The 70,085-nt window shown below is 47.9% G+C and overlaps 2 protein-coding genes across 2 annotated transcripts; both read right to left on the bottom strand.

Annotated features, from left to right (window-relative positions):
- Window positions 1-40,874: 40,874 nt before the first annotated feature.
- Window positions 40,875-51,717, bottom strand: LOC125697450 (maestro heat-like repeat-containing protein family member 2B). The gene is made up of 32 exons (XM_048954721.1): window positions 51,642-51,717; window positions 51,290-51,364; window positions 50,882-51,003; window positions 50,620-50,742; window positions 50,315-50,480; window positions 50,062-50,160; window positions 49,796-49,947; window positions 49,302-49,445; window positions 48,691-48,783; window positions 48,337-48,406; window positions 48,108-48,221; window positions 47,932-48,005; window positions 47,480-47,599; window positions 47,225-47,332; window positions 46,876-47,035; window positions 46,707-46,747; window positions 46,389-46,530; window positions 45,927-45,979; window positions 45,490-45,597; window positions 45,103-45,222; window positions 44,809-44,931; window positions 44,519-44,674; window positions 44,175-44,297; window positions 43,800-43,879; window positions 43,257-43,392; window positions 43,048-43,140; window positions 42,566-42,661; window positions 42,268-42,391; window positions 41,956-42,065; window positions 41,417-41,569; window positions 41,029-41,183; window positions 40,875-40,926 (listed from the first exon to the last, which is right to left on the bottom strand). Exons 1-32 carry the CDS (start codon window positions 51,715-51,717, stop codon window positions 40,875-40,877), a joined length of 3,561 nt encoding a protein of 1,186 aa, XP_048810678.1.
- A 6,990-nt stretch (window positions 51,718-58,707) lies between these two features.
- On the bottom strand, window positions 58,708-69,550 carry LOC125697396 (maestro heat-like repeat-containing protein family member 2B). Its single transcript, XM_048954592.1, has 32 exons — window positions 69,475-69,550; window positions 69,123-69,197; window positions 68,715-68,836; window positions 68,453-68,575; window positions 68,148-68,313; window positions 67,895-67,993; window positions 67,629-67,780; window positions 67,135-67,278; window positions 66,524-66,616; window positions 66,170-66,239; window positions 65,941-66,054; window positions 65,765-65,838; window positions 65,313-65,432; window positions 65,058-65,165; window positions 64,709-64,868; window positions 64,540-64,580; window positions 64,222-64,363; window positions 63,760-63,812; window positions 63,323-63,430; window positions 62,936-63,055; window positions 62,642-62,764; window positions 62,352-62,507; window positions 62,008-62,130; window positions 61,633-61,712; window positions 61,090-61,225; window positions 60,881-60,973; window positions 60,399-60,494; window positions 60,101-60,224; window positions 59,789-59,898; window positions 59,250-59,402; window positions 58,862-59,016; window positions 58,708-58,759 (listed from the first exon to the last, which is right to left on the bottom strand). The coding sequence occupies exons 1-32, from the start codon at window positions 69,548-69,550 to the stop codon at window positions 58,708-58,710; spliced, it is 3,561 nt and encodes a 1,186-aa protein (XP_048810549.1).
- Between the last annotated feature and the right edge of the window lie 535 nt (window positions 69,551-70,085).

Here is a 70,085-nt window from a genome sequence, read left to right as displayed (position 1 = left end):
TAAGGGCTGCTTTACAAAATAGCTGTGTTCAGGTGAATTCCACAACAAATAGCGTTCAACACACTGTTGAACTTGAATCACAGCAGCCTGTTCTTAGGCAGAGCCCTCCACTCCCCACCATCGTTTCTACACGTTCCTTGCATTCAGAGTTTACAGCAGCTGACAGCATCCCTGACCTTCTTCCACAACCAAATCTTTCAGCTACTGTTGAAAGTACTGTCAATATTGCATCATCTTCAGCAGCATCATCAGTGATGCCAGCGCCATCTGAGACAGGTTTGGGAGATGAAGCAGTGGTGGTGAACTACAGAAGTGCGTCTGGGAATGTAAACATTAGTAAAGAAGTGCCACCTTCATCAGTCTCCATCCATCCAAGCTTTGGTGAGTTGCTTTGTAATAAATATGCAGGCTCATGGGCTAAAAAATTGCTTCCTCAAGAAATCTGTTTATCATTATTTAAGAAAAAGTAAAGGAGTAAAACAAGCTGCTCTTCAAGCGCTTTTATAATAGAATAGGGTTTAGAATTCTTGAGTGTCTTAGGAATGTTTAATATGCTGGGGATCAATTAAAAACCTCTGTGCAGTGTATATGCTGTTACATAGACTAAGACAAGCCTTTGTGTTATTTATAAGATTAAGTCCTTTTATTCTCTCTTAGTATTCTTGAAGTAAACTATCTTTGACCTGCGTGTATTATGAGTAATACATCCATACTATGCATGTTTCAGACAACACAAAAGAGACTGCCTGTACAGTTGAGGCATATGCCTGCAAAGAAAGCAACATACCTGATTTGTGTGAAGGAAAAACCAGTTCTCTTCTTAGAGAACGTTTTTTTATTTGTGGAAAATCTGTTTTTTTCTTCAGTGTTTGATTTCTTTCAAAACAATGTATTCCACAGAAAATGATGAGTTCTTTACACTATTGCATTATTATAAGCAATATATTTTTAAAGATATTTTTAAGTGCATATATATATATAGAGGAGGCTCAGGGGAGAGCTTATAGGAGGCTCAAGGGAGACCTTATTGCTCTCTACAAGTGCCTGAAAGGGGATTGTGGTGAGGTGTCTCCCAAGTAAACAGTGATGGGATGAGAGGAAATGGCCTCAAGTTGTATCACAGGAGATTCAGGTGAGGTATTAGGAAGAATTTCTTCTCAGAAACAGTGGTGAGGCATTGGAACCTGCTGCTCAGGAAGGTGGTGGAGTCACCATCCCTGGAGGTGTTTGAGGAAAGGATACATGGGTACAAGTATACTCAGGGATGTGGTTTAGTGGACAATATTGGTGGGAGGTGGATGGCTGGACCAGCCGATCAGAGGTTTTTTCCAACCTTAGTGGTTCTGTGATACGTATATATTTACTTTTTAAAAATAATTTCTTTGGTTTTGTTTTACAAAAGAATATGTTGGTGACCCAGTGAGAAATGTGAAAGTTCTTGGAAACTATTTGATGAAAGCTCGTCAAAAGACTAAACCAAAGTATGCAGCACGCTACTTAGTTCGTGTCTTGTTCCCCAAGGAAGCTTTGCTGTGTAGCGTGATAGGAATGAGTACACAAGGGTGGTGTTCACTGGATCCTAATAAAATGACTGCAATAAGAGGTATGATACCTTTCAAAATGCACAGATTTATGTTCTACTTGGTACTTAGAGTTTTTCACTTTTTCCTACTTCTACTACAAATTACTTAACAGTAAAAGAATGTGTTCTTTTCTCTAGGATAGTCGTAACTGTTGTCCAGCAACTTCTCAACTGCTGAATACTGTTGTGAATGTGCTGAACTCTGCTGTGTCTTTTGGTTTTATGGAAATCCTGCCTTGTGATTCTCAATGTTGATTTTTTTTTTTTCAGTACAGATAAAACAGTTCTGCTTTTTTCTAGGTTCATTTACTTCATATTCATGAGTTATGCCAAGTGTTCTTAAATTTTTTGTTGCTACTTATTTTGCCTGTGTGACATTGATTTTGTGGGTGGGTTTGTTTGGTTGGTTGATTTGTTTGTAGTCATGGTGTACTTAAGACAAAAATTACCTCATTATTCTCATACATTCCTTTCCTGCTCTTAATTTCACTTTTCTTGTTTGTTTGAGAAGTCGTGAAGGTGGGAGGACTTTTAATTTTATTTTTTTTTAAATGTTGGCAAGCCATTTCCCCAATTTCCTATAGCACATATGTGTGAACCCATGCATTTCTTCGTTTCCTACTTAAATCTGGCAAGTTGCATAGACCATGTTATGTAGTTGCAGCATCAGCATTAGTCAGTCTTTTTTTAAAAAAAGTTTGTACAATAAATTGCATCTTTTTCCCACTTCTACCACAAATTACTTAATAGTAAAAGCATTATTGAAACACATCAGAGAGATATCAATGTTCCTCTTCTGTTTTGAAGCTAAGCAGCACTACGAAATTGATCTTCCCCTTCCCATCTCTCTTAATAAAAGGTAGAAATACAAAGCTCCTAAATGGAGAAGAGTAAACATCAAGCAGTCCTAAGCCTTCTCTTCTTTCTGAACAAGTAGACTTTTAAATACTTGTCATGTTTTTTTGTCATGAATCTTAACAAATTTTGTATGTTTTATATGCAGAATTTCTTGCAGCTAACTTTCCGAACTATGATTTGAGTGAATATGGAAAAGACTGGAAAACTTGTATCACACATATCAATGCTATGATCCGCTGTTTGCACTCTGAAACAAAAATAAACCAAGTAAGTTGTCTGAAGGTGATAATTTATTAAGTACTAAGTATGTGTTTCCTTGTAAAATTAATTATTTGTCTCATCAGATGAGTGCTCTAAATGGAAATTCCTTGGGTTCTGTCTTTTGCACTGTTCAGCGTGTCTCTGCTGATGGCAGCAGTAGCTCCATATGGGGAGTACTGGAAGCATATTCCTCACATGGCCTTCCTGCTCCATATCCAGACTTCAGTCAACAAGAGATGTGTAGGACATAGGGTACTAAAAGGAAAGTACTGTAAACATTGCCCAGGAGTAGCATCAGTTTTAATTGTGAGCTTGAGCATGTAACTGACAATGCTGTTTTCACTGGCTTGCCATGAAGTATATCCAGTCATACATTTCAACTTTATATTGACTGAAACATCACTCCCAAAACACCCGTAACTCCATTCACTTCTTCTTCTAAAAAGCTTTGTGCAGATCTATGAATATTTTTTTTCCTGTTTCACTTGTGCCTTTGATGGCAAAGTTCAGGACTAACATACTGTATATATGTGGAATCTGATCTATTCTAAATGCAAAACACTGATTAGAAGACTGGTAGGCTTTTTGCTGTACATGTGTTAACCTCATCTAATGTCTTTCAGGAGATAGCTAATGAGAAAGATAAATTGGCTTACAGTCCAGATACATCTCTTGGTGTAGATTTAAATTGCAGTGAAGACAGTAAAGGGAGTTCTCAAAACTCTCAGAAGATGACCAATTCTACAAGTGACAGTCTGCAAAATTCAGGATGGAATAAGTTCCCAGAATCTTTCCATACACCTTCAGTGAAGAAACTGCAGTCCCTGGAACCTATGGGTAAATGAAGGAATTTGCATCCTGTGAATTTATGTGTGTTACCTTTTTAGTAGTCAGTAAAAAGCAGAAAATGCTACTGTAGGTGAAATAGTTGAGCAGGTATCTTTATTGTACAACAAAACTCTCCCTTTTAAGGCGTTCTCTTGGTTTGTATATAGTATGGCAAAAATATTCACTGTTTCCAGTTTCCACTTAGAGGATCTGAGCACCATTGTAACAGTGGAAATTTATTTCTGTAATTGAAATAGCATCTTCTTTTCACACGAGAGGAAAACAATTTAGAAAGCAGTCATTAATAATGCAGACTACATCGCTAGCACTGCTGAAATTGTATCACGAGTGCTGTTACACTACTGTAAAACTGGCACATTTTTTGCCTGCTTGGACATCTGTCTACAATCTGTTATATTTCAGAATTAGCTGTGATGTTACAGTTTTGCTGTGGTCTTTCCAATCCGGTACAGTAGTTTCAGGGGAGAATATTTTTCTGTTCTAGTTTTAGTATGACACAGCCGCTTTACAGGACAGTAAATATTGGGCAGGTAAAATACTTCTCTCCCTGCACCCTTTCCAGAACTCCTTGGAAGTCCGTGGCGCAATGTGCAGCTGCCTGTCTCAGTCCTTTATGTAGCAAAGGGGAAGTCTCGGCCAGAGCTGTCAGCTCGCTACCTGATTCGTCACCTGTTCACCGAAGATGTGCTGGTGAAAAGCAATGTCTATGGTAATATTGAACGTGGTATGAGTCCGTTGGACTGCAACAGAATTAATGCTCTCAGAGGTAAGAGCAAAAATCTCAATAACAGTGGGGGAAATATTAGTGCAAGCAGGGGAAACAGTTGAGAGGAAGTTGATGAATTCATATTCGGGCACCTCAAGGAAGTCTCCAGAAGACAAAGCTGCTTCTTAGGGGGGAATTCTATCTCAACGTCTGCCTGAAAGGGCAGCGTGCTGGAAGATGGGAGCAGTTGCAGGGGATTCTGATAGACATGGGGGCAACTTGTTGATACAGGTGCTGGATAGGCCAAGCAGAAGTGAAGCACATCAGGTTCTGGTGCTCTTTACAAGCGAGGTTGGGGTGTGAAATTCTGTGGCGGTATTTCTTATGGAGAGTATGAAATAGCAAACCTCAAGATCCTGGGGAGATTGAAAAGGTTTGAGAAGTACACAGCTTGTAGCTTAGGAGAACAGACTTCGGCTTATTCTGGAGGCTCTGAAGAACTCTGGCTTCTTCTCAAGTCCAGTCTCCATCTCTTGTTTCTATTTAAGCCATTTATCAATCATGCTCCCACATTCAATTCAGTGTTGCTAAGTGTTAGTCTGTCTTCTTAATAAAATCCTTTTAGGTACTGGCAGACCACTAGTACTTGCCCATGGTGCCTTCTTTTCTAGACCAAGTAAGTCCAGATGCCTCAATGGACATGAGTTCTAGTCCGCTGTCCTGTCTGATGGCCCAAGAGCTCCCAGCTACAAGCCAGCAGAATAAGCCAGTCTGCTCTGATACAAAGAATACAATAACACTGTTTAATAGAGCAAATTCTCAGCTACAAAGCACAGTTATTCAGTCATCACCATTAGATCTGCATTTTTCTGGTGGCTTGTAGCTGGGAGCTCTTGGGCCATCAGACAGGACGGTGGACTGGAACTCATGTCCATTGAGATACCTGGACTTATTTGGTCTAAGAGAGAAGACACCACAGGCATGTACTAGTGGACTGCCAGTTCCCAGAAGTATTTTATTAAGAAGACAGAGACTAACACTTAGCAACACTGAATTGAATGTGGGAGCATGATTGATAAGTGGCTTAAATAGAAATGAGAGATGGAGACTGGACTTGAGAAGAAGCCAGAGTTCTTCCTGAGGGCAGTCAAACAGTGGAGCAGGTTGACTTCTCTGTCCCTTTTCCACACCTTAGTGTGCAAAATCCAGAGCAACCTGATCTGACCACAGAGCTGACCCTGCTTTGGTAAAGTAATTAAAGTAGAAGCCTCCCAGGATCCCTCGTAGCCTAACAAATTACATATGTTTCTCTGAAAGCAATGCCTCCTATTTATTCCCACAGAAACTAGTACAGATACAAATAGCATAATAAGACTGTTTGATAGAGGTATTACTTTTGGAACGGCCAGTGTACTTCATTGTAGCAATATAGACAGTTCTCCCATTTCTTCAGCTCATATGAATCCATGATGTCTTCAGGAAATTAGCATTATTTATTGTGTTTGCAAATCCTATTCCAGAATCAGAGTGGGTGTGTTCTGGCTGGAGTTGTAGCAGGTGTTTTTTGTGTTCTGCAAGACATTCTTCTCTAGTTCAGTATAGACTCACAGCATGGTTCATGAAGAAGAAAATTTCTTATCAGAAATCAAAAATAAATAAATAAATAATCTGATCTTAAATCATTTTACATGTTGAAAAGCAGAAAGATGCTGCAGTCTTACCTTATTTACTCCTTTGCTACCTCAGTCAAGTATTTGTTTACTGTACTGTAACAAGATAGGTAAGGAAGAAATTCTTGCTGCATTTCTGTCACTGTTGTTTCTCTACAGTTGTTGTGTTAAATTATTGTCTTTTGGTTTAGTGACTTTAGGTTGGAAAAGACCCTCATGATCTACCTTCATCCCCATGTTTCTAAAGAATGGAGCAAAGTCAGCTCTGGTACTGTCTACCAGAAACAAGAGGATTCCTGTAAATTCTTTAATTGTCCGAGATCCTCTGAAGGAGGGTGTAGTCTTGCCAAAAGCATTCTGAAATGGAGGCTGAGACTTTCTGCTTTAGCAAAAGAACATCAACATTTCTAAGGGATCAAGCCCATGTAAATGGCTCCTTGTTTTCTTTGCATATTTTGTTTTAATGCTTAGACCTTTTTTGTCACTGTCAAGTATCTCAAACAGAGAGGAAAAATATTTGCTCTCTAATTCTGCTGTTCAGTGCTCATACTGGACCTAAGCTGTTCTGTTTTGGATGCTCTTGTTTTGGTTGGATTACGTCCAACACGAGGATGTAACTTGCATAAATAATTGATAATTTACTCTGATATGTTTATTTTTAGACTTTCTTCAAGAGAATTACCCATCCTTTGATCTGAAGGAAACTGGATATGATTGGAAGGCGTGTGTGGCTGCCATAAACAGTACAATCCGCAGTCTCAGACATGACCACAAAAAGGCTACAGCTGGAATCCTTTAAGGTGTCCTCCAACCTGAGGCATTCTAAGAATATACCTATGATCAAGGTAGCAGAAGCAGGTAGAAATGCAGAGAGGAAAAAAAGGACCTCCATGAAGGACGATTAAAAGTCAGTGAAACTATTTCACTGTGTGTGAGGAGGTTAATTAGCTTAATTCTGATTTAGTGCTACAGGAGCAAGGAAAAAATATCCAGAACAAACAGCCCAAGGTTTGGTTATGTTTTATCATGACGAAAACTGATGACAGTACTTCTTTGGTGGCATAGTCAGCTGCACAGTGGCATATGTCTAATCAGTCTGATGTCCAGAAGTTGCAAATTCACTGCAACTTTCATCTAGACATTTAGAGGATTTGGATCCTGGTTCAGATTTAAGAAAGAATAATTTCCATTATCTTCTAGTGCTTGGACCTCTAGTTAACACTGTAAGGACATGTGCTGCGTACTGTTCATATGCAGTCAGAGATGACCAACATCTGTGGTACACTTTATCAAGCTCACAGTCATAGCTTTTAATATTCAGATCTGTGGCTGCTGGTCCACAGGGCTACACAGTTTGCTTTGCTGTCTGGCTACACTGCTGTTCTGAAGGCTTTTTGTCCTGTTGTTGTTAACTTAAATAGTGAAAGATGTGCAATGATTATTCCTGCCATTGCTTGCTCTTCCACAGAGTGCTGAGATTTATTAGTGGACTGAAAAAATAAAATCTCTTTTTTAAAATTATTAGGATATGGGAACCTGAAAAAAACATATAGAAATAAATGGCTTCATATATATTAAATTTCATATGTGGTAGTTTAACCTAAGATGGCTGCCAGGTAATCTCCAAGCTGCTGTTTCACTCCCCATACTTAACAGGACTGGGAGAGAAAATAAAATGAATAGTCAAGATACAGATGTGGAGATCATTCAACAATAACCATCGTAGACAAGGAGACTTGATTGGTGAAGATGCATTATTTATTGCTGATTAAAAACAAGAGTAGAATAGTGACAAATGAAGACAAAACCAAAACCATATTTCTCCTTCCCTCTTATCCCCTTTTCCTAGGTTTAACCTAAGTCTTGATTCTCCCACCTCTCCTTGAGTGGCACAGAGAAATGGGGGCTCTGATCAGTCCCTAACACTTTGTCTCTTCCTCTCCTTAATGGTCACTCTCTGCTCCTGCTTCAACTTAGGGTCCCTTGCATAGGTATGCTGTCCTTCATGGACTGCTCCAGAGTGGGCCCCCCATAGGCTGTAGCCTCCATCAGTCCATATCCAGCTGCTCCACCATGGGCCTCTCCAGGGATTACAGGGAACTTATGCTCCACACCTGGAGCACCTGCCATCCTCCTGCACTGACATTGGTGTCTGCAGGGCTGCTTCTCACATTTTCTAACTCCTTTCTCATGGCAGCAACACAAGATTCCTCACTCTTTCTTAAATATGTTATCACAGACTTAGCACTGGCCACTGATGGTTCCCTTTTGGAGATGATTGGAACTGGCCGTGTCAGACATGAGGCATCTCCTGTCCTTTCACAAAAGTCACACCTGCAGTCACTCCGCTACCAAAACTTTGTCTCAGAAATCCTATATAATTCCTGTTGCTTTCCTTTCCAGTACTGGCTAACTGGTACATGTGTTTGCCTTTCCAGTTGTATTATCTCTGAGCTTAGCCTCAAGCATTCAACTTGTTCATAGAAAATAGCTCCTCATAAAGCTGGCACAAGGAACCAGATTCACTTCTAAAGGTTGAAGCAACTTTGGCTTAAGGCTGCATATATGACAGAAAAAGATTTAACTAAATCCATCCCCTTCGAGGCAAAGGTTCCATGGTTTGGTGCTGTGCTTTTTTGTTTCTTTCTGTTTATAGCTATAGGAAAAAGTTGGCAAGGATACTGGTACATGCTTTGACTTCTATTCGTAACAAAAAGGCAATTTTATTATACACAGCATATAATCAGTTTTCTTATTGTAAGTTAGAATATGCAGTGGCCTTATCAAATAGAAAATTACTAAGTTTCCCTAACAAGCTCCTTGCTGACATCTTCTGTAGGATTTAAGAAATAGGCTAAGTTGATATATATGTATTTTTTCAAATAAAGACAATGTACTGGTGTTGGATGGTAACACAAGAACATTTATTCTTCTGGGTTACTTCTGACATTCATCTGTTACTGTTCTATATATTGTTATTTGCAAATGCAAAGAACTTTATTTTGTGTATAGATCTTAATAGTTCCAAAACTGAGGTGGAAAAAAAGCCAAAAATGCTTATATTTTTTCATTAACTATATGAAACCTTTTCACTGTCACTCATAGATTGGAACAGTAGAGTGATGTATTTATTGAATGACCTGATTGGCACTGAAATCTGTAGGTGTGGTGCATACCTCTAGCTTCCATATTGAGAAGAATAATTGAATAAAAGTAGAAATAGTTTTCTTGGTTCTGTTAGAAATGTATCACTTTTTGCTAACTTTTATAAAATAAAGTATTTTGCACTTAGGAAAAGTATTTTATGAATAAAACTAGCATGTAGCTCCTTGCCTAAGTATTTGTGTGCTGAGTATTTCTTGTGTGGTGGACCTGCAGTTCAGGTGCAGTTGCATCTGGCAAGATTCTTGTGATCTGCTTTTGGGAACCAGAGCTTTGAGGAGATCTGGCTGAGGTGAGGTGACTACAAAATTTGGACTGCCTTAACTGATTCAGTAAACCAAAGAAAGGCGTTTTGGACTTAACTTCAACAAAGCTGTAACTACAGGTATCTGAAAAAGATTGCCACAAAAAAAAAAAAAAAAGACTTGAATCAAATTGTTAAGAAATTCCTTTAAACTGGTGCATTTTTAGTAGAGTAGGCCTTATACACACAGTGGCCTTATTCACATCCGTTTCTGTATTGCTCCCTTTTTAAGGACTAAAATTGAGGAGGAGGGTAATCTGTTCACCTGAAACACCAATAATTCATCTTCTGTCCTTTTTTGTTTGTTTTGAAAACAAAGATCTTTCCAATAGGTATGGCAGAGACTGATAGCCTCTCTGGACCAGGTCATCCTCTGCTCTTGGGTGTCAATGCAGGTATGAGGCAAGGTGTGGAGTTGGGTCTGGGGTCCAACGGCAGCAACAGTGCTGTGAAATGGGTCTGAAGCCCATGCAGGAGATGGGGCCAGGCACAGCTGGGGAGTATGACCAGTGGATGAGGGAAGCCTGTGGGACAAGGCAGGGACAGGAACAGGGACAGAGCAGACGTAAGTTCACAGGGAACAGTAAAGCCTTGTGGGGCCCCCAGAGCATCTATGGAAACAATCTCCTAAAGGTGTTCACTTCAGCAGCCACAACTTGTCCCTTAGAAAAGTATGAATAGAGGCTTTTTTTCAAGAAGAAGGTTTTCAAGAACTGCATAAATATGGCACTATGCGTACTACAGGGACCATATCTCCCTCTACTGTTTGTAAGGAGCTGGGTTGGGTAGGACTATCTCCATTGATAAATCCTTAAGTATTGGCCAACCAGGTGGTTTCTGCCAAATGCTTCTTATAGTGCTTAAATGTTCCACCACCCATTGTTTTCAACATGGCTTTTACAACCCATTGCATCATTCAGTTTTACCAGAAGCTGTTGCATGATAGGGGATGTGATACATGCACTCGATGCCATGATCTTTGGCCCAAGTATTTTCAAGAGAATTTTTGAAATGATCTGACTCAATTCTTTCTGGAGTGCCATGTCACCATCTCACTTGTTCTTGAGACCAAATACACAGTGTTTTGGGTGGTAGCACGGAGTACAGAATATGTTTCAAGGCACCCAGTTGTTGCTTCCACCTTGATAAATACGTAATGCTTATCATCATTGCAAGGTGATATAATCAACCTGCCATGCTTCCTCATATTTATATTTTTGCTATTACCCTTCCCCCCAGAGAGGTTTCATCCTCTTGACTTGTTTAATTGTGGCACAAATTTCATAGTCATGATTAACCTGTGCAATAGCATCCATAGTTAAGTCCACCCCTAAATCTCTAGCCCACGTATATGTTGCATCTCTTCCTTGATGGCCCGAGGTCTCATGGGCCCACTGAGCTAGAAGTAGTTTACCCTTGTGTTGCCAGTCCAAGTCTATTTGAGTCATCTCAATTTTGGCCTTCTATCTACCTCTTGGTTATTTTGTGGTTCTTCAGTAGCCCGACTCTTGGACACATAAGCATCTATATGATGCACCTTTATAACCATATTTTTTATTTGGGCAGCAATGTCGTTCCACAGTTCAGCTGCCCAAACAGGTTTACCTTGAGCAGAAAGATGTCTGCCTTTAATAGCTGAGATGTGATGACACAGGTGGGGAGCAGGGTTCATTACCTTTAATCAGTTTGGTCAGCTCCTTCAGTAGATGGTTTTGATCATCCTGATCTTTATCAGGTGATTCTGATACCTCCACCAGTTCATCACTATTAATTAGCTGAAACAGTTCTTTCAGTTCACAGTCCTTATTCATTTTATCTAGTCTTTCTGTTACTTTTGAGATGGCTGAAATGTAAGTGAGACAGAGGTAACTTTGTTCAAAGTTCTGAGGTGTAATGATCAAATGCTAGGGGTCTTTGTTTTTCCTTATATCTTTCAAACATTGCTGCTAGTGTACCAGTGTACTTTTCTGGTGCTGTACTTGTGAGTTTCCACCATATACTTGACATGCTCCTAAGTCTTTCAGGATCCCAGTCTTGATGTGGATTGTTAGGAACGTTCATGGGGTCATATAACATCTACACCACAGCTATTTCCCCCAAATACTGAATAATCTTTTCAATAGTAGTCCATTTTTTCATCTCAGACTCCAGATCATCTTTGAAGGGATGCTCTTCCTTTACAGTTAATAACACTTGTTCCCAGAGGGTGGTTAACTCCATCCAGACATCTACTAATGCCTCTGTCAGCAGCTGAGTCTTCAGCAATGTTTCCTAGTTGGCGAGCTTTGTTACCATCTAGAAACTGGCTATTGGCCCCAGTGTCCCAGCACTGAAGTAACCAGGTGACAAAGTGCCCATGCAAGCACCATGCAGACTCCTTTCCTGAAGCTTGTATTTCAGTAATTTTCAGAGGTTGAACAGTGGTAACAGTGACCTCCTCCTCGCTCTCCCCTCCTTGTCTTTTGGATTTTTCTGTTCTCTTTCTCAACACTGGTGGTTTTGTGGAGAGCCTCTCACCTGGGTGTTCCTCTGTGTCCTCCACTGCTTCTTCGACTTTCCATTCTAACTGCAATGACACTCATTTCCATTTCTGTCCTTCCACAAGGGGAGCTGACAGAGATACTGGTGCCACCTGCGTTTGATCAGGTTGTGCAGTTTTGGTGCTCTTTAGCTCAACTCAGACACTTCCCTTTTGGCTTGCATCTCAGCTTAGTGTTATATAAAGCTTGGTAAGCACAAACCAAGTCCCAAGTAATTCATGCCTCCTAAGATCTACCTAAAGCCACAACATCCCAGGCTTAAATACTTGCTTAGATTCTCGAGGCTCCACTGGTGTTCAAGAGTGAAATTCCATGACACCAGGGGTCCCTGGTACCACTTGGCACTTTCTGGCTCTAGGAATGGGGAAGACTTTCTCCAGATTCTATGAACAAAAGAACTAATACCAATGCCCATGATTCTAAGAAACACAATCAAGGCAACCATCAATTTTTGGATATACCATGAATTTGCAGAAGGCCCAGACAGCTCAGGCATCACACGTTCTATTGAATTATTAACATCCAAGTACCACCTAAGCATACTCCATAAATGCTTGAATATACCTTTACCTCTGTAGCACATAATTGCTGCTTGGATGAAAAAAAAAAGAAAAAAAAAAAAGGTAAGTTCTCAGGAAGATGGTCTGATAGACAATTTTATGGATAATCTTAGATCACCTTCTAAAAACGGAGTATACCATCTCTGCCTCTGTGCTGGTTGACACAGTGCCAACAACAACAAAAACTCTGCAGTGTCCAGAGTTGGTGAAATGCCCAGCGAGACCTACTACAACAAATCTTTCTAATCCCTCTGTGAAGGTTACAGCTCTCTAACAAAGTGCTACGGCTCTCTAATTAATCTCTCTGTCATTAGCAGTTGGTTAAAAACTTCAGTTCAGTTTCCTGGGCATCGCACCAAAAAATGTCAACATGAGATGTAATCATGTGACAGGAGGGCAACTGGACCACACTAGTCCACACCCCGAGGGGCGAGAAAGGGAAAAGGGAAATAACCAGCAGCAATAAGCTGAGGGACAAAAAAAAAACAAACAACACCTCAGTTTACTAACTATAGTAGCGAAATACAAGTTAATTGAAATTGAAGCTAATAAATCAAATAAATGAGAGGGGGGACAGAGTTTCTAATACCTTATGCTGATATAACAGCCAGAAAGCAAACAGAGATCGCGTAACCTCACAGCTTTTTTATCTTTTTTTTTCTTCCCCCTGGAAGACAGAAATAATAAAACAAAATCTTCTGGGAGTGTCATGTCTTTTGGCAGTTGTAGTTCATTCTTCTCTTCTGAAAATAGAGCTGCTGCATTAACTGATTAATAATTCCATGATGCTATGAATGTGGAACACTGATGCAAAAATTGTAAAACCATGACAACTGAAAAGCAGCAGCAAAGTCTGATGTTCTGATGAAGAATCAGTTGCATAAGAAACTGGATGTACCGCACTGATGTGATTCAAGATGGAGCTTGTAGATACTTGTCTTCTTCCTTGCTATCAGTGTGTCATGGTTTTATAGTTTTTGTGTCGGTACTCCACATTCATAGCATCATGTCATGGTGGGAGTTGAAGCATTAATGTGGCAGCTCCATTTTCAGAAGAAAATAAACCGTAGCTTCCAGGGGCCAGGAAAAGACCCAGCACTACTGAAGACTTCATTTCTGTTATTTTCTGTCTTCTGAAGGGAGGGAAAAGGTGAAAGAGCAGGGAGGTCACGGGAGATCTCCTTTTGGCTCCTTGGCAGTCAACACAGCATCGGAGAATTGGTATTGAAACTCTCATTTAATAGATCTATTAGCTTCAATCCCAATTAACATGTATTTTACTACTGTAATTAGTAAACTAAGGTGTTTTTTTTTCATTCTCGGAACATTGCCGCTGGGTTTTTTTTCCTCCTTTCTTTCCTTGCCCATCTTTCCTGGGTGTAGGACCCGTGAGATGGTCCTGACCTGTCACTCTCCTGTCACTGTGAGATTTATATCTCACCGCTGACAAAATGTCAAAGAGAGAAAAGCTTTTAAATCCTACTAAGATTAAAAAGAAACAAAAGAAGTGTTGACTAATCCTTCAGGTTCTCTCAGAATACTTATGAGGAAATAAATGGTTCTCTATAAACAGTTCTCTTATACATATGTAAATCTTACGTTTTCTCACAGAAAAGCTATTAGCTGCATGATAGAGATCACTCCAGAAGTAATGCCTCCTATTTATTTCCATAGAAACTACAACAGATACAAAACCACAATAACACCATTTGATTGAGCAAATTTTCAGCTACAAAACAGTATTTTTCAACATAGTCACTACCATCACATGCATTTTCACCTGCAACGAGCAAGAGCCAGCATACTGTGCTCGTAACAATCTGCACCTGCAGAGGTGACCACTGCTGCTGTCACCACAGCCGAAATGCACCACTCACCGCCTGACTGTGCGCACATCCACAGGTTGGTATCCATCAACGTTCAGCAAGTGCTGATGAATTAAATGCCGTTTTTCAGTACTGAGGAATTCAGTTACACACTGTGCTTTATAGAATCATAGAATCACAGAATGGCCTGGGTTAAAAAGGACCACAGTGATCATCCAGTTTCAACCCCCTGCTATGTGCAGGGTCGCCAACCACCAGACCAGGCTGCCCAGAGCCACATCCAGCCTGGTGCTGAATGCCTCCAGGGATGGGGCATCCACAGCCTCCTTGGGCAACCTGTTCCAGTGCGTTGCCACCCTCTGAGTGTAAAACTTCCTCCTAATAGCTAACCTAAACCTCCCCTGTCTTAGTTTAAAACCATTCCCTCTTGTCCTATCAACCCTCATAAACAGGTGTCCCCCTTCCTGTTGATATGCTCCATTCAAGTACTGGAAGGCTGCAATGAGGTCTCCCCAGAGCTTTCTATTCTTCAAGCTAAATAAGCCCAGTTCCCTCAACCTTTCCTCATAGGAGAGGTGCTCCAGCCCTCTGATCAACTTAGTGCCCTCCACTGGACCCACTCTAGGAACTCCACATCCTTCTTGTGCTAGGGGCCCTGGTCTGGATGCAGTACTCCAGATGGGGCCTCACAAGAGCTGAGCAGAGGGGCAAAATCACCTCCCTCCCCTGCTGGCCACCTCTTTTTTAATGCAGCCCAGAAAAGAGTTGGCCTCCTGAGCTGCAGACACACACTGCTGGCTCATGTCCAGCTTCTTGTCCACCAGTACCCCCAAGTCCTTCTCCACCCATGAAGACTGAGGCAGTGGCAGAAATAGGGAGGGGAGACCCTGTAAGTGTGGGGAAGGAATAGCTGAGGATTAAACATTTCAAATAAGCAAGCAGTTGAAAGTAATGGTTAGGGTTTTTTTGTTTGTTGATGTTGAAGTGACTATGCATGCTTTCATAATAGAATGCATATTTCAAAGGGAAAAAGCCACTGATGTTCTTTGCTTCTTCTCCTCTTTTCCAGGAAGTGAAGGCTTATTGGTCCTGACTGAACAAGTGGAATCACAAATGAACCATTCTGCAAGTACACAGAGAGGAAATGGCCACATCCCTGAAAAAATGGATTTTGTGTCTTTGTGTAATAAAAGAAAGCGACTTGCCCCTACTCCGGTGGGACAGAATGTGGTAGGTGTAGCCAGAGAGCAGCCCCTTCAGTGTTACTGGAAACATCTTTTGTCCTCCCATTTTTTGTGTTTGTTTGATTATGATATTTGTGCTGTATCTCCTAGCAAGGGTAAAACCTTGTGCTAGATGCTGTACTTTGTATAGAAACTTGTCTACACAGGAAAGCAACTTCTGATTTTTCACGTAGATGCTCGTATTTTGAAGTAAAAATGTATTTGTGCAGTTTAAGATAATAGAGTTGGATCATCATGGTGAGTAGGGGTTGATTCTCATGGTCAGTTCTGATCAAAGACCAATTAGGTATATTTTTATCTTGGGGCAGGTTTGTTTGTTTCAACATACAGAAATTAATTTCTTAAATTTTAGAGTTTGAGCGTATGATGTTAAATAGTGGACTTCCTTACTATAAAGTTATAAAGTTTGGGGGAGAAGAGACACAAAAACCATAGTGTGTAATGGATGGGAACTGCATCTGTCCAGTAAAAAAAGAAACATCAGCATTGTCCAGGTGGTGGCACTATTGATCCCCATGTAAAAGGAGTTCATGCAATGCCTTTCAAACATGAAACCACTTCTTTCAGTTTGCAAAGTGACATTTCTGCAGTATCTGTGTGCAAAGTTAAAAACAGGGAAATAAATGTCTGGATTTTTTTCCCCATAGGTTTATTTAAATCGGTATAAAAGTCTGTGTGGAGGAAGACCCAGGTGAGGGGCCATCTACAGAACCACCAAAAACAACCATACTGCAGCTGGAGAGAGAGGTCCCACCTGAAGTATGTGGCAAAGGATCTCAGGACCAACCCCAGGCCAAACCCTTGGATTCTGGAATTGAGCATACATGGAGTCCAAAGAGTGGACTTCATTGATTACACAATGATCTCAGATGGGAAACCTCTGTCATCCATGAATCCTGGAGGTAATTATGGACATGCCTGATGGTAAGAAGTTTGAAGCATCACTGGAAGAAGAGGTATGATGTGCTAAAGAGGCCCCACCATACAGTGAACTACTAGAAAGCACAAAGAACTATACCCTGTTCACTGATGGATCATGTCATGCTATGGGGAAGCATCAAAGATGGAAAGCTGTTGTATGGAGCACTACAAGTTGCAGAGGCATTGAAGGAAAAAGTGTATCAGGCCAATTTGCAGAAGTAAAGGTTTTCCAACTGGCCTTAGATATTGCCGAATGGGAGAGGTGGCCAATGCTTTATACTGGATCATGGATGGTACCAAATGCCTATGGGAGAGGTGATTACAGCAGTAGGAACAAAACAACTGGCAAAGTAAACCTATTTGGGCTGCTGAACTGTGGGAAGACACTGCTGCTCAAATAAAGAATATGGTTGTAAAGGTGCGTCATGTAGATGCTCATATGCCTAAGAGTAGGGCTACTGAGGAACAGCGAAATAACCAGCAGATAGATCGAGCTGCCAAAATTGAAGTAAGTCAAATAGATTTGGGCTTGCAGTACAAGGGTGAATTATTTCTAGCTCGGTGGGGCCATGAGACTTTGGGCCTTAAAGGAAGAGATGCAACATATATGTGGGCTAGAGACCGAGGGGTGAACTTAACTGTGGACACTGTTTCACATGTTATTCATGACTGTGAAGCTTGTGCTGCAGTTAACCAAGCTAAGAGGATGAGAACTCTCTGGGGGGGAAGGGTGATGGCAAAATATGGGGCAGGTTGATTACACTTAGCACCATGGGTTCATGGCAAAGTGATATGTGCTTACCACGATGGAGGCAACCACTGGACCGCTTGAAAAAACACCATATTAGGTCTCAAGAAACAAGTCCCACTTTGACATGGCAGTCCGGAAAGAATTGAGTCATACAATGGGACTCATCTCAAAAATTCTCTTGTAAACACCTGGGCCAAAGATCATGGTGTTGAGTGGGTTTCTTATATTCCATGTCATGCACCAGCTTCTGGTAAAATCGAGTGATACAGTGGACTGTTAAAAAAGGGGTTGTGGAACATTTAGGCATTGGAATAGACATCTGGGAGAAGCCAGCTGGTTGGTTAACACTCATGCATCTATCAATCGAGATGGTCCTCCCCAGTCCAGCTCACTACATACTGCAGAGGGAGATGAAGTCCCTGTAGTACACGTAAGGAACACAATGGGAAAAGCAGTTTTGGTTTTCCCAGCCTTGGACTGGGGCAAACGTCTCCATGGAACTGTTTTTGCTCAAGGATCTTGGTCCACTTGGTAGGTAATGCAGAAAAATGAGGATGTTCAATGTGTACCAGAAGGGAATTTGAAGTTGTGGGAGTGCAGTCAGTAATTTCATGTGTGTACATATATATTTACGTTGTTTGTTTCTTTGTATATATTAAGCATGATGTAGTGATGTGGAATAAGGAATAGAATGTCATGATTTTATGATTTTTTGCATCAGTATTTCACATTCATAGCATCATGCCACGGAGGGAGTTGAAGAGTTAATGTGGCAGCTCTGTTTACTGAAGAGAAGAATGAACTACAGCTCCCAGGAAAAGACATGACACTCCCAGAAGACTTCATTTTGTTATTTTCTGTCTTCCAGGGGGAGGGAAAAGATAAAAGAGCAGAGAGGTCATGGGATCACTCTCTTTTCTACTCCCCGGCTGTCAATACAGCAGCAGGTCAGCATAGGACCTGGTATCAGAAAACTCTCTCTCTCTCTCTCTCATTTATTTGATTTATTGGCTTCAATCTCAATTGAGTTATATTTCACTACTATCATTAGTAAGCTAATTTTTTTTTTCCTCTGATCATTGTCACTGTTTTTCTTTCATCTAGGCCTGTCTTTCCCCATCCCCAACCTTTTCCTGGGTTTGGGCCCATGGATCTGCTACCTTCCTGTCACGGATACAGATTAGATCTAGACTGTTTAGATCTAACTGTGACACCTGGAAACACGGATGAGGGAGCTTTAATACGTGTCACTCTGCTGCAGAATTAATGATGGACTTTGCTTAAGTTTACCTGGCTTTTTGTCTGAGAATTTAGGACTTTACAGCAGTGCATAGGTTGCTCCATAATTAATGCCTACCATTTATTTCCATTTATGGAAACAACAACAGCTACAAAGAGCACAAAAACACTGTGATAAAGCAAATTTTGTCTGAATGCCCCTCTGCTGCTATGTGTCACATGGCAGCAAAGTGTAACGGAATATTGATGAGAAGGTTTAACTTCTACTGTCATATCACCAACATCCACCTCTGGCATCCTGGGTGAACATAATAAAATAGGAAGTATTACTTTCAGAGACCTCATACTTATTAAAAGTTTGCACCTAGTTGCTTAAGTAAGGCAACGTAAATTTTTATCATCTAAGGAAAATGTGTTAACCAAAGGTCCACATTTTATTCTGTGATAATTAAAAACATGGATACAATTGATTTCATTGCCAGGTTCGGAAAGGTCTGGCTGAGTTGATTTATCAATATGCCAGTTATGTATGCTCCCACACTCATCCTCTTCCTAGAATCACATAATGGTTGAGGTTGGAAGGGACCTCTGGAGGTCATCTGGTCCATTCTCCCTGCTCAAGTAGGACCACCCAGATAAAACTGACTGGAAAACATTAGAACACTATGGGGATGGGGACTGCAGAACCCCTCTGGACATCCTAGTGCTAATGCTCTGCCATCTGTCCAATAAATAAATATTTCCTGATTTCAAAATGAACCTCTTGTGTTCCAGTTTGTACCCATTTCCTCTTGTCCTTATTCTAGGCACCAATGAAAAAAAGCCCGTCTCAACTCTCTTCGCAGTCATCCTTCAAATATTTATATGCACTGATAAAATCATCCTGAGCTGCCTCTTCTTCAGACAGAATACTATCTCCCTTGACCTCTCCTCACTGGAGAAATGCTCCAGTTCCTTAACCATTTTCATGGTCCAGTACTCCAGGTGTGGCCTCAGCCTGCTGGTACCACTCCTACTAATGCAGCCCAAGATACCCTTCACCTTCTCTGCAACAAAACAGCCATGCTTTTGCTTCTACTTGGTGTCCACCTGGACCTCTTAGTGTTTATCCACAAAGCTGCTTTCCAGCTATGTGGCTTTCAACTTGTACTATACTGGTACCTGTAGTTGTTCCTCCCGTTACAGGATTTTGTGCTTCTCCCTGTTGAACTTGATGTTAATGTCAGCATATTTTTGCAGTCTTTCCAGGTCCCTCTGGGTGGCAGCATGACCCTTTGGTGTATCAGCCATTCCTCCAAACTTATTGTAGATACATTCTGCTCCATCATCCACACTGTTAATGAGGATGTTAAGCAGGATGGACCTGCTATCAGTGTTTGGGAGTACACTGAAACTTACTGGTCTCCAATTAGACTTTGAACTACAGATAACTACCTCTAGGCCTGATTGTTTAGCTGATTTTCAATCTGCCCATCCAACAGCAACTTGTTTAGGACAACCTTATGAGGAACAGTGTCAAAGGCCGTACTACAGACCAAGCAGCCAATAATCTCCCCTCAACCATTAGGCTGGTCATTTCATGGCAGAATTTTGTCTAGTTGCCCAAGCATGGTGAAAACATGGTGATATGTCCTGGTTATTTTCTTGTTCTTCGTGTGCCTGGAAATGGCTTCCAGGATTAGCTGCTCCATCACCTTTCCCAGGGTCTGATGTGTGGCTCTGTAGTTCCCTGGGTCCTTCTTCCTGCCCCTCCTGAAGATAGGAGTGATATTTATTTTCCTCCGGTCATTTGGCACTTCTCCTGGTTGCCATGATTGATCAAAGATTGTGTTTCCATCTTTTCCCTTCCCCGTGTAACAAGTTCTTCTGTCTCATTTGGCAGTGGATTCACATTTTCCCTAGTCTTCCTTTTGTCACATGTGCGCATCTAGAAGCTCTTCTTGTTGTCTTTGACATTCTTGTTCAGATTCAATCCCACTTAGGAATTTAACTTTACAGACAGTGTTGTTCTAAATATATTTCCCATTGATGTAAAAATCAGTATTTCAGTGACTGCCTATGAGCCTTTTACCTGTGGAAACTTATTATGATTTTAGATATTATAACACTGGAGAAACACTGGTGAGACATTGGAAGAGGTTGCACAGTGAGACTGTGAATGCCACCTCCCTGGAAACATTCTAGGCCAGGCTAGATGGGGTTTTGAGTAACCTCATCCCTGCCTATGCAGGGGGGTTGGAACTACATGATCTTAAATGTCTTTCCAACACAAGCCATTCTGTGACTCTCTAATAACACCTAGCTTACTTTTGAGGTTGTCAGTAGTTTTTGGGCTTATCACTACAAGAAAGACATGGAGATCCTGAAGCATGTCCAAAGAAGGGCTATGAAGTTAATGAAGGACCTGGAGTGTAAGTCTTATTATGAGGAATGATTGAGGAAACTGGGACTGTTGTCTGAAAGTGATAATTTATTAAGTACTAAGTTTGTATTTCCTCTCATATAGTGAGCTAGCTCAGAATATCTGTAAAATGATTTTGTAATTTCAGAAGAAAAACACATTCTGTAAAACCAAAATTTAGGACAATAAAAGTCTTAGGGAAACCTTTATACTTTTCTTTTAAACAATAAGGATAATACACATCAGATGGAAAAGAATATCCATGTGTAGCGTATGATACCTGTAGAGAAGTTCAAGAAAAAATGAGCTGAGGTTCATTGCCTTTGGACATAATTTATTTGATTAGATTTGCAGTGGGGCTCTAGCAGATCTGTACCTGCACCCAAGATTTGTTAGGTGAGTTTGACCCCACAAACTACTGAATTATATCTCTACAATTTTTAATATATATACCTGCTTTATATATATAGTTACATTTTACATGTGTATATATATATACCAATAATATTTTTATGTATGATATCAATGCTTGCAGCAAAGTCAGTTCAAATTGCTGCAAAAATATTCACTGTTTCCAGTTTCCACTTAGAGGATCTGAGCACCATTGTAACAGTGGAAATTTATTTCTGTAATTGAAATAGCATCTTCTTTTCACACGAGAGGAAAACAATTTAGAAAGCAGTCATTAATAATGCAGACTACATCGCTAGCACTGCTGAAATTGTATCACGAGTGCTGTTACACTACTGTAAAACTGGCACATTTTTTGCCTGCTTGGACATCTGTCTACAGTCTGTTATATTTCAGAATTAGCTGTGATGTTACAGTCTTGCTGTGGTCTTTCCAATCCGGTACAGTAGTTTCAGGGGAGAATTTTTTTCTGTTCTAGTTTTAGTATGACACAGCCGCTTTGCAGGACAGTAAATATTGGGCAGGTAAAATACTTCTCTCCCTGCACCCTTTTCAGAACTCCTTGGAAGTCCGTGGCGCAATGTGCAGCTGCCTGTCTCAGTCCTTTATGTAGCAAAGGGGAAGTCTCGGCCAGAGCTGTCAGCTCGCTACCTGATTCGTCATCTGTTCACCGAAGATGTGCTGGTGAAAAGCAATGTGTACGGTAATATTGAACGTGGTATGAGTCCGTTGGACTGCAACAGAATTAATGCTCTCAGAGGTAAGAGCAAAAATCTCTGTTGAACAGTGGGGGAAATATTAGTGCAAGCAGGGGAAACAGTTGAGAGGAAGTTGATGAATTCATATTCGGGCACCTCAAGGAAGTCTCCAGAAGACAAAGCTGGTTCTTAGAGGGGAATTCTATCTCAACGTCTGCCTGAAAGGGCAGCGTGCTGGAAGATGGGAGCAGTTGTAGGGGATTCTGATAGACATGGGGGCAACTTGTTGATACAGGTGCTGGATAGGCCAAGCAGAAGTGAAGCACATCAGGTTCTGGTGCTCTTTACGAGCGAGGTTGGGGTGTGAAATTCTGTGGCGATATTTCTTATAGAGAGCATGAAATAGCAAACCTCAAGATCCTGGGGAGATTGAAAAGGTTTGAGAAGTACACAGCATGTAGCTTAGGAGAACAGACTTCGGCTTATTCTGGAGGCTCTGAAGAACTCTGGCTTCTTCTCAAGTCCAGTCTCCATCTCTTGTTTCTATTTAAGCCATTTATCAATCATGCTCCCACATTCAATTCAGTGTTGCTAAGTGTTAGTCTGTCTTCTTAATAAAATCCTTTTAGGTACTGGCAGACCACTAGTACTTGCCCATGGTGCCTTCTTTTCTAGACCAAGTAAGTCCAGATGCCTCAATGGACATGAGTTCTAGTCCGCTGTCCTGTCTGATGGCCCAAGAGCTCCCAGCTACAAGCCAGCAGAATAAGCCAGTCTGCTCTGATACTAAGAATACAATAACACTGTTTAATAGAGCAAATTCTCAGCTACAAAGCACAGTTATTCAGTCATCACCATTAGATCTGCATTTTCTCCAGTGATGAAGAAGAGCCTGCATGCTGCAGTTGTAAAAATCTGCACCAGTGTTCGTGACCCACTGTCATCCTCTCCTCACTGTGCCCACATCCACTCGTTGGTCTCCATAAACATTTATCAGGCATGAATGAACGTCAGTGACTGCTGCCATTTTTTCCACATGGAGGAGTTCAATTACACACCTGTGCTTCATACACACTTCCATATCAGACATCATTTTGTCAGACTGCCCCTCTTACTGCCATCTGTCACATGGCAACAACATGTAAAGGGATACTGGCCAGTGGGCAGGTTCAATCTCTTCTGCCATACTGTCAGCATCTGCCTCTGACATCATAGCCTAATATGGTAAAATCGGAGATGTTACTTTCAGAACAGCCCTCATACTTCATTGTAGCAATATAGACAGTTCTGCCATTTCTTCAGCTCACATGAATCCATGCTGTCTTTAGGAAATCAGCATTATTTATTCTGTTTGCAAATCCTGTTCCAGAATCAGAGTGGGTATGTTGTGGCTGGAGTTGTAGCAGGTGCTTTTTGCATTCTGCAAGATATTCTTCTCTAGCCCAGCACTAAGAGTTCTGGAAGAGACTCACAGCACGGTTCTTGAAGAAGAAAACTTCTTATCATAAATTAAAAGAAAAAACCAACAAAATCTTATCTTAAAACAAATCATTTTACATGTTGAAAGGCAGAAAGGTGCTGCAGTCTTACCTTATTTACTCCTTTGCTACCTCAGTCAAGTATTTGTTTACAGTACTGTAACAAGATAGATATGGAAGAAATTCTTGCTGCTTTTCTGTCACTGTTGTTTCTCTACAGTTGTGTTCTGTTAAATTGCTGTGTTTTAGTTTAGTGACTTTAGGTTGGAAAAGACCCTCATGATCTACCTTCATCCCCATGTTTCTAATGGATCATAGAATCATAGAATCATAAGTTTGGAAAGGGCCTACAGTATCATCTAATCCAATTGTTCTCCCATCACCATTACAACCACAAGCCTCTAAACTATATCTCATAGCTCCTCATCCAGACACCTCTTGCCAGAGATACAACTCCCCACCACCCTGGGCAGGCAATTCCAGTGCCTGACATGATGGAGCAAAGTCAGCTCTGGTACTGTCTACCAGAAACAAGAGGATTCCTGTAAATTCTTTAATTGTCAGAGATCCTCTGAAGGAGGGTGTAGTCTTGCCAAAAGCATTCTGAAATGGAGGCTGAGACTTTCTGCTTTAGCAATAGAACTTCAACACTTCGAAGGGATCTAGCCCATTAAATGGCTCCTTGTTTTCTTTGCATATTTGTTTTAATGCATTTTGTCACTGTCAAGTATCTCAAACAGAGGGGAAAAATATTTGCTTTCTAATTCTGCTGTTCAATGCTCATACTGTACCTAAGCTGTTCTGTTTTGGATGCGCTTGTTTTGATTGAATTACATCCAAAAGAGAATGTAACTTGCATAAATAATTGATAATTTACTCTGATATGTTTATTTTTAGACTTTCTTCAAGAGAATTACCCATCCTTTGATCTGAAGGAAACTGGATATGATTGGAAGGCATGTGTTGATGCCATGAACAGCACAGTCAGCAATCTCAGATGTGATTGTAAAAAGGCTACAGCTGAAATCCAACAGCAAATCTTGGCAGTGCATCCAAACGAAAGTTCCCCAGAGAGTCCCTCTTCTGTAAAGCCATGTGGAAGTGACACTATCAATCTCACAGACTGAAACTATCTTAGCAGCTTTATTTAGCAGGTTCCTCTAAATCCTACATTATTAGCAGCACAAAATAGTATATTTCATGAGATCAAGGTTAGCAGAAAATTTGGGAAGCCTAACTCTTTGTTGAAATAGTATCTGTGCTATTGGGAGATGAATTCCACCGTTTCCCGTGGCATTGGTGATAAGTTCTCTCCTGAAAGAACCTCCCTTTCCTAATTCATTGATGGTGAAAAATTAATTTGATTACAAAAGATGCATTGCAGATCATGCTCTTCAACATCTTAGTTGACATAGTGACATTGACAATGAGATCAAGTGTACCCTCAGCAAGTTTGCTCATGACACCAAGCTGAGCAGTAGGAAGGGAAGCCATCCAGAGGGACCTGGACAGGCTTGAACAGTGGTTCCACATGAACTTAGTGTGGTTCAACAAGGCCAAAAGCACTGAGATCAGGGCAATCCCAGATATAGAACTCATTGAGAGCAGTTCTGCAGAGGACTTGGAGGTCCTAGCGGACAAAAAGCTGGATATGAGTCAGCAATGTGTGCTTGTAGCCCAGAGGGACAACTGTATCCTAGGCTTCATCAAAAGAGGACTGACCAGCAGGGTGAGGGAAGTGATTGTCCCCCTCTGCTCTGTCCTCATGAGGCCCCATCTGAATGGACTACTGCATCCAGGCCTAGGCCCCTCAGCATAAGAAAGACGTGGAGCTTTTGGAGTGGGTCCAAAGGAGGGCCCTTAGAATGACCAGATGGCTGGAGCACCTCTCTTATCAAGGAAAGTTGAGGGAACTGGGCTTGTTTAGCCTGGAGATGAGAAGATTCCAGGGAGATATCACTGAGGCCTTACAGAATTTGAAGGGAACTTAAAAACAGGAGGAAAACTGACTTTTTACATTGTCTAATACTCACAGGACAAGGGGGAATGGTTTTAAACTAAAAGAAGGGACATGTAGGTTCGATGTTAGGAGGGATTTCTTTACTCAGAGGGCAGTGAGGCACTGACACAGCTGCCTAGAGAAGATATGATGCCCCATCCCTGGAGGCACTCAAAGCCAGGTTGGATGGGCCCTGGGCAGCTGAGCTGGTGGGGGGCAGCCCTGCCCATGGCAGGGTGATGGGGCAGCGTGAGCTTTGAGGTCTCCTCCAACCCAAGACATTCTATGAATATATCTACAATCAAGGCAACAGAAGCAGGTGGAAATGTGGAGAGAAAAAGATGGACCTCTGTGAACGAAGATTAATAGTCAACTAAAATATTTCACTGTGTGTGAGGAAGCAAATTAGCTTCATTCTGATTCAATGCTACATAAAAACAAACAACAACAATAACAACAACAAAAAAAATCCCCAAAGCATTCAGAACAAACAGCCCAAGGTTTGGTTATGTTTTATCATGATGAAAATTGATGACAGTACTTCTTTGGGGGCATAGTCAGCTGCACAGTGGCATACATCTAATCAGGTCTGATGTCCACAAGGTGCAAATTCACTGCAACTTTCATCTAGACATTTAGAGGATTTGGACCCAGCTTCAGACTTAAGAAAGAATAATTTCCATTATCTTCTAGTGCTTGGACCTCTAGTTAACACTGTTAGGACATGTGCTGTGTACTGTTCACATGCAGTCAGTACCTTGAAGTGTAAAGGTACACTTTATCAAGCTCACAGTCATAGCTTTTAATATTCAGGTCGGTGGCTGCTGGTACACAGGGCTACACAGTTTGCTTTGCTGTCTGGTTACACTGCCGTTCTGTAGGCTTTTTGTTCTGTTGTTGTTAACTTAAATTCTGAAAGATGTGCAGTGATTATTCCTGCCCTTGCTTGCTCTTCCACACAACTTTGAGATTTTTTAGAATTTATTTAGAATTTTGTTTGTAGAGATTATTAGTTCCAAAACGGAGAAAAAGAGCCAAAAATGCTTACATATTTTCAGTAGCTATATGGAACTTTTTCACTGTCACTCATAGATTGGAACAGTAGAGTGATGTATTTATTGAATGACCTGATTGGCACTGAAATCTGTAGGTGTGGTGCATACCTCTAGCTTCCATATTGAGAAGAATAATTGAATAAAAGTAGAAATAGTTTTCTTGGTTCTGTTAGAAATGTATCACTTTTTGCTAACTTTTATAAAATAAAGTATTTTGCACTTAGGAAAACTATTTTATGAATAAAACTAGCATGTAGCTCCTTGCCTAAGTATTTGTGTGCTGAGTATTTCTTGTGTGGTGGACCTGAAGTTCAGGTGCAGTTGCATCTGGCAAGATTCTTGTGATCTGCTTTTGGGAACCAGAGCTTTGAGGAGATCTGGCTGAGGTGAGGTGACTACAAAATTTAGACTGCCTTAACTGATTCAGTAAACCAAAGAAAGGCGTTTTGGACTGACCTGTAGTTACAGCTTTGTTGAAGTTATCTGAAAAAGATTGCCACAAAAAAAAAAAAAAAAAAAAAAAAAAGAAGGAGTTGAATAAAATTGTTATTAAATTCCTTTAAACTGGTGCATTTTTAGTAGAGTAGGCCTTACTGACACGGTGGCATCAGTTTTTGTATTGCTCCCTTTTCAAGGTCTAAAACAGAGTGGGAGGGTAATCTATTTGTTTGAAAGACCGAGAATTCATCTTCAGTCCTTTGTATCTGTACCACAGAGCTGTACTCTCCTGCACGAGTTCCCATCCTTTATGCGTTAGAGCTGAGCCATTCAATTTGAGCATGTTTCAAATCTATGCGTTTGTTACCTGCCGCTTGTTACAGCTGGTCAAGATTATCTTAGTGGTCTTTTCCAGACGTAATGATTCTATCATGCCATTGTACTTCTAGCATCAGACTCGACAGCCCTCCTGTCCATACTTCTTATGTCTGAGTTACGATGCACATTACGTGATACCTCTGAAATGCTGCTCACTATGACACATTATTGTAGGCTGGTGCATACAGTATTTTAATACAGTGTATTAATAGCAAATTAAATGTATAGCCATGGTATGCTACGTTTTTTAAAATGTGTGTAAGATATATAAAACTTTCAGTGTGACTTTTCAGTAATTGACCCTAGACATCAACACTGATATGAAAATAATTGCCATAGCAAAATTCCTCCATGACCCTCCAGTTCTGACATACAACTCCTGTGGTTATCAACAGAGGTTCTTTGTGAGTCAGACCCGCAGTACTGGGATCTGCAGAAACAGTGCTAAAATCATCATTCCCCTGAAAAAAACTGCAGCAAGAACAGCACCTCAATGATTCTTTTTATAATACAGCACTTCCACAGGAGGAAAAAATTGGGACTGCTATACCTTCTACAATCAAAAGAGGATAAGGTTTTGATTTTGTTCGGTTTGGGTTTGGGATTGGGTAGGAGGTTTTGTTGTTCTTGTTGTTGTTTTGTTTGTTTTGAAAACAAAGATCTTTCCAATAGGTATGGCAGAGACTGATAGCCTCTCTGGACCAGGTCATCCTCTGCTCTTGGGTGTCAATGCAGGTATGAGGCAAGGTGTGGAGTTGGGTCTGGAGTCCAACGGCAGCAACCGTGCTGTGAAATGGATCTGAAGCCCATGCAGGAGATGGGGCCAGGCACAGCTGGAGAGTATGACCAGTGGGTGAGGGAAGCCTGTGGGACAAGGCAGGGACAGGAACAGGGACAGAGCAGATGTAAGTTCACAGGGAACAGTAAAGCCTTGTGGGGCCCCCAGAGCATCTATGGAAACAATCTCCTAAAGGTGTTCACTTCAGCAGCCACAACTTGTCCCTTAGAACAGCATAATAGAACCATTTTTCAAGAAGGTTTTCAAGAACTGCATAAATGTGGCACTGAGGGACACAGTTAGTGGCCATGGTAGGGAGGGGTTGGTGGTAAGGCCAGAGGATCGTAGTAGTCTTTTCCAACTAAGATGATTCTATGATGCTATGATTTTATGTTGTTTTTGTTCCAAGTGTTTATTTGGATTGTTCAGTGGGAGCATTCACAGGATTTTAGAATATAATGTAGGATGGATTAAATATTTGTGCAGTTCTTTACTCCTAACTTATTTGTAGGTTTGGCTAAGCGATTATTTTGTTGCTCACTTGTACGGTCAGATTTCTTCAGATGTAGGTACCTGTATGAAAGGACATGGGAGATGTTAACTTTAAATGCCATCCAAACTATGCAGATATTTAGCACTGTTTCTTTCTTTGTTGTTCATAATTTTCTTTTGCTGAGCAGTGAGGTGACATCATAACACTACTCACTGAATGCCAGTACTGGCTGCTCCCCGGCAGACTGAAGGGCTCTAGCTCCATCTACTGAGGGCCAAAAACTTTCCTAGAAATGAAAGAAGCTCTCTGATTGAAAGAACTACTAGCTACTCAGGAAGAAAGCTGCTCTTGGTGCTAAACAGTTGAAGTTTCTCTTTCAGCCAAGCTTCATTTTGTTAATACACATATTTTCATTTTAAAATGATCTAATTTGGAATTTTACTTGCTTGGTGAGATAAAATTTTTGTTTTTCAAGATGTATACAGATATTGTTAACTGTAACAACCATTCACGTACACTTTTGTACGAGCAGCAGTATGCAGGAGCTGAGGGAATACAGGGATCAGTGTTCTCTGATTTTTTGGCATTTAATTTGCTAGCATGAACTTCTCAGTAGAGAGGCACTGGCACAGCTGCCCAGAGAAGCTGTGGTGCCCCATCCCTGGAGGCACTCAAGGCCAGGTTGGATGGGGCCCTGGGCAGCTGAGCTGGTGGGGGGCAGCCCTGCCCATGGCAGGGGTTAGGACTGGGTGGGCTTTGAGATCCCTTTCAACCACAGAAATATCCTGGGTTGGATGGGATCCACAGAGATCGAATCCAACACCTGGCTCCACACAAGACCACCCAAAATCAAGCCTTATGTCTGAGAATGTTATCTTAATATTTCTTGAGCTCCTCTGATTTTATGATGTCCTGCTGCAGCCCCATCAAGGCTGAGATTTCCAGCACCATCAGCAGACAGGTCCATGCATGAGGCTTTGGGAATTTGGGTGAGGGGCCAGTAGCTGTCCAGGACATGTCTTTCTATGATATTGTAGGCCAGGAGACAAAAAAACTATCACTGACTGCTAGTTTGAGATAAGGTTGCAGTTGCTGCGACAGAGTAACAAGCTCATCCAATTGGGGATGTTCAGCTCTGTGAGGTGGACACAGAATATCACCATCTGCAGCAGACTCCTGGTAGCCAACCAAGCATCCCATTTGCTTGGCTGTGCGAAATGCCCACTTCTGTATAACACTGAGTGATTTACTTTATTCTCTTATTTTATCCAGTCCCTGTCTTCACTCACTTCTGTGTACCATGGAGGCTGAAGAAGAAAGACGTGCATCCATGGTTAGGCATCAGTTTGCTTTTTGAGATCTGCATCACCAGTGGGCAATGCTCAGAGTTCTCGTCAGTTGAGAAATATAGGAAAACATTTGCTTAGATCATTCTCTGATCTGCGAAGAGTCTGCATGAGGCTGCAATTTGAAAAAAAATGGAGCAATAAAGGCAAGGAGGTGATTTACTCCTTCTAAAACTGACTGGGTAGGCTGGGTCTTGGGAGCTGTTTTTTGTCACATCCTACTTGGATTGACGGAGCTCAGAGCATCCATCTCTACTCAGATTTCACAATAAATATTATGCTCAAAGAGGACTGACTTAGTTTTCTGATTCACAGGATAATTCCTTTCCCTTACCAGTGACACAAGCAGGAAACGTCATTTAAAAAGGGAAAGCTATTTATTTTGACACAGAAAATAAACCATCAACTGAATTTATGTTTTAAGCTCTTAAGCGTTGCATGTTACTGGTATTGGTTTAGTGACTATAGGAAAGGAGTGAGTGGATGCATGAGACATGAAAATGAAGTATGTAGGCACAGTTTTTCCCCCTAACTGTCACAGAAATATGAAAACACCAATAAATTAATGGTACTGAATTAGTGCCATGACATTTTTTTCTATTTAAATGTTTTTACAGTAAAATTATTGACCCCACACCGAAAAAAAGTCAGAAAAATACAGAAAACTGTTTTGTTTTGTTTTTAATCATAATACACTAACAAAAAAAAAGGCTTGCAATATCCTGCCACTTCTTCTAGGAGATCAGAGGTAGCGTTGTAGTATAGTCATTTCCAATTCCCCTTTGGCCATTGCTCTGACTGAAGAGTTAGTTTTGCACGTTATGATCATGATGTTACTGGAAAGACATGCAGTCATTTAAAGCAGCAAGCTATGAAAAACTATTTGTTGTCCACACAAAGGAAATCTTCTTAAATTCCAGTAGGACAGTTTTCCATAAAACATGTTTTCCATTCTTTCACATATCTGGATTGTAAATGAGGATTATTTTCCTGCTTGTGTGATCTCATGGAGGTGCTAGCTGAGCACATTTCATCCTTTATTTTTTTTTTTGTTATAAGACTTTCATTTTATAGATCTACACTTCCAGCGCTCAGCAGAGATGAACAAAAGCAAATATCTGTCAAGTTCTTCACTTCTTCGCATTTCACCAGCGAGATCTTTTACATGGAGATATTCCTGTGGGTTGTAATTCCTGTTTTCCTTTTTAACTGTAGCAACAGTAGTAGGTACATATAATAGCAGCAAGGTTATATACTCTTTTTAAAGGAAAAATATTTAAATATAGAAATGCTTTGTATTATTGTGGCTTTTCCTGACTTTGTTATAAATACACAACTGTCTTAAGAAAGCCTTTACTCAGAAGCTGCAGTCCAAATTGACTCTTGTTTAATTTGGAAGCATACAAGCTTTTGCATGGCTTTGAACTTATTAACCTGATAACTAAGCCTGTGGCCTGATTCTGAAAACAGCATCTGAGTGCGCAACAATTTTTTCTCCATTACATTTATGACTACTAAAGGTAGGAACAATTAACGTGCGGGAACACAGCTGGAGGATCAGGGTCTAGGTTAGCAAACCATAGAATCACAGAATATCCCAGTTTGGAAAGAAACCCACAAGGATCAAGGAGTCCAACCCCTGGCTCCACGCAGCACCACCCAAAATCAAACCCAATGTCTGAGAGTGTTGAATTCCAGCACTGGTGGCCGTGCCCACAGCCCTGTGCATCCCGTTCCCCGCCCACCGCGCTGTGGTGCAGCCCCTTTCCCTGACCCCCAGCTGCCCTCCCCTGACGCAGCTCCACGCCGTTCCCTCGGGCCCTGTCGCTGTCACACAGAGCAGAGCTCAGCGCTGCCCCTCTGCTCCCTGGGAGGAGCTGCAGCTGCCCTCAGGCCTCCCCTCAGCTCCTCTGCTCTGCGCTGAGCAAACATAGGGGCCTCAGACACTTCTCAAGTCTTGCCTTCTACACCCTTCACCATTTTTTGTAGCCCTCCTATGGAAGCTCTCTAACAGTTTTATGCCGTTTTTGTACTGTGGTGCCCAACAGTGCAGACATTCCCAAGTGAGGTTGCCCAGCACAGAGCAGAGTGGGACAACCCCTCCACCTACCCAATGGGCAGTGCTGGGCCTGGTGCGCCCCAGAGTACAGGTGGCAATATACAAGCTTCATTCAAGTAATGCTAATAAAAAAAGCATAATACCCCATCAAACAGTGACAGGGAACAGATGCGGGCAGTGGGTGCTGTGGGCTCTCAGACACCTTTGTGAATTCAGCCATCCCACCCTCCTGCTGGGAGTTACTGCCTCCCTCCAGCGCTGCATGTGCAATTCAATCACTCCAGTGTGTCTCTTGGCATGAGAACTTGCCCTTCACTGGAAATTGGGTTTGCTCAAGTACCTGGACTCTGGGCAGCGGTGGCTGAGACGTGTGTTCAAGCATGAAGGCAGGAAAAGTGGCCTAGAAGATCTATAATGCCTTCCACTGCCACAAAAATCTGCTTAGCGAATCTCTGAATATGGTTACAATAGTTATCAGTGAATCTAAACTGGTGTCCAAGATGCTGAAACGTAATTATCAGTGCTTCGGACTACAAAGATGTTTCCTGTGTCTGTCTTAATTTCTCCAAAGAAAAAGTCCATTCAAAGAAAGGTCAGGGAAATGACAGTGACCATAAACACCAGCTGCTCATTTGCAGAATAGTGGGATGTTGAGACTGTGACAGGAAAGCTTTCTGGGCCCATTTGTTTGTTTGTGTTTCTGTTTACAGCACTTGGTGCAAAGGAGTTCCTCAGCACAGAGCCCTTCAACACTGCAATAATAATGTGAATTCTGGCCTTTTCTGATGGCCTGACTCAAACCCAAACAAAGCCAAAGGGAGTTTCCACAGATCTTTCTGGAGGTAGGTCAAGATTGTTTGATGCTTAGCTACATTTTTTATTTTATTTGGGTAATGTGTGAATAGCTTGTTGGCTTCCCTTCCCTTCCCTTCCCTTCCCTTCCCTTCCCTTCCCTTCCCTTCCCTTCCCTTCCCTTCCCTTCCCTTCCCTTCCCTTCCCTTCCCTTCCCTTCCCTTCCCTTCCCTTCCCTTCCCTTCCCTTCCCTTCCCTTCCCTTCCCTTCCCTCTTTTCCCAGATAGATAGAAATATTTTGAAATAGCTTTTGTAATGAATATGAAGTCTTCTGCCAGGGAAGTGAATGCAAATGCATCTGATCTCCAGCTGCAGATCAGCTGAAATGTGGAGTCCCTAACCCTATGTGCACACTTTGAACACTTTTTTTTCCTTTCTGCTGACAGCCTTTTAGCCGAATCCCCTCTGGAGGCTTATATTAGAATGTGTAATATATCTTCTGTTTGGTGAATTCTAGGATGTTTAAAGAAAAAGTGCTGAAAGAAGCAGATTGCTGCTGTACACCTTGTCCTGAATCAATTTCTGATCTCTTTCACTAGTGAAGCGCTGCCTGTCCTTATATCAGGACTGACTTAAGTGTCCTCTGTGCTGTATTATAAGCATTTCCCCTATTTTCCTAGTGCCTCCTCGCCTTCTCCTCTGTCTGCCTTACACTGTAGGCAAGTCCCCAATTTCCCACAGAATAAGCCCATTCCAAGACAGTTCCAGCCCAAGTAGTTCCCCACATCAGCCTGATTTACCTCTTGCACAGCATACCTAGCTAGACAAAAGCATTTTGGTTTTTGAACAGAGAGCTTTTTTTGTCTTTACATGGTTTATTCCTACTCGAGAGGATCAGCTGGGAGAGCTGTTGTTTAAGCAATTGCAGCTTGGTGCGGGGTGACTTAGTAATATGTATTGTCTGGTATCTCCTGTCTTACATCAGAAATTAAAGAACAATAGTAGAGTCTTCTCTTCCCTGGGGATGTTGCAGGCTTGTTTTTTGTTCTGTTTTTAACAAAACCAAGAATGTTTTTGGTGATGTGAATGTCATACGATGATACACTGAGATCATATATTGTAGCTGAGCTTTTGTGGGCCTTCCAACAACAAATGAATAGTTCTTTGCAAAAAGAGGAGTGTTTATGTCTGCAAAAGGCATTGCATTTTGCATGGGATCTCATGTTCTGAAGTGCATTGTGAATGCAACTGAAAATATACTGCAAAGGACTGTGTAGAAAGATAGAATCTTAGAGCTCATATCAGCTGTGTAAGAGAGTTTTCTTTAAGAGAGAACATTTTGTGAACAGGACAACAAAATCTCTGCAAGTCTCTCTCGAAGGCAACTCTGACATTATACTGCATTTCATTTCTATGTGTTCCGGTCACCTACTCCACTAAAAAGAAAAATTGTTCCAAACCTGTTCTGCAATTAAAGACAGCATTTCAAATGTTTGTAATAGGTACTCTCTTCACTTCAGCCTTTATGAGCCAAAGACTACTTCCTGATGTATTATAGAAATGAACTTATTTCTTCACAGGTTTTTCTTTTCCCTTTTTTCTTCCTCCATTCATATAACATTTCCTGTGAGATTGTGAATCTCCAATCTGTGTGCCCCATAAAACAAATATTGGAACTGGAGGTCATTTGAAAGAAAGCCTTTCAAAGAAAGTGCTTTAATTAACATTTACTTTTATTTGCAAAGGAACCTTGAAGATCCTTTATATCGGAATATGGGTCACGGCTCACAAAGAATACCAATGATGTACTGTAAACTATGCTATTGATAAATTAGTGTCAGACTCCCAGGCGTATTAAATCTGCACAATTGTGGAGTGCTAATTATTTCTATTAATATCTATTACAGTAATGTGTAGTGACTACGGCGGAGGTCTGAGCCTGCTGTGGTGGGTGGGGGACACACAGCAGAGCCAGTCCTTGCTAGGCAGTGTTACCCTGAGAAGGTAAGCAGAGGGAGGCAGGGAGCATCACTTCTCTGTTCATAGAGGGGGGGAGGTGAGGAACAGGTATTGTGCCTTGCCCAAGGTCACCTGTTCCAAGGCTTAGTGTGGAAACCCTGCAGACTCCATCCGCTGTAATGGGAGAAAAACATAGCAGCTTGGTTGCTTTTGGGGTGATGATAACAGAGAGCTTGCTCCTAAGCACAAAGCACAGATCCCACAGAGGCTACACAGAGGGAACTCAGGATCCCTCCCTCCTTGCCCACACAAACACAGAGGATGCTAAGGGGTTTTCTGAGTGCTTGCATTAGAGACATAAAGCTGCAGGGGTTTTGTTCCTTGCAGGTAGGAAGGGTAAAAGTAATGAAAATCTGCTAAAGACTGAAAATAATTGAATTCCTTGTGCTCTTCCCATCTTCTCTAACTCCCAGAGCATATGAATTCATTGGCAAGATAAGCCAGAGACTTTATCCACTTGGCCACACTGTCTTGGTTTGTATCCAGGGGACTTTACAGGTGTAAAATTAACCACAGGAGAGCTCTTGTTTTGTTCTGACTGCAGTGCAAACATATGGAGAACTACAAGTGAAAAATAATTAGTACAATATTTGAGTACATGCCTATTCCCTCCTTTTATACGTACAACATATGTAAATCACTCTTCGTTTTGTTTCAGTATCTGAATAAGGAAAAGTGAAACTTCTTTGTTTAAAATATGGCTATCTCTGTCAATAGAACCTTGTGAAGATAATCTGCTTGTAAGGAGAGATCAGCTTTGTCCAGAAAAGCACACAAAAAGAAAGGTTTTGTCGCTTGGCATGAGCTGGAGAGTACCTTGGACTGATCCTGAAAAAATTCTATGGCAGACTTCTCTAACTTGGCTCAAACAAACTTCAAATAGCATATCTCCTAGAAAATAAATCTGCATTTGACTGATACTAAGAGGTCATGGTCCATCAACTGCACTAAAATGTTTTTAAAGCTGTCCCAATGTGCGCCCATACAATGAACCAGGGAGGCTCCCTCCAAGGTTTTTTTCTATCTGGTACAGAAAATGTATTTATAAGTTCACTTAGATACACACTTATTCAGCAGGCTGGAGTGATTCCAAATTAAGTGGGTTTTTAATTAAAAAAAAATCTACCTAATTATATCTTTTTCCTCATGAGACAGAAACAGATACAAAGGTGCCATTCTGACTTCTCTAATAAATAGCTTGCATTTTATTTACTTATTAAGACCATTTAGTGCTCCAGAATAGTCCCAGTTCAAGGGCTGTAAAATGCCCATTTTTTATTATTTTTCAGTGGCCATTTTCCCCACTGTGCCTGTTGATCTCATTGAAGAGCTGAGGCATCCGCTCCCAGATTTCTCATGTGCTAAGTGTAGCGGAGCGGCTGGGTGGCATCACAGGGGGAAGGAAGTGAGGGGGAAAAGGAACAGCAAGAGGAAAGAGGGGAGGAGGGCACAAACGGACAAATAGATAAAGTGGAGCATGAACGCACACTGCAGGGATGCACTTTTGAATAGGAAGAGGTCTGTACAGCAGCAAGATGCATACCTGGAGATGACAGATGTGTTCCCCTAAAGCACTAATCTGTTGTCTCAGTTATTGTTCTGGGTCTTTTTCTCCCCTTCTGCAAATACATGCTTTCATTTCTGACAACAAACACTATGCTTTTTGATTGAGGATCCAGAATACTGTTGCTATTAAAATAAATTAATATGCATATATAGCACTTTGTTGTGTATGCACACAAGTTGTGTGTATAGTCACTATGGATTACTGCCCCAGAATGTGCCATCGTAAATTAGAGTGCAACTGCTCCAGTCTATTAGTAACCCACTACTGGCAATTGCCTGGGGGACTATTTCATGGCAGTTTCCATGTGCAAATATGGTATTTGTTATAGAATCACAGAATCCTTAGAGTTGGAAGAGACCTTTAAAGGCCATCTAGTCCAAGTCCCCTTCAATGAACAGGGGCACCACAGCTACATCAGGTTGCCCAGGGCCTGATCCAGCCTCACCTTGAAAGTCTCCAGGGACCACATCTCTGGGCAACCTGTTCCAGTGCCTTCCCACCCTCACTGTTAAAGATCTTTTCCTTATATCCAGTATCCCAGTATTTCCTGTTTTTCTATTGCAGCAAACAGAAAGAAACTCACAATACTAACCACTGCCTAGTTACAAATATGAAATCCATTAGGTCAGTTAGCAGCAGAAGAAACACTTGTGTCCATATTTAGGGTCATTATCAAATCTGCTTCAAACATAGATGCAGTCAGCTTAATGCAACGCCTCTCCTCCCATCAGTGTGTATGTATGCACGTGCATACACAAGCACAGAAAACACGTATATCAATTATTTGCATGTGGAAATGCAGCCAGGTGAGCTCTGCAATGGCATGAAGGCACACAAATAGGCATGTGTGAAAATGAGTGTAAAAAAAGCTCCCTTTAAACACTGGATTTGGAGACTGACCTCCCAGTGCTGTTCCCTGGGCCTAATTCCCTATGGCGAACACCAGCAGGAGCAGATTTCCAGCCCAGCTGCAGCAGCTGACAGCTCTGCCTGTGGCCTGGATTTAAATTGCTCTGCTGTTAGTGGTAGTGGGGGACAGGGTTGGCTTGTGGGAGCAAAGCCTGGGGGTAAGTAGGGCTACCAGCACATTGCTGGTGGAGCATAGGTCTGTGTCCAGATGTATGCATATTACAGACAGCAGAAACCTGGTGTTAAACTCTCTCTCCATCATCTACACATGGTGGAGATAACCTGGTTATCTATAACCAGGTTCTAACCTGGTTATCTGGCTTTTGCTCAGTCAGGGGATGAAACTGCCTTCTTGCCAGGCCCCTTGATCTGGATGGGGACAGGACTCCCCAGGTCTCTCCGTGGGCCCCCTTCCTCTGCTTCAGACAACTTCTGGAGGGAGCCATTTGGCTGGCTGCTGCCAATTGCTTCATTTTCCTCTTCCATTGTCTGCGGTGGGGGAGATGGCCAAGTATCTCATAAACAGCAGTGTTAAAGATGATCTCAGAGTGCCAACTGTGAGTGGAAAAAAGGCAGCAGCAGGCAGCTGGAGGAGGAGGGCTGGGCAGCCCCATCCCAGCCTGGGGGCAGGAGCAGCCCATCAGGATGAGTAGGCAGCAGGGCAGGTCCTGGCCATCCTTTTCTGGCTTGAAGGGCCTGTGCAAAGTTCAAGGGCTCTTCACAATGAAGCAGCTGGGCAACACCTGCAAGCAGTTTACTTAAGTCCTTACTGGCTTATTTTGGGAATCTGACTGGGTGCCAGGCTGGAGGCTTCTGAGGAAGTAAATACTTCAAGACAAAATACTCAAGTGTTTTGCCTAAGCCGTGCCTGTCGGCAGGGGCAGAAAATAAAACAAAGCAAAGTGTGCATTCAGTGAGAGCCTGGCAAGATGGAACGTGGAGCTAAGAGACGCATCCTGAAGCCAGGATGGAGGTGGCTGGGCGCCAGCAGGGCAGCTTCAGCCAGGCTTGTTGCTACTTGCAAGGCCAAAGCCCAGGCCTAACAGAACTCAGAAACTCTACGGTAAAATAAGGAGTCCACGAAAGACCATGTAAGACCAAAGTGCTCCTGTATTTATCACAGATATACACGCAGAGTGAGCTAATAAGGCACTACAATACTCATGATAAATACTAAATGCTAAACTGAGGAAGCGTGGTCTTGACAACTGAGTAGTGACGTGGACTTGAACCAGCTGAAGGAAACAAGCCAGAGAGTTGTGGTCAGTGGAACAGAGTGAGTCAAGTTGGAGGCCTGTATCTTGTGGAGTCCCTCAAGGGTCAGTACTGGGACCCGTACTATTCAACATACTCATCAGTGTCTTGGATGAGGCAGTAAAGCGCACTGTGAGCAGGCTTGCTGATGCCACAGAACTGGGAGGAGTGGCTGACATGCCTGAAGGCTGTGCTGCCACCCAGCGACACCTGGACAGGCGGAGAGTTGGGTGGGGAGAACTTGAATGAAATACAACAAGGGCAAGCGTAGGGACTTGTATCTGGGCAAGAACGACCCCACATACCAGTATAGGTTAGGGACTGACCTGTTGGAGAGCAGCGTAGGGGAAAGGGACCTGTGGGTCCTGGGGGACAGCAGGGTGACCATGAGCCAGCACTCTGCCCTTGTGGCCAAGAAGGCCAATGGCACCCTGGGACATACTAGAAGGGGCATGGTTAGGAGGTCAAAAGAGGTTATCCTGCTTCTCTACTCTGCCCTGGTGAGACCGCATCTGGAGTATTGTGTCCAGTTCTGGGCCCCTCTGTTCAAGAAGGACAGGGAACTGCTTGAGAGAGTCCAGCACAGAGCCACAAAGATGATGAAGGGACCAGAGCATCTCCCTTACGAGGAAAGTCTGAGGAAGCTTTGGCTTGGAGGAGACTGAGAGGTGACCTAATGAACGCTTATAAATATGTAAAGGATGTTGGGTTGAGAACTGGCTGACTGGCAGAGCACAGAGGGTCGTTGTTGGTGGTGCAGAGTCCGGTTGGAGGCCTGTAACTAGCGGTGTTCCTCAGGGGTCTGTGCTAGGTCCGGTCTTGTTCAACATCTTCATCAATGACCTTGATGAGGGGATAGTGGCCACCCTCAGCAAGTTTGCCGATGATACAAAGTTGGGAGGATTGGCTGACACGCCTGAAGGCTGTGCTGCCATTCAGCAAGACCTGGATAGGCTGGAGAGCTGGGCAGAAAGAAACCGGATGAGGTTTAACAAAAGCAAGTGTAGAGTCTTGCATCTGGGGAGGAATAATTCCATGCACCAGTACAGGTTGGGGGATGACCTGCTGGAGGGGAGCTCTGCGGAAAGTGACCTGGGTGTCCTGGTGGACGACAGGTTGGCCATGAGCCAGCAGTGTGCCCTTGTGGCCAAAAAGGCCAATGGCTTACTGGGGTGCATTAAAAAGAGCGTGGCCAGCAGGTCAAAGGAGGTGATCCTCCCCCTCTACTCTGCCCTGGTAAGACCTCATCTGGAGTACTGCGTCCAGTTCTGGGCTCCCCAGTACAAAAAAGACAGGGATCTCTTGGAAAGAGTCCAGCAGAGGGCCACGAAGATGGTGAAGGGCCTGGAGCATCTCCCCTATGAGGAAAGGCTGAGTGAACTGGGTCTGTTCAGCCTTGAGAAAAGGAGACTGAGAGGGGACCTGATCCAGGTCTATAAATATCTAAGGTGTGGGGGGCAGAATGGCAAGGCCAGACTCTTTTCAGTGGTGAGTGGAGACAGGACAAGGGGAAACGGCCAGAAACTGGAGCATAGGAAGTTCCGCACAAACATGCGCAAGAACTTCTTTACAGTGAGGGTGACGGAGCACTGGAACAGGCTGCCCAGGGAGGTGGTGGAGTCTCCTTCTCTGGAGACGTTCAAGACCTGCCTGGATGCCTACCTGTGCTACCTGGTGTAGGGAACCTGCTTTGGCAGGGGGGTTGGACTCGATGATCTCTGGAGGTCCCTTCCAACCCCTACAATTCTGTGATTCTGTGATTCTGTGATGTCTGTCAGGAGGATGGAGCCAGGCTTTTCTCAGTGACATCCAGTGACAGGATAAGGGCAATGGGTACAAGCTGGAACATGAGAGGTTCCACATGAATGCTAGAAGAAAAACTTCATGGTGGTGGTAACAGAACAGTGGAACGGGCTGCCCAGAGAGGTTGTGGGGTCTCCCTCTCTGGAGACATTCAGAACCTGCCTGGACACATTCGTGTGTGACCTAATCTAGGTGTTCCCAGCAGGGGGATTAGATTACATGAGCTTTTGAGGTTTCTTCCAATCCCTGACATTTGGTGACTGTGATTCTGTAACTGGTATGGAGAAGAGACAGCAGCTATTGAAATAAAGACTTGGTTTAAAAAAAAAAAAGGTACTATTTTTATATATATATATATTTATTTATTTATAATAAATAATACAATTTTTAAGCTCATCTTCTCTTTTCTCATTCTCTTCTCTTCTTTTCTCCTTTTCTCCTTTCAAATTTCCCTTTTCATTCCCTTTTTCCTTCCCTGCTCCTTTCCTCTCCTCCCTTCCTTTCTTATCCTTTCTTCTTTTTGCTATTGGCTCCATCGCTGAAGACAAAATTCTCTTATTCTCCTCCATGTCTCACTAGAAAAAGTAGAGTCGCAACTTGAGACTATTCACAAAAAAGAAAAGCTGCCTCCTCCCTACATCCCTCTGCAGCAACAGCAAAGGCGGGAGTGCCAGTACCTGTCCGTTGGCCCAAGCGGCCGGGAGAAGTTGCTCATCACGGCCTCAGTGTGACAGCGGGTGAGGATGACCACCGCCTGGCACAGGAAGGGCAGGAACGTGCTCTGCTGCGCAAACGATGTGATGCTGCGCAGGATGTAGAGGATCGGAGGCACCTGAGAGAAGAAGGGGAGAAAGAATGACTTGCTGCATCCTGCACTCTGCAGGGCCCAACCACGGACATTCAGCGCATGAGCAGTGCCTGCTCCCTTGACATGCTGCCAAGTCCTAAGCCTGAATTTCATGCCAGCTACCCTGGTCTCCATGCCCTGAGCACAAGGGGCAAACGGCACAAGTCATAGTGCAACAGCCAGCAAAAGTCCAAGACACGTGAAGGAAAGTCTCTTACGTTCCAACTGATGTCCTTCCCGTGCATCTGCAGGAAGGTGGTCATCCACTTCCCAGCAGCACGCACACGCACTCCGTTGGCTTTCCGGATCGTCTCCTTGATGGCAGTCATGAAGTCAACGGTGCGTTCTAAGGGGAAGTTCCTGCACACGATCTGCAGAGAAATGAGAAGCGGGAGAGATCTCATCACTGCTCTGCTGCAGCTGTCTGTACCCTGCTGTTTATACGGAAGGCGGTTGAGCCTTCTCTCAACTTCTGCACCCATGGTGTTTGCTTACATGCAAAGCCTACCTCCCAGCAGCCACAGTCACATGCATGCAAGTGCACACACACACACACAAACGCACATCATGGAGTCAGCTCCTTGCACTGGGTGCCTGAAGGCCAGACGTAGCTCAGAGCCTCCTGCTACTTGCACTGGGAAAAGAGCACTCAGGGTAACAGCTCATTTTGGAAACAGTGTCAGAGGCTGGGAGCAGCACAGGGTCGTGCAGAAGCCTACACACAGAGATCACACCACCCCTTCTTGGGTCCACATACCATGGCCATTTTGGATGTGGTCTGAAGCTGAGAGGCGATGCTGCAGGCATGCAGCCCCTCGCACAGGCTCCTGATGTCACCCGTCTCGATGTCTGTGTTGGTCGCTTTGGCTGGAAAGAGCACAGGGAGAAAAGGGAAGTCATGCTTCTGGAAATGAAACTGCATTCCACGGGGGAAAGACAGAGGACAGGGTGGGGACAAGAAGAGAGCTGTGCACGGTGCCTCTCCCTCCTGTAAACAGGGCCCAGCCCGTGGGGCTCTGGTAGTGCTACAGAGGAGGGCAGAGGGCTGGAGCGTGCCTGCTCCACTCACCTTGGATTCGCAGAAGGGAGCTCAGACAGGTGACAGCCAGCTGGCGGGATGCGGGCATGGGGTCACAAGTCAGAGGCGCCAGCAATCCCACCAAGGAGCCAAAGTGCTCACAGGCATCTCTTCTCTGCAGGGGTGAGAGGCAGGAACAAAGCTGTAGACGGCCCCAGCTCTCTCCAGCTTCTCCCATCTGTGCCTTCCCCACGCCATGACACAGCATGCACAGCTGGGCAGAGCTCGCCTTCAAGCTCTGGGGCACTGGGGAGGGAGCAGGGAGCACGCGGTGGGGCTCTTTACTCACTTGAAGCTCTTCACAAACAGCCAGCAGCTGGGAGCAGGTCTGCAGGGCCCTCTTGCGCTCCCACACGTTGGTTGATGTCATAGATTTCTGCAGGACCTGGGGTAGAGCATCTGTCTCACTGAGGACGTCTTTTCTTTCCCTTGCTGCCACCCCTCTCCCTGTCCCTCCTTTCCCAGCGCTTTCCCTTAAGGCCTGCCCTGTTGCTCCATGTGGCCTCCTGCCTCACTGACCACCGGCACTGCCGCCCCGCTCTCTGCAGACACGCCTGCCTCCTAACCCAGGAGCTTTTCGTCGGCTGTGGCCTCCAGGGGCTGGCTCCTGCTTTCCCCCTGCAGGGCCCATTTCTCTGCCCATTTCAGCTCGCAGTGAGCTGGCACGTCAGCAGGAGATTTCTCCCCCTCTGATCCTCCTCTCAGTCCCCAGATCTCTGCCCCCGCTATTGACAGGCACCATGCTTTCTCCCTTGCCCCACGAATACTCACATGGACTATGTTCTGGAAGAAGCCACCGCTGGGCTCTGTCTCCAGCAGGACCACCATGAGCCGGCCCAGAGCTCTCAGTGATGTTTGCTGAAGCTGAAAGCAGAAGAGGGGAGTGACGTGTAGCATCACGGCTGCTGCCAGAGCAGAGGTTGTGTGTGCTGAGGTAGGGTTCTGACCGAGAGGTGGCCGGGAAAGTTACGGCAGGTTACCTGCAGGTACTGTGCTGCTTGCTGTGACTTCCTGATCTTCAGCATCATCTCTGCTGAAGGGTGTGTCACGATGTTCTTGCAGCACAGGACCAACATCTCACGCAGGTCCTTGCTTTCAGAAGAGGGCTTCAGCTTGCTGAGAGGAGGAAAACAGGAAGAGAAATCAGAAAGGGTATTTACCTCTCCAGACTGGTTCAGACAACATCTGAGTTTCTCCTAATTGACAGCTACAAAGCCAATACCCCCACCCAGCTCATGCTGCTGAGCACTGCCTTCAGTTCCAGCAGCGCCCACCTCCTCCCCGGCAGCAGTGAACCACCTCCTGCTCTGGAGGGAAGGAGACCCCAGCTCTCCCTCTCTTCCCTGCCAGGGCACAGGAGCACCAGGGCCTTTCTCCCTGCCCAGAACCTCAGCTTTGCTGGGCACAACAGACCAGCCGTCTCTCCTGCTGTAGATGTGGTTCCTCCCCCCCTGGCCCCTCCAGGCCCTCAGGAGCTACCCAAAATGGGGATCACCATCCTGACTTGCTACCTCAGCCCTTACCTCAACTGCTCCAGGGCCAGAACCACCTTGAGAGGCACTGGGGAGACAGGCATGCCCGAGTAATACTTCTTCATCAGGTCCTGCAAGTCCCAGAGAGACAGTGTCAAAGTGGGCAAGGGGCACACAAGAGCTGTTCCACCCGGCCCCCAGACAGGCACAACTGCCACACACCAGCCCCATCACTTTCCTGTGGAAGCACTGCAGGATGCAGCAGCTGGTGCACCCAGCCCGCTGCCCAGCCACTGCCTGCCAGCACCCAAGGTCCCCACCAGCTGGAGACGTGTAACTGCTGGACACCTGCATGCCTCCAGGGAAGCGAGCCTTGTGGCGCAGCCCAGAACTCCTCTGCAGACAGCCCCGTCTCCAGGCACTCACCATCAGGATCTCCAGCAGCTTGCTCTTCAAGGAGGGGTTAAAGCTTGCAGAATCACCCACAGCTTGGTAGGCAGAGCTGCAGTCGGTGATGCTCTGCACCAGCGCGAGGTTGTTCTGCAAGTCCTGAGGAGCAAGAGAGAAGAACATTCTTTGAACTGCGGGAAGGGACAAGGGCTGCAAGGGACACACGTGGGGACAACGCTAAGGGAAGGGCTTGGATCTTTATCTGGGCACAAACAGTTCCCCGAGGGACCTTTGGAAAGGAAAGGCCCATCTCAGCATCCCCCCATGTGGAGAGGCTGCAGAGGGGCGCTCTGACACCCTGGCACGCTTTGAGCTCTCACCCGGCAGCTGCAGCTGTAGAGCATCAGGACGTTGCCCACGATGTCTCCCTCCAGGTGGGCGAGCAGCTGTTCCTTGGAGGCACGCAGTGCCACGCTGCCGTGGGCGAGCATGAGAGCGCTGCGTGTGGCATGAGCTCTCGTGCTGTCCAGCTCCATCTGTGTGGGAAGAAATGCCTTGAGACACTCGCTAACGGCCCCCAGTGCCCCGCGATGCTCCTGGGCTCCCAAGGCAGGAGCTGCAGGGAAAATAAGGCAGAAGAATGCCAAGATGGAAACCCGTAACGCTTTACCTTCTTGCGCCTGGAAATCCTGGCATTGCGGCCTTTGCACAGCCTGGACGCAAACATGGTGAGCGTGGCCAGGACTGTGTGGAAGTTGTTCTCAGCAGCATGGCTGAGAAGAGAGATGATTCCCTGCACAAAAGAACAAGGGGCCGTTGGCACAGGCCTGAATCTGCAGGTCTGCTCCTGAGCAAAATGGCAGCAGTGCAGAGGTTGAAAGGCCCGGAGCAGGGCCAGGAGAAGGCCTCTGCCCCAGGGCCAGAGCAGGGATGCTCACAGGAGCTGGAGGAGAGGACAGCTCACCTGGGCCTCACGTGGCTCCTCTGCATTTGCCTCCTCCAGGTGCTGTAGCAGCTTCTCCTGCACGTGGAGGACTCCCTGACAGGATCCCAGCACCGTGCCCAGAGCCTTGTACAGGAATGACTGCAGGGGAAGAAGCTGAGATGTGGCAGCAGCTTAACCTGCTGGTGGAGGGCCAGGTGGGAAGGAGCCAAGCTCCCTGGCGGTTGCTGAGAGCAGCTGCGGGGCCGAGCTTTAGCCATCCCCGGGCAGATTGCAGGGAAAGGCCCTCTGGGGGGCATAGACTGGGGAAGCAGCATCTGCACCCGCGTGGGCAGAGCACCAGCCGCAGCCCCAGCCCCAGCTGGACACCTGCAGCTGCACCGCTGGGTAGAGCCGGGGGGAACTCACCTTTTCTGCAGAGCTGCTGGCAGAGCTGCTCAGCCGCTGGCTCAGCTCACAGCTCAGGGCCTCGATCCATGCCTTCTCCTCTATTGTGTCCAGCGACGCCTTCAGGAACTGTTGGAGAACAGGAGAAGACAATGTTCCCTTGCCCTTTGCCTCTTCCCTCGCTCCCAAGTTGCTGCAGCCCTCTGGGGAGAGGTGCCTGGAAGAACAGTCCCTCTCCCAGCTCCCCCAGTGTTCCCTCCATTAAAGCCACCCACCCTCTTCTCCTAAGACCCCTCTGGGCTTGGGACAGAGCAGAAGAGGCAGCGCCACAAAGGCGTGCGGCCGCTCCGCAGCAGCGCTTGAGAGGCTGTTCCTGCCCCACAGTGGCTCACGTGGGAGCGGGGCTACTTGGGGCAGGCAAGCACTTCTCTGCACCGCACCTCCCGGCAATGCTGTACCTTTAGCAGACGGCGCTCAAACTCGGCAGTGTCCGGGAAGCTCTCATCTTTCCCTGCACAGCAATAGGAAGACAAAGACCCTTACTTAGGATCAAGGCACAGAAGAAGAGCTGCTGCAAACCTGGCTTGGCCTGGGCACTTGACACTACCAAGCTGGGACCTGCACCCCCTCCACAATGACCTGTCCCTCCCCACAAACACTGCCTCCACAGGAACACGGAACTAAGTGCTCCAAGGCTGCTGTCTGAGGGGACATGAAGGGCCCATCCACGTCCTGGAACGGGCAGATCTCTGGTGGGATAGGTCCCTGGGCCTCAGTGCTGACTCCCAGGAATGGGAACAGCAGCAGAGCAAGAACTGGCCTGCAGGCAGTGCTTCCCCTCTGCCATGCTACAGAGCTGCATTTTCACTCCCCCCCTTCCCTTCCCTGCCTCTGCCTCTTCTTCCCCTCCAGTGCTTTACCTTCAAGACACTGCAGCAGCAGGGGGATCTCAGTAGCCCACATGGCCCCCACAGCCCTGTGGAACCTGCTGTGGAGGTTTTTCATCAGCAGTAAGGCAGCAGCTTGGAGTTTGCTGCCTGCAACAGGGCTGCCTGCCACCACCTGAGTGAGAGCAACACAAAGCAGGGTCACTTCTGCAGCAAGAGCAACGGCTTTCCCCCAGGATGGAAGCAGCTCGGCTCTGCTCTGGCAGGCAAGGAGCAGCCAACAGCTTTGCCCATGGCCATGCTGCTTCCTCCTGGGTGCTTGTGGCACCGGCCTCTGGAGCATCTACTCACCAGCAGTCGTGCCAGCAGTGTCTGGGGCGTCAGCAGTGGGCCTGCAAAGAGAAAAAAAGTGCTGAGTAAGACTCCAAGACACTGTGTGCCCAGCCACGCACACCTCCGCTGTCCCTTCTGGGTGCTACCACAGGTCAGCAGAGCTCACTGAGGGAGTTTTTGCTCCTACCTTGAAACATGGAGCTGACAAAATGGGGATCCAGATGTTCTATCGGCCGTCCTGTCAGCTCCTCTCTCTCAGCCAGGGCACAGACACAGCGGGAGACTGGGATCAGCATGCCTGTGTACTGCGCTGGCACCACAAACAACAGCAGCCGCGGCCACAGGAGCTGTAGGGAACGAGGCAGTTGAGCAGGTCAGCATTCCTGCCTCTGCTCAGAGATGAAGAGGACTCTGTGAATTTCCCTGAGTCCTGTGTGCTTCAGAGCACATTGGAGGAGAGACCTGGGGTCCTGGAATGGGACGAGGAACACGTGAGGGAAAGGCAGGGAGCAGCAGCAGGGCAGAGCGTGACTTACTTTGGACATCCCTCTCACAGAGACGTCCAGTGATCCCAGGATGTCCATGCACAGCTCCTGGAGAGCTCCTTCTTCCTGGGCTTCCCGGGCAGAAAGGTCTCCGGCTGCCTGCACAACAGTGGTGTTGAAACACTGGTTATGCTCAGTTCTCAGGAGCCTCTCAGGAGGCTCAGGTGTGGCCTCAGCGGTGCTTCTGTATAGCAGCCTCTGAGCAGCACGGGTCTTCCAAAGGAAGATGCTGCCCACTGCCCTTACCCTTCTTCCTGTGGCGCGGCTGAACTCCCTGAAGATGTGCCCCACCACATCCCAGGCTGAGCAGCTCCGGGTGTTCGAACTGAGCAGATCCTTGATGAAATACAGAATAGCCGTCCTCACCTGCAAGGGGTCAATTATGGGTGTGATTTTCCTGGTCAGAAGGCAAAGGGAAGCCACCTGCTCATCGGGGCAGCCCTTTGGGCATGAGCAGAGACAGCAAGAGCACTGGAGAGGCTTTAGCTACTGAGATGAGGGCCTGGCCTTAACACCAGGCTGTGCGCTTTCCATGCACAGCACAGGGACCTGCCTGCTCCACTCTGCCTGCTCTCCCCACAGGAGCCATCATGACCGTGTGACCAATGCCCCAGCACCTCTCTAGTCACCCCAGCCCTGCCCGTGCTGGCAGCAGCATCACCACCCCGACAGCGCTTTCTTTTCCCCAACCAGCTCACCCGGATGCTGGGGTCGCTGCACAGACGCTGCACAGCCTCGACGACCTGGGGCAGCATCTCCGTCATCACGGGCTCTGCAAGAGATGCACAGAAGCATGAGCGGAGCCACAACACAGATGGCAGAAGGGAGCCCTGGCAGTCCCAAGGCGTGGTACTGACCAACCCGTGGTACTGACCATCAGAGCGAGCCAGAGCACCCAGCAGACCCAGGGCTGCCACGCATCCAGGCTCCCAGTCATCGCCCAGCTGCGACTGCAGAAACAGGATGGTTTCCTCTGGGCAGATCCGGGCTGCAGGGAGGAAATCCCACGCTATGTTAGCAAGAACCTCACGCCCATTCCTGAAGTTTGTGAGAGAGGTTTTGGCCAGGGCAGCGCCAAGCATGGCCAAAGCTCCTCTCCTTACCCTGCAGCATGATGCAGTGGGTCAGCTGTGCACGACCAGCCTCGCTGTGCTGCTTGCTGTCGTCATAGAGCTGTGGGAACAAGGTCCATTTGATACAATCACATCAGCACTGAGGACGGAAAAGACACTGTGCTGCCCGCTCTCGTCTCCCTGGGCACTCTCGGGAAGAGGGCAGGCAGACAAAACCCAGCCCTCCCCACAGCATCCCCGAGAGTACATGCATGGCTCTGGACCTGCCTTGAGCATGCAGGAGCTAAGGCTGAGCCGCCTTATTCAGGGGTCAGAGCTTTGCAGTCCTCCTGAGACTTAGCCAAGAGGGAAACTGCTGTGGGCGCAAGGATAGGCTCCCCTTACCTGGTAAAACACGGCACTGGTGACGTCCAGAAACTTGTCCCCTGGGATTACAGACTCAATGCCCCCTAAGGCCTCCAGGAAGATAGTGAGGCTCTGCAAGAGAGCAGGAGAGGAAGAAAGGGATGAAGCCACATCTAGCCACTTGGGAGTGGAGAAACTGTTTCCCAATTGTTTCTCTGCAGGGAGAAGCTCCTGCACAGGCGTTCTTGTTTATCCCCCACCTCCCAGCGGCACCAAGGGAGTCTCTCTGCTCTCAATCGAGCCGTGTTTGGGCATCATTTGCAGGCATTTCCCACCCAGCAGCCCACTTCTCCCCCATCAGATGCAACTGGATGTGGTCCCCCCAGTTGTTAGCATAGAGCTCCTCAGGCACTCAGAGCCCCACAGTGGTGGTGAAACTTCCCATCCCCAAGAGATGAGCCCCAGTGATTCTTGGTTCCCTCCTGGCTCCTGTCTGGGTTGTTCCTTCTCTGACTGAAGAGCTCAGGAAGCCTCAGAGCTCCCTTGAACACCCATTCCTTCTTTCTCCAAGGGCTCCCCACCTCCTCCCTGGCCCCTCGTGGCATTTGCACGGGCCCCACGTCTACCCTGAGCCCTGCACAACAACTCACCTTGGCCACCCTGCAAATGTCTTGGATCTCCTGACACGGGTGAACGAGCCAGAGGAGCTGCTCCCAGACCTGCTCTTGGTGCCGCTCCTCTTGCAGGAGAACCTCCAACATGGCAGCCACAGCCCCAAGGACGGCCTGTTTGTCCTGGAGAGGATGGCAGAGGCCCGGTATCAAAGACTGAAGGTCTGCCCTTCCTACACAGAGGGCTTTCCCCTTCCCCTTTCCCTTCCCCTTCCCCACACCCCCACGCCCAGCAGGAGATGGGCTCGCTCTGGAGGGCAGGCAGCTTTTCCCCATACCCTCATCCCCAGCTCTTCCTGCCACAGTGCTGTGACATGCAGCTGCTCCCTGGCACAGAGCCACTTCAGGGCCCTTTGCAGAGCCAGCCCACTCCCTCTCATCACCCCTCAGCTCTCAGCCCACTGGGCACAGACAGAGCTGCCGACATGGGTGCCCCTGCTGCCATCCTGGGCTGGGAATGCAGCAGTGCTCACCTGTTCCTCCTGGCAGTCTTGCCAGTTCCACACCACAGAGAAGAGCAGCTCGTGAAGGTTTTCACAGATCTGCTCTTTCTCCATGGCAGGCCAGGGGCATTGCATTCCTGAGGACAAGTAAGTCTTGACTCCATCCAGCCACTGTTTCAAAACTGAAAAAACAAAATAATTAAAAAAATAAATTATTATTATTATTTTTTTTAAGAGAGTGAGAAAACGGAGTCTGTGAGAGTCTGCAGCAGGGCTGCTCTGGGGCCGGCACTCACCAGCACAAGCGATGCGCAGGATCTGGCCACTCTTCACCTGGCCCACCACACTGCGCAGGCCTGCCAGCATCAGCCACACAAAGGGGATGCACTGTGGAGCTGCAAAGAGGAAGGAGAGGGCCACAGTCAGAGCCCCGGCAGCAAGGTAGGTGGACAGCAGCCCTGCAGCCCCCAGCTCAGTGCAGATCACACTCAGAGGGCAGAGACCCCTTTCCCGGTTGTTATAGATGTCAGGAGGTTGAGGGTACTCTACCATAGGTGCTGAAGAGTTTGCTCAGGGTGTTGAGCACAAACTCCTTGGACATGTCCCCCGCGGCCTTCAGGTGGCTCTGGAGCTCAGCCATCACCAAGGTGAAGTGCGTCCGAGCCAGAGCCACCAGGACATTGCTGGCAGCTGTCTTGACATTGCTGGTCACGCCCTGGAAGAGAGACACTGGTGACACGCGGCCCAGGAGACTGCCTGAGGCCCTTGGAAGAGCTAAGCCCCCACCATCCGCCAGCAGAACACCAGCGTGGGCAGGCGGTTGGTTCCCTTTGCCTTTGGGAGTGAGCCCTCACCTGGGCTGCCGTCAGGTCCCGGGACACCTCTGCCAGCAGCCGGTTCACCACTCCGCACGGCGGGCGGCTGCTGTCTTGGCACAGGGCGCTCTCCAGCTCACAGTACGCCTGCGCTCGGTCGCCCTGGGGACAAGGATCAGTCACGCTCGTTTTGCCCGCTGCCACCCATCGCTCTGTGGATGTGCTGCCGGGCCTGGCACCCACGGCACCGTGGCCCTGGGCCAGGAGGGCAAGGGTTGCTGGTTGGATGTCCCCAACTCACCTCCTGATCTTGCAGGCGCTGAAGCAGTAAGGTCGCGGCGCAGGTAGGGACAGGGCTTGACACCCTGCTTCTCTCCCTGCGACGCGTACGCCTGGGCACGCAGCCCACACAAGCAAAGAGACCTGGAAGGAAAGAGCAGAGCAGCTGCTGCAGGTGTTGCTTGGAGCCAGGGCCGAGCACCCGGCCAGCTGTGGGAGGAACGCTCCTCCAGCTCCACAGCGCAAGGCTGCGTGTGGTTGGCGGGGACAGGGGAGGGAGCTTTCCCCTTGCTGGGGTGCTGGGGAAACCACGGTGAGCAGCTGCACTCGGCAGAGCAAGGACAGCGCTGCTGGCACGTCCTAAACAGACACTGGAGGCACACGTGTGCTCGGGCAGCGTCGTGGTGTCCAGAGAGGTGGAGGGACTCACCTCGAAGGGCTCTCAGCCTCTCCATGATAGCAGGATGCCTCCAGATAGACACAAAGCTCTCTCTGGTTCCACTTCCTGCGGGTCCCACAAGCGGACTGAGCCACCGCTCCCACCGCTCCACAAGGGTGGATGACGCAGCCACTGTGACACCACACTGCAGTGTCACCTCACAGAGAATGAATGACACGCCCCGGGCTGGGGGCCAGACAGGTCCCCAGGGCAACCCTGCAGGCCCTCAAACACAGTGCGCTTGTGTGATGCAATCGGCTCTGGGGTTCCTGTTCCATGCTGATGCAGGGAATCACCTCAGCAGGTGATGGAGAGCCCCTGCCAGGGAGCAGCTGCTGGGCACCGTTGCCCGGCGTTGTCTTAGTGACTGGGGACTCCATGCCGGGAGGCACTGAGGCCCCCATCTGCTGCCCCGACATCCTCTCCAGAGAGCTCTGCTGTCTACTGGGGGCACGTGTCAGAGATGTTAAGGAGACTCCACCGCATCTGATCAAAAATGAATACATTAATAATAGAGAAAAATCTTCTTTATGGTGAATGTAACAGAACAGCAGAACGGGCTGCCCAGAGAGGTTGTGGGGTCTCCCTCTCTGGAGACATTCAGAACCCACCAGGACACATTCGTGTGTGACCTAATCTAGGTGTTCCTGCTAAGGCAGGGGGATTGGACTGGATGATCTTTCAAGTTCCCTTCCAATCCCTGACATTTAGTGAAACACATCCCTCTCACAGAGACGTCCAGTGATCCCAGGATGTCCATGCACAGCTCCTGGAGAGCTCCTTCTTCCTGGATGGTGTCTTGTTCATGATGCTGCCACCTTGTTCAAAGCAGAGGTGGGAGGTTCCTTTTTCCCCCTTGTTTGTTAGTTTCTAAGCCTTTTGCACATTTTTCCAGCCATGAGTCAAGGCTGTTCAGGCAGTCTTCCCTCTTTGGTGTTTTTTGGACAATAAATATGTGTTGTTAAAATGGAAGGTTAAATCACGAAAGAGGGATTGCCTGCGCTACTGAAAGCATTTGTGTTATTTGCTCAGATGCACCCCTGGGAGCTGAGATCTAGGAGAAAAATCTCATTTGATCCATAGGTGCTATACACTTGAAAATGTGGCTCCTCAGTGCTATCTTGGTAAATCTCCTTCAACATGCTTGAATTGGATGCAGAATGTGCAGTCACCTTTCTTGATCAAAGGAGGGGTTTCCCTAAAGCTTACTCTTGAAATCCGTGGTTACGAGTTTGCTTCAGTCACCCATGCACTGTGCAATGGTCAGCAAAAAGTGTTCAGATTTAATGTCAACAGCTCTTGGTATAACACTCCTTCACAGCAAAGCTGAGCAATGAGAAGAAGAGGCAAAATCTGCTCAGTCGTGATGAGTCGTGTCTTGTCCTTTACCAGTTCAGCAGAGCACAAAATACCCATCTCTTCAATGAGGAAAAGGGGTAATGAAGCAGATGCAGGAGCAGGAAACCAAGCTGGAATGGGGACTTAACACCAGGTGATAGTGCCCTTTGCAAATGAAACAATTCACTAGAAAGTGATTTCCACCTCTCTGTCCCCGAAATGTCCCTTGACTTAAACTGAAGGCACATTTTTCCCCTCCAAAATTAGTACATTGGTAACTGGGCAAGAGTTTATCTCCTGATTCCACAATGTCCTTCTCTCTTTCAAATTTGTATTTTTATTGCACCATTCCAAATACCTGGATCGCTACCGCTGCTGCAACATTAATAAAATGCTCTACAATATGAACAAATTACTGTGCTTTGAGTGCTATTAAAAAAAAACAGCAACAAAAAAAAAACAAAAACAACCAACACTGGCTGCTGACAGCTTTCCTGAGAGAAATGAGGATAATAGAAAGTGCCTAGAATGATTGTGTCCTTCTGAGGTCTGATTGCATGGAAAGGTAGCAGAAGACCTGTTAAGTCCCCTGTAGGCTGACACTTGGGCAGCTGTCAGTGACATCAAGTTCCTTGTCCATCTCATCATAGTTTGTGACTACAGCATACTTATTTAGTTGCTCTTGAGCTGTATAAACTCAGTTTTTCCATCACACTGGCAAGCAGTTGGCATGCCTTGCCTTTTTCCTCCATCTTAAGACTAGACAATGAAGCCACAGAGCATACAATAGTGGTTATTTTCCTGTGTCGCTTGGCATGAGCTGGAGAGTACCTTGGACTGATCCTGAAAAAATTCTATGGCAGACTTCTCTAACTTGGCTCAAACAAACTTCAAATAGCATATCTCCTAGAAAATAAATCTGCATTTGACTGATACTAAGAGGTCATGGTCCATCAACTGCACTAAAATGTTTTTAAAGCTGTCCCAATGTGCGCCCATACAATGAACCAGGGAGGCTCCCTCCAAGGTTTTTTTCTATCTGGTACAGAAAATGTATTTATAAGTTCACTTAGATACACACTTATTCAGCAGGCTGGAGTGATTCCAAATTAAGTGGGTTTTTAATTAAAAAAAAATCTACCTAATTATATCTTTTTCCTCATGAGACAGAAACAGATACAAAGGTGCCATTCTGACTTCTCTAATAAATAGCTTGCATTTTATTTACTTATTAAGACCATTTAGTGCTCCAGAATAGTCCCAGTTCAAGGGCTGTAAAATGCCCATTTTTTATTATTTTTCAGTGGCCATTTTCCCCACTGTGCCTGTTGATCTCATTGAAGAGCTGAGGCATCCGCTCCCAGATTTCTCATGTGCTAAGTGTAGCGGAGCGGCTGGGTGGCATCACAGGGGGAAGGAAGTGAGGGGGAAAAGGAACAGCAAGAGGAAAGAGGGGAGGAGGGCACAAACGGACAAATAGATAAAGTGGAGCATGAACGCACACTGCAGGGATGCACTTTTGAATAGGAAGAGGTCTGTACAGCAGCAAGATGCATACCTGGAGATGACAGATGTGTTCCCCTAAAGCACTAATCTGTTGTCTCAGTTATTGTTCTGGGTCTTTTTCTCCCCTTCTGCAAATACATGCTTTCATTTCTGACAACAAACACTATGCTTTTTGATTGAGGATCCAGAATACTGTTGCTATTAAAATAAATTAATATGCATATATAGCACTTTGTTGTGTATGCACACAAGTTGTGTGTATAGTCACTATGGATTACTGCCCCAGAATGTGCCATCATAAATTAGAGTGCAACTGCTCCAGTCTATTAGTAACCCACTACTGGCAATTGCCTGGGGGACTATTTCATGGCAGTTTCCATGTGCAAATATGGTATTTGTTATAGAATCACAGAATCCTTAGAGTTGGAAGAGACCTTTAAAGGCCATCTAGTCCAAGTCCCCTTCAATGAACAGGGGCACCACAGCTACATCAGGTTGCCCAGGGCCTGATCCAGCCTCACCTTGAAAGTCTCCAGGGACCACATCTCTGGGCAACCTGTTCCAGTGCCTTCCCACCCTCACTGTTAAAGATCTTTTCCTTATATCCAGTATCCCAGTATTTCCTGTTTTTCTATTGCAGCAAACAGAAAGAAACTCACAATACTAACCACTGCCTAGTTACAAATATGAAATCCATTAGGTCAGTTAGCAGCAGAAGAAACACTTGTGTCCATATTTAGGGTCATTATCAAATCTGCTTCAAACATAGATGCAGTCAGCTTAATGCAACGCCTCTCCTCCCATCAGTGTGTATGTATGCACGTGCATACACAAGCACAGAAAACACGTATATCAATTATTTGCATGTGGAAATGCAGCCAGGTGAGCTCTGCAATGGCATGAAGGCACACAAATAGGCATGTGTGAAAATGAGTGTAAAAAAAGCTCCCTTTAAACACTGGATTTGGAGACTGACCTCCCAGTGCTGTTCCCTGGGCCTAATTCCCTATGGCGAACACCAGCAGGAGCAGATTTCCAGCCCAGCTGCAGCAGCTGACAGCTCTGCCTGTGGCCTGGATTTAAATTGCTCTGCTGTTAGTGGTAGTGGGGGACAGGGTTGGCTTGTGGGAGCAAAGCCTGGGGGTAAGTAGGGCTACCAGCACATTGCTGGTGGAGCATAGGTCTGTGTCCAGATGTATGCATATTACAGACAGCAGAAACCTGGTGTTAAACTCTCTCTCCATCATCTACACATGGTGGAGATAACCTGGTTATCTATAACCAGGTTCTAACCTGGTTATCTGGCTTTTGCTCAGTCAGGGGATGAAACTGCCTTCTTGCCAGGCCCCTTGATCTGGATGGGGACAGGACTCCCCAGGTCTCTCCGTGGGCCCCCTTCCTCTGCTTCAGACAACTTCTGGAGGGAGCCATTTGGCTGGCTGCTGCCAATTGCTTCATTTTCCTCTTCCATTGTCTGCGGTGGGGGAGATGGCCAAGTATCTCATAAACAGCAGTGTTAAAGATGATCTCAGAGTGCCAACTGTGAGTGGAAAAAAGGCAGCAGCAGGCAGCTGGAGGAGGAGGGCTGGGCAGCCCCATCCCAGCCTGGGGGCAGGAGCAGCCCATCAGGATGAGTAGGCAGCAGGGCAGGTCCTGGCCATCCTTTTCTGGCTTGAAGGGCCTGTGCAAAGTTCAAGGGCTCTTCACAATGAAGCAGCTGGGCAACACCTGCAAGCAGTTTACTTAAGTCCTTACTGGCTTATTTTGGGAATCTGACTGGGTGCCAGGCTGGAGGCTTCTGAGGAAGTAAATACTTCAAGACAAAATACTCAAGTGTTTTGCCTAAGCCGTGCCTGTCGGCAGGGGCAGAAAATAAAACAAAGCAAAGTGTGCATTCAGTGAGAGCCTGGCAAGATGGAACGTGGAGCTAAGAGACGCATCCTGAAGCCAGGATGGAGGTGGCTGGGCGCCAGCAGGGCAGCTTCAGCCAGGCTTGTTGCTACTTGCAAGGCCAAAGCCCAGGCCTAACAGAACTCAGAAACTCTACGGTAAAATAAGGAGTCCACGAAAGACCATGTAAGACCAAAGTGCTCCTGTATTTATCACAGATATACACGCAGAGTGAGCTAATAAGGCACTACAATACTCATGATAAATACTAAATGCTAAACTGAGGAAGCGTGGTCTTGACAACTGAGTAGTGACGTGGACTTGAACCAGCTGAAGGAAACAAGCCAGAGAGTTGTGGTCAGTGGAACAGAGTGAGTCAAGTTGGAGGCCTGTATCTTGTGGAGTCCCTCAAGGGTCAGTACTGGGACCCGTACTATTCAACATACTCATCAGTGTCTTGGATGAGGCAGTAAAGCGCACTGTGAGCAGGCTTGCTGATGCCACAGAACTGGGAGGAGTGGCTGACATGCCTGAAGGCTGTGCTGCCACCCAGCGACACCTGGACAGGCGGAGAGTTGGGTGGGGAGAACTTGAATGAAATACAACAAGGGCAAGCGTAGGGACTTGTATCTGGGCAAGAACGACCCCACATACCAGTATAGGTTAGGGACTGACCTGTTGGAGAGCAGCGTAGGGGAAAGGGACCTGTGGGTCCTGGGGGACAGCAGGGTGACCATGAGCCAGCACTCTGCCCTTGTGGCCAAGAAGGCCAATGGCACCCTGGGACATACTAGAAGGGGCATGGTTAGGAGGTCAAAAGAGGTTATCCTGCTTCTCTACTCTGCCCTGGTGAGACCGCATCTGGAGTATTGTGTCCAGTTCTGGGCCCCTCTGTTCAAGAAGGACAGGGAACTGCTTGAGAGAGTCCAGCACAGAGCCACAAAGATGATGAAGGGACCAGAGCATCTCCCTTACGAGGAAAGTCTGAGGAAGCTTTGGCTTGGAGGAGACTGAGAGGTGACCTAATGAACGCTTATAAATATGTAAAGGATGTTGGGTTGAGAACTGGCTGACTGGCAGAGCACAGAGGGTCGTTGTTGGTGGTGCAGAGTCCGGTTGGAGGCCTGTAACTAGCGGTGTTCCTCAGGGGTCTGTGCTAGGTCCGGTCTTGTTCAACATCTTCATCAATGACCTTGATGAGGGGATAGTGGCCACCCTCAGCAAGTTTGCCGATGATACAAAGTTGGGAGGATTGGCTGACACGCCTGAAGGCTGTGCTGCCATTCAGCAAGACCTGGATAGGCTGGAGAGCTGGGCAGAAAGAAACCGGATGAGGTTTAACAAAAGCAAGTGTAGAGTCTTGCATCTGGGGAGGAATAATTCCATGCACCAGTACAGGTTGGGGGATGACCTGCTGGAGGGGAGCTCTGCGGAAAGTGACCTGGGTGTCCTGGTGGACGACAGGTTGGCCATGAGCCAGCAGTGTGCCCTTGTGGCCAAAAAGGCCAATGGCTTACTGGGGTGCATTAAAAAGAGCGTGGCCAGCAGGTCAAAGGAGGTGATCCTCCCCCTCTACTCTGCCCTGGTAAGACCTCATCTGGAGTACTGCGTCCAGTTCTGGGCTCCCCAGTACAAAAAAGACAGGGATCTCTTGGAAAGAGTCCAGCAGAGGGCCACGAAGATGGTGAAGGGCCTGGAGCATCTCCCCTATGAGGAAAGGCTGAGTGAACTGGGTCTGTTCAGCCTTGAGAAAAGGAGACTGAGAGGGGACCTGATCCAGGTCTATAAATATCTAAGGTGTGGGGGGCAGAATGGCAAGGCCAGACTCTTTTCAGTGGTGAGTGGAGACAGGACAAGGGGAAACGGCCAGAAACTGGAGCATAGGAAGTTCCGCACAAACATGCGCAAGAACTTCTTTACAGTGAGGGTGACGGAGCACTGGAACAGGCTGCCCAGGGAGGTGGTGGAGTCTCCTTCTCTGGAGACGTTCAAGACCTGCCTGGATGCCTACCTGTGCTACCTGGTGTAGGGAACCTGCTTTGGCAGGGGGGTTGGACTCGATGATCTCTGGAGGTCCCTTCCAACCCCTACAATTCTGTGATTCTGTGATTCTGTGATGTCTGTCAGGAGGATGGAGCCAGGCTTTTCTCAGTGACATCCAGTGACAGGATAAGGGCAATGGGTACAAGCTGGAACATGAGAGGTTCCACATGAATGCTAGAAGAAAAACTTCATGGTGGTGGTAACAGAACAGTGGAACGGGCTGCCCAGAGAGGTTGTGGGGTCTCCCTCTCTGGAGACATTCAGAACCTGCCTGGACACATTCGTGTGTGACCTAATCTAGGTGTTCCCAGCAGGGGGATTAGATTACATGAGCTTTTGAGGTTTCTTCCAATCCCTGACATTTGGTGACTGTGATTCTGTAACTGGTATGGAGAAGAGACAGCAGCTATTGAAATAAAGACTTGGTTTAAAAAAAAAAAAGGTACTATTTTTATATATATATATATTTATTTATTTATAATAAATAATACAATTTTTAAGCTCATCTTCTCTTTTCTCGTTCTCTTCTCTTCTTTTCTCCTTTTCTCCTTTCAAATTTCCCTTTTCATTCCCTTTTTCCTTCCCTGCTCCTTTCCTCTCCTCCCTTCCTTTCTTATCCTTTCTTCTTTTTGCTATTGGCTCCATCGCTGAAGACAAAATTCTCTTATTCTCCTCCATGTCTCACTAGAAAAAGTAGAGTCGCAACTTGAGACTATTCACAAAAAAGAAAAGCTGCCTCCTCCCTACATCCCTCTGCAGCAACAGCAAAGGCGGGAGTGCCAGTACCTGTCCGTTGGCCCAAGCGGCCGGGAGAAGTTGCTCATCACGGCCTCAGTGTGACAGCGGGTGAGGATGACCACCGCCTGGCACAGGAAGGGCAGGAACGTGCTCTGCTGCGCAAACGATGTGATGCTGCGCAGGATGTAGAGGATCGGAGGCACCTGAGAGAAGAAGGGGAGAAAGAATGACTTGCTGCATCCTGCACTCTGCAGGGCCCAACCACGGACATTCAGCGCATGAGCAGTGCCTGCTCCCTTGACATGCTGCCAAGTCCTAAGCCTGAATTTCATGCCAGCTACCCTGGTCTCCATGCCCTGAGCACAAGGGGCAAACGGCACAAGTCATAGTGCAACAGCCAGCAAAAGTCCAAGACACGTGAAGGAAAGTCTCTTACGTTCCAACTGATGTCCTTCCCGTGCATCTGCAGGAAGGTGGTCATCCACTTCCCAGCAGCACGCACACGCACTCCGTTGGCTTTCCGGATCGTCTCCTTGATGGCAGTCATGAAGTCAACGGTGCGTTCTAAGGGGAAGTTCCTGCACACGATCTGCAGAGAAATGAGAAGCGGGAGAGATCTCATCACTGCTCTGCTGCAGCTGTCTGTACCCTGCTGTTTATACGGAAGGCGGTTGAGCCTTCTCTCAACTTCTGCACCCATGGTGTTTGCTTACATGCAAAGCCTACCTCCCAGCAGCCACAGTCACATGCATGCAAGTGCACACACACACACACAAACGCACATCATGGAGTCAGCTCCTTGCACTGGGTGCCTGAAGGCCAGACGTAGCTCAGAGCCTCCTGCTACTTGCACTGGGAAAAGAGCACTCAGGGTAACAGCTCATTTTGGAAACAGTGTCAGAGGCTGGGAGCAGCACAGGGTCGTGCAGAAGCCTACACACAGAGATCACACCACCCCTTCTTGGGTCCACATACCATGGCCATTTTGGATGTGGTCTGAAGCTGAGAGGCGATGCTGCAGGCATGCAGCCCCTCGCACAGGCTCCTGATGTCACCCGTCTCGATGTCTGTGTTGGTCGCTTTGGCTGGAAAGAGCACAGGGAGAAAAGGGAAGTCATGCTTCTGGAAATGAAACTGCATTCCACGGGGGAAAGACAGAGGACAGGGTGGGGACAAGAAGAGAGCTGTGCACGGTGCCTCTCCCTCCTGTAAACAGGGCCCAGCCCGTGGGGCTCTGGTAGTGCTACAGAGGAGGGCAGAGGGCTGGAGCGTGCCTGCTCCACTCACCTTGGATTCGCAGAAGGGAGCTCAGACAGGTGACAGCCAGCTGGCGGGATGCGGGCATGGGGTCACAAGTCAGAGGCGCCAGCAATCCCACCAAGGAGCCAAAGTGCTCACAGGCATCTCTTCTCTGCAGGGGTGAGAGGCAGGAACAAAGCTGTAGACGGCCCCAGCTCTCTCCAGCTTCTCCCATCTGTGCCTTCCCCACGCCATGACACAGCATGCACAGCTGGGCAGAGCTCGCCTTCAAGCTCTGGGGCACTGGGGAGGGAGCAGGGAGCACGCGGTGGGGCTCTTTACTCACTTGAAGCTCTTCACAAACAGCCAGCAGCTGGGAGCAGGTCTGCAGGGCCCTCTTGCGCTCCCACACGTTGCTCGATACCATGGATTTCTGCAGGACCTGGAGTAGAGCATCTGTCTCACTGAGGATGTCTTTGCTTTCCCTTCCTGCCACCCCTCTCCCTGTCCCCCCTTTCCCAGCACTTTCCCTTAAGGCCTGCCCTGTTGCTCCATGTGGCCTCCTGCCTCACTGACCACCGGCACTGCCGCCCCGCTCTCTGCAGACACGCCTGCCTCCTAACCCAGGAGCTTTTCCTCGGCTGTGGCCTCCAGGGGCTGGCTCCTGCTTTCCCCCTGCAGGGCCCATTTCTCTGCCCATTTCAGCTCGCAGTGAGCTGGCACGTCAGCAGGAGATTTCTCCCCCTCTGATCCTCCTCTCAGTCCCCAGATCTCTGCCCCCGCTATTGACAGGCACCATGCTTTCTCCCTTGCCCCACGAATACTCACATGGACTATGTTCTGGAAGAAGCCACCGCTGGGCTCTGTCTCCAGCAGGACCACCATGAGCCGGCCCAGAGCTCTCAGTGATGTTTGCTGAAGCTGAAAGCAGAAGAGGGGAGTGACGTGTAGCATCACGGCTGCTGCCAGAGCAGAGGTTGTGTGTGCTGAGGTAGGGTTCTGACCGAGAGGTGGCCGGGAAAGTTACGGCAGGTTACCTGCAGGTACTGTGCTGCTTGCTGTGACTTCCTGATCTTCAGCATCATCTCTGCTGAAGGGTGTGTCACGATGTTCTTGCAGCACAGGACCAACATCTCACGCAGGTCCTTGCTTTCAGAAGAGGGCTTCAGCTTGCTGAGAGGAGGAAAACAGGAAGAGAAATCAGAAAGGGTATTTACCTCTCCAGACTGGTTCAGACAACATCTGAGTTTCTCCTAATTGACAGCTACAAAGCCAATACCCCCACCCAGCTCATGCTGCTGAGCACTGCCTTCAGTTCCAGCAGCGCCCACCTCCTCCCCGGCAGCAGTGAACCACCTCCTGCTCTGGAGGGAAGGAGACCCCAGCTCTCCCTCTCTTCCCTGCCAGGGCACAGGAGCACCAGGGCCTTTCTCCCTGCCCAGAACCTCAGCTTTGCTGGGCACAACAGACCAGCCGTCTCTCCTGCTGTAGATGTGGTTCCTCCCCCCCTGGCCCCTCCAGGCCCTCAGGAGCTACCCAAAATGGGGATCACCATCCTGACTTGCTACCTCAGCCCTTACCTCAACTGCTCCAGGGCCAGAACCACCTTGAGAGGCACTGGGGAGACAGGCATGCCCGAGTAATACTTCTTCATCAGGTCCTGCAAGTCCCAGAGAGACAGTGTCAAAGTGGGCAAGGGGCACACAAGAGCTGTTCCACCCGGCCCCCAGACAGGCACAACTGCCACACACCAGCCCCATCACTTTCCTGTGGAAGCACTGCAGGATGCAGCAGCTGGTGCACCCAGCCCGCTGCCCAGCCACTGCCTGCCAGCACCCAAGGTCCCCACCAGCTGGAGACGTGTAACTGCTGGACACCTGCATGCCTCCAGGGAAGCGAGCCTTGTGGCGCAGCCCAGAACTCCTCTGCAGACAGCCCCGTCTCCAGGCACTCACCATCAGGATCTCCAGCAGCTTGCTCTTCAAGGAGGGGTTAAAGCTTGCAGAATCACCCACAGCTTGGTAGGCAGAGCTGCAGTCGGTGATGCTCTGCACCAGCGCGAGGTTGTTCTGCAAGTCCTGAGGAGCAAGAGAGAAGAACATTCTTTGAACTGCGGGAAGGGACAAGGGCTGCAAGGGACACACGTGGGGACAACGCTAAGGGAAGGGCTTGGATCTTTATCTGGGCACAAACAGTTCCCCGAGGGACCTTTGGAAAGGAAAGGCCCATCTCAGCATCCCCCCATGTGGAGAGGCTGCAGAGGGGCGCTCTGACACCCTGGCACGCTTTGAGCTCTCACCCGGCAGCTGCAGCTGTAGAGCATCAGGACGTTGCCCACGATGTCTCCCTCCAGGTGGGCGAGCAGCTGTTCCTTGGAGGCACGCAGTGCCACGCTGCCGTGGGCGAGCATGAGAGCGCTGCGTGTGGCATGAGCTCTCGTGCTGTCCAGCTCCATCTGTGTGGGAAGAAATGCCTTGAGACACTCGCTAACGGCCCCCAGTGCCCCGCGATGCTCCTGGGCTCCCAAGGCAGGAGCTGCAGGGAAAATAAGGCAGAAGAATGCCAAGATGGAAACCCGTAACGCTTTACCTTCTTGCGCCTGGAAATCCTGGCATTGCGGCCTTTGCACAGCCTGGACGCAAACATGGTGAGCGTGGCCAGGACTGTGTGGAAGTTGTTCTCAGCAGCATGGCTGAGAAGAGAGATGATTCCCTGCACAAAAGAACAAGGGGCCGTTGGCACAGGCCTGAATCTGCAGGTCTGCTCCTGAGCAAAATGGCAGCAGTGCAGAGGTTGAAAGGCCCGGAGCAGGGCCAGGAGAAGGCCTCTGCCCCAGGGCCAGAGCAGGGATGCTCACAGGAGCTGGAGGAGAGGACAGCTCACCTGGGCCTCACGTGGCTCCTCTGCATTTGCCTCCTCCAGGTGCTGTAGCAGCTTCTCCTGCACGTGGAGGACTCCCTGACAGGATCCCAGCACCGTGCCCAGAGCCTTGTACAGGAATGACTGCAGGGGAAGAAGCTGAGATGTGGCAGCAGCTTAACCTGCTGGTGGAGGGCCAGGTGGGAAGGAGCCAAGCTCCCTGGCGGTTGCTGAGAGCAGCTGCGGGGCCGAGCTTTAGCCATCCCCGGGCAGATTGCAGGGAAAGGCCCTCTGGGGGGCATAGACTGGGGAAGCAGCATCTGCACCCGCGTGGGCAGAGCACCAGCCGCAGCCCCAGCCCCAGCTGGACACCTGCAGCTGCACCGCTGGGTAGAGCCGGGGGGAACTCACCTTTTCTGCAGAGCTGCTGGCAGAGCTGCTCAGCCGCTGGCTCAGCTCACAGCTCAGGGCCTCGATCCATGCCTTCTCCTCTATTGTGTCCAGCGACGCCTTCAGGAACTGTTGGAGAACAGGAGAAGACAATGTTCCCTTGCCCTTTGCCTCTTCCCTCGCTCCCAAGTTGCTGCAGCCCTCTGGGGAGAGGTGCCTGGAAGAACAGTCCCTCTCCCAGCTCCCCCAGTGTTCCCTCCATTAAAGCCACCCACCCTCTTCTCCTAAGACCCCTCTGGGCTTGGGACAGAGCAGAAGAGGCAGCGCCACAAAGGCGTGCGGCCGCTCCGCAGCAGCGCTTGAGAGGCTGTTCCTGCCCCACAGTGGCTCACGTGGGAGCGGGGCTACTTGGGGCAGGCAAGCACTTCTCTGCACCGCGCCTCCCGGCAATGCTGTACCTTTAGCAGACGGCGCTCAAACTCGGCAGTGTCCGGGAAGCTCTCATCTTTCCCTGCACAGCAATAGGAAGACAAAGACCCTTACTTAGGATCAAGGCACAGAAGAAGAGCTGCTGCAAACCTGGCTTGGCCTGGGCACTTGACACTACCAAGCTGGGACCTGCACCCCCTCCACAATGACCTGTCCCTCCCCACAAACACTGCCTCCACAGGAACACGGAACTAAGTGCTCCAAGGCTGCTGTCTGAGGGGACATGAAGGGCCCATCCACGTCCTGGAACGGGCAGATCTCTGGTGGGATAGGTCCCTGGGCCTCAGTGCTGACTCCCAGGAATGGGAACAGCAGCAGAGCAAGAACTGGCCTGCAGGCAGTGCTTCCCCTCTGCCATGCTACAGAGCTGCATTTTCACTCCCCCCCTTCCCTTCCCTGCCTCTGCCTCTTCTTCCCCTCCAGTGCTTTACCTTCAAGACACTGCAGCAGCAGGGGGATCTCAGTAGCCCACATGGCCCCCACAGCCCTGTGGAACCTGCTGTGGAGGTTTTTCATCAGCAGTAAGGCAGCAGCTTGGAGTTTGCTGCCTGCAACAGGGCTGCCTGCCACCACCTGAGTGAGAGCAACACAAAGCAGGGTCACTTCTGCAGCAAGAGCAACGGCTTTCCCCCAGGATGGAAGCAGCTCGGCTCTGCTCTGGCAGGCAAGGAGCAGCCAACAGCTTTGCCCATGGCCATGCTGCTTCCTCCTGGGTGCTTGTGGCACCGGCCTCTGGAGCATCTACTCACCAGCAGTCGTGCCAGCAGTGTCTGGGGCGTCAGCAGTGGGCCTGCAAAGAGAAAAAAAGTGCTGAGTAAGACTCCAAGACACTGTGTGCCCAGCCACGCACACCTCCGCTGTCCCTTCTGGGTGCTACCACAGGTCAGCAGAGCTCACTGAGGGAGTTTTTGCTCCTACCTTGAAACATGGAGCTGACAAAATGGGGATCCAGATGTTCTATCGGCCGTCCTGTCAGCTCCTCTCTCTCAGCCAGGGCACAGACACAGCGGGAGACTGGGATCAGCATGCCTGTGTACTGCGCTGGCACCACAAACAACAGCAGCCGCGGCCACAGGAGCTGTAGGGAACGAGGCAGTTGAGCAGGTCAGCATTCCTGCCTCTGCTCAGAGATGAAGAGGACTCTGTGAATTTCCCTGAGTCCTGTGTGCTTCAGAGCACATTGGAGGAGAGACCTGGGGTCCTGGAATGGGACGAGGAACACGTGAGGGAAAGGCAGGGAGCAGCAGCAGGGCAGAGCGTGACTTACTTTGGACATCCCTCTCACAGAGACGTCCAGTGATCCCAGGATGTCCATGCACAGCTCCTGGAGAGCTCCTTCTTTCTGGGCTTCCCGGGCAGAAAGGTCTCCGGCTGCCTGCACAACAGTGGTGTTGAAACACTGGTTATGCTCAGTTCTCAGGAGCCTCTCAGGAGGCTCAGGTGTGGCCTCAGCGGTGCTTCTGTATAGCAGCCTCTGAGCAGCACGGGTCTTCCAAAGGAAGATGCTGCCCACTGCCCTTACCCTTCTTCCTGTGGCGCGGCTGAACTCCCTGAAGATGTGCCCCACCACATCCCAGGCTGAGCAGCTCCGGGTGTTCGAACTGAGCAGATCCTTGATGAAATACAGAATAGCCGTCCTCACCTGCAAGGGGTCAATTATGGGTGTGATTTTCCTGGTCAGAAGGCAAAGGGAAGCCACCTGCTCATCGGGGCAGCCCTTTGGGCATGAGCAGAGACAGCAAGAGCACTGGAGAGGCTTTAGCTACTGAGATGAGGGCCTGGCCTTAACACCAGGCTGTGCGCTTTCCATGCACAGCACAGGGACCTGCCTGCTCCACTCTGCCTGCTCTCCCCACAGGAGCCATCATGACCGTGTGACCAATGCCCCAGCACCTCTCTAGTCACCCCAGCCCTGCCCGTGCTGGCAGCAGCATCACCACCCCGACAGCGCTTTCTTTTCCCCAACCAGCTCACCCGGATGCTGGGGTCGCTGCACAGACGCTGCACAGCCTCGACGACCTGGGGCAGCATCTCCGTCATCACGGGCTCTGCAAGAGATGCACAGAAGCATGAGCGGAGCCACAACACAGATGGCAGAAGGGAGCCCTGGCAGTCCCAAGGCGTGGTACTGACCAACCCGTGGTACTGACCATCAGAGCGAGCCAGAGCACCCAGCAGACCCAGGGCTGCCACGCATCCAGGCTCCCAGTCATCGCCCAGCTGCGACTGCAGAAACAGGATGGTTTCCTCTGGGCAGATCCGGGCTGCAGGGAGGAAATCCCACGCTATGTTAGCAAGAACCTCACGCCCATTCCTGAAGTTTGTGAGAGAGGTTTTGGCCAGGGCAGCGCCAAGCATGGCCAAAGCTCCTCTCCTTACCCTGCAGCATGATGCAGTGGGTCAGCTGTGCACGACCAGCCTCGCTGTGCTGCTTGCTGTCGTCATAGAGCTGTGGGAACAAGGTCCATTTGATACAATCACATCAGCACTGAGGACGGAAAAGACACTGTGCTGCCCGCTCTCGTCTCCCTGGGCACTCTCGGGAAGAGGGCAGGCAGACAAAACCCAGCCCTCCCCACAGCATCCCCGAGAGTACATGCATGGCTCTGGACCTGCCTTGAGCATGCAGGAGCTAAGGCTGAGCCGCCTTATTCAGGGGTCAGAGCTTTGCAGTCCTCCTGAGACTTAGCCAAGAGGGAAACTGCTGTGGGCGCAAGGATAGGCTCCCCTTACCTGGTAAAACACGGCACTGGTGACGTCCAGAAACTTGTCCCCTGGGATTACAGACTCAATGCCCCCTAAGGCCTCCAGGAAGATAGTGAGGCTCTGCAAGAGAGCAGGAGAGGAAGAAAGGGATGAAGCCACATCTAGCCACTTGGGAGTGGAGAAACTGTTTCCCAATTGTTTCTCTGCAGGGAGAAGCTCCTGCACAGGCGTTCTTGTTTATCCCCCACCTCCCAGCGGCACCAAGGGAGTCTCTCTGCTCTCAATCGAGCCGTGTTTGGGCATCATTTGCAGGCATTTCCCACCCAGCAGCCCACTTCTCCCCCATCAGATGCAACTGGATGTGGTCCCCCCAGTTGTTAGCATAGAGCTCCTCAGGCACTCAGAGCCCCACAGTGGTGGTGAAACTTCCCATCCCCAAGAGATGAGCCCCAGTGATTCTTGGTTCCCTCCTGGCTCCTGTCTGGGTTGTTCCTTCTCTGACTGAAGAGCTCAGGAAGCCTCAGAGCTCCCTTGAACACCCATTCCTTCTTTCTCCAAGGGCTCCCCACCTCCTCCCTGGCCCCTCGTGGCATTTGCACGGGCCCCACGTCTACCCTGAGCCCTGCACAACAACTCACCTTGGCCACCCTGCAAATGTCTTGGATCTCCTGACACGGGTGAACGAGCCAGAGGAGCTGCTCCCAGACCTGCTCTTGGTGCCGCTCCTCTTGCAGGAGAACCTCCAACATGGCAGCCACAGCCCCAAGGACGGCCTGTTTGTCCTGGAGAGGATGGCAGAGGCCCGGTATCAAAGACTGAAGGTCTGCCCTTCCTACACAGAGGGCTTTCCCCTTCCCCTTTCCCTTCCCCTTCCCCACACCCCCACGCCCAGCAGGAGATGGGCTCGCTCTGGAGGGCAGGCAGCTTTTCCCCATACCCTCATCCCCAGCTCTTCCTGCCACAGTGCTGTGACATGCAGCTGCTCCCTGGCACAGAGCCACTTCAGGGCCCTTTGCAGAGCCAGCCCACTCCCTCTCATCACCCCTCAGCTCTCAGCCCACTGGGCACAGACAGAGCTGCCGACATGGGTGCCCCTGCTGCCATCCTGGGCTGGGAATGCAGCAGTGCTCACCTGTTCCTCCTGGCAGTCTTGCCAGTTCCACACCACAGAGAAGAGCAGCTCGTGAAGGTTCTCATAGATCTGCTCTTTCTCCATGGCAGGCCAGGGGCATTGCATTCCTGAGGACAAGTAAGTCTTGACTCCATCCAGCCACTGTTTCAAAACTGAAAAAACAAAATAATTAAAAAAATAAATTATTATTATTATTTTTTTTAAGAGAGTGAGAAAACGGAGTCTGTGAGAGTCTGCAGCAGGGCTGCTCTGGGGCCGGCACTCACCAGCACAAGCGATGCGCAGGATCTGGCCACTCTTCACCTGGCCCACCACACTGCGCAGGCCTGCCAGCATCAGCCACACAAAGGGGATGCACTGTGGAGCTGCAAAGAGGAAGGAGAGGGCCACAGTCAGAGCCCCGGCAGCAAGGTAGGTGGACAGCAGCCCTGCAGCCCCCAGCTCAGTGCAGATCACACTCAGAGGGCAGAGACCCCTTTCCCGGTTGTTATAGATGTCAGGAGGTTGAGGGTACTCTACCATAGGTGCTGAAGAGTTTGCTCAGGGTGTTGAGCACAAACTCCTTGGACATGTCCCCCGCGGCCTTCAGGTGGCTCTGGAGCTCAGCCATCACCAAGGTGAAGTGCGTCCGAGCCAGAGCCACCAGGACATTGCTGGCAGCTGTCTTGACATTGCTGGTCACGCCCTGGAAGAGAGACACTGGTGACACGCGGCCCAGGAGACTGCCTGAGGCCCTTGGAAGAGCTAAGCCCCCACCATCCACCAGCAGAACACCAGCGTGGGCAGGCGGTTGGTTCCCTTTGCCTTTGGGAGTGAGCCCTCACCTGGGCTGCCGTCAGGTCCCGGGACACCTCTGCCAGCAGCCGGTTCACCACTCCGCACGGCGGGCGGCTGCTGTCTTGGCACAGGGCGCTCTCCAGCTCACAGTACGCCTGCGCTCGGTCGCCCTGGGGACAAGGATCAGTCACGCTCGTTTTGCCCGCTGCCACCCATCGCTCTGTGGATGTGCTGCCGGGCCTGGCACCCACGGCACCGTGGCCCTGGGCCAGGAGGGCAAGGGTTGCTGGTTGGATGTCCCCAACTCACCTCCTGATCTTGCAGGCGCTGAAGCAGTAAGGTCGCGGCGCAGGTAGGGACAGGGCTTGACACCCTGCTTCTCTCCCTGCGACGCGTACGCCTGGGCACGCAGCCCACACAAGCAAAGAGACCTGGAAGGAAAGAGCAGAGCAGCTGCTGCAGGTGTTGCTTGGAGCCAGGGCCGAGCACCCGGCCAGCTGTGGGAGGAACGCTCCTCCAGCTCCACAGCGCAAGGCTGCGTGTGGTTGGCGGGGACAGGGGAGGGAGCTTTCCCCTTGCTGGGGTGCTGGGGAAACCACGGTGAGCAGCTGCACTCGGCAGAGCAAGGACAGCGCTGCTGGCACGTCCTAAACAGACACTGGAGGCACACGTGTGCTCGGGCAGCGTCGTGGTGTCCAGAGAGGTGGAGGGACTCACCTCGAAGGGCTCTCAGCCTCTCCATGATAGCAGGATGCCTCCAGATAGACACAAAGCTCTCTCTGGTTCCACTTCCTGCGGGTCCCACAAGCGGACTGAGCCACCGCTCCCACCGCTCCACAAGGGTGGATGACGCAGCCACTGTGACACCACACTGCAGTGTCACCTCACAGAGAATGAATGACACGCCCCGGGCTGGGGGCCAGACAGGTCCCCAGGGCAACCCTGCAGGCCCTCAAACACAGTGCGCTTGTGTGATGCAATCGGCTCTGGGGTTCCTGTTCCATGCTGATGCAGGGAATCACCTCAGCAGGTGATGGAGAGCCCCTGCCAGGGAGCAGCTGCTGGGCACCGTTGCCCGGCGTTGTCTTAGTGACTGGGGACTCCATGCCGGGAGGCACTGAGGCCCCCATCTGCTGCCCCGACATCCTCTCCAGAGAGCTCTGCTGTCTACTGGGGGCACGTGTCAGAGATGTTAAGGAGACTCCACCGCATCTGATCAAAAATGAATACATTAATAATAGAGAAAAATCTTCTTTATGGTGAATGTAACAGAACAGCAGAACGGGCTGCCCAGAGAGGTTGTGGGGTCTCCCTCTCTGGAGACATTCAGAACCCACCAGGACACATTCGTGTGTGACCTAATCTAGGTGTTCCTGCTAAGGCAGGGGGATTGGACTGGATGATCTTTCAAGTTCCCTTCCAATCCCTGACATTTAGTGAAACACATCCCTCTCACAGAGACGTCCAGTGATCCCAGGATGTCCATGCACAGCTCCTGGAGAGCTCCTTCTTCCTGGATGGTGTCTTGTTCATGATGCTGCCACCTTGTTCAAAGCAGAGGTGGGAGGTTCCTTTTTCCCCCTTGTTTGTTAGTTTCTAAGCCTTTTGCACATTTTTCCAGCCATGAGTCAAGGCTGTTCAGGCAGTCTTCCCTCTTTGGTGTTTTTTGGACAATAAATA

The sequence above is a fragment of the Lagopus muta genome, chromosome 1, assembly GCF_023343835.1.
Source record: "Lagopus muta isolate bLagMut1 chromosome 1, bLagMut1 primary, whole genome shotgun sequence".
Lineage (NCBI taxonomy): Eukaryota > Metazoa > Chordata > Aves > Galliformes > Phasianidae > Lagopus > Lagopus muta.
The sequence above is the reverse complement of the archived record's forward strand: the minus strand, read 5'-3'. Positions and strand labels throughout refer to the sequence as shown.

Excerpts from the sequence above, each read along its gene's own strand:
- LOC125697450 (XM_048954721.1), bottom strand. The coding sequence starts at position 51,717 with ATGTCGGGGCAGCAGATGGGGGCCTCAGTGCCTCCCGGCATGGAGTCC. Across the intron at positions 50,161-50,314 it reads CAAACTCTTCAGCACCTATG|CTCCACAGTGCATCCCCTTT; the intron begins GTAGAGTACCCT and ends TCCTCTTTGCAG. Across the intron at positions 48,784-49,301 it reads ACATTTGCAGGGTGGCCAAG|AGCCTCACTATCTTCCTGGA; the intron begins GTGAGTTGTTGT and ends GCTCTCTTGCAG.
- LOC125697396 (XM_048954592.1), bottom strand. The coding sequence starts at position 69,550 with ATGTCGGGGCAGCAGATGGGGGCCTCAGTGCCTCCCGGCATGGAGTCC. Across the intron at positions 61,713-62,007 it reads AGCTGCTGGAGATCCTGATG|GACCTGATGAAGAAGTATTA; the intron begins GTGAGTGCCTGG and ends TGGGACTTGCAG. Across the intron at positions 59,403-59,788 it reads CCACATCCAAAATGGCCATG|ATCGTGTGCAGGAACTTCCC; the intron begins GTATGTGGACCC and ends ATTTCTCTGCAG.